The 72,089-nt window shown below is 31.2% G+C and overlaps 6 protein-coding genes and 1 pseudogene across 10 annotated transcripts; 5 read left to right on the top strand and 2 right to left on the bottom strand.

Annotated features, from left to right (window-relative positions):
- The first annotated feature begins 19,001 nt into the window (after nucleotides 1-19,001).
- On the top strand, nucleotides 19,002-21,935 carry LOC107605469 (EPD1-interacting receptor-like cytoplasmic serine/threonine-protein kinase 5A). Of its 2 annotated transcripts, none has more exons than XM_016307356.3 (5): nucleotides 19,002-19,684; nucleotides 19,882-20,017; nucleotides 20,357-20,493; nucleotides 20,569-20,692; nucleotides 20,886-21,935. In XM_016307356.3, the coding sequence occupies exons 1-5, from the start codon at nucleotides 19,268-19,270 to the stop codon at nucleotides 21,257-21,259; spliced, it is 1,188 nt and encodes a 395-aa protein (XP_016162842.1). In that variant the 5' UTR covers nucleotides 19,002-19,267; the 3' UTR covers nucleotides 21,260-21,935. The 2 variants fall into 2 exon arrangements, with proteins under 2 accessions (XP_016162842.1, XP_088347671.1); XM_088491545.1 differs by having other exon boundaries at nucleotides 19,034-19,684; nucleotides 20,354-20,493.
- Nucleotides 21,936-32,025: 10,090 nt separating this feature from the next.
- Nucleotides 32,026-34,177, top strand: LOC107605468 (large ribosomal subunit protein uL10). Its single transcript, XM_016307355.3, has 5 exons — nucleotides 32,026-32,479; nucleotides 32,621-32,689; nucleotides 33,198-33,296; nucleotides 33,372-33,764; nucleotides 33,852-34,177. Exons 1-5 carry the CDS (start codon nucleotides 32,222-32,224, stop codon nucleotides 33,996-33,998), a joined length of 966 nt encoding a protein of 321 aa, XP_016162841.1. The 5' UTR covers nucleotides 32,026-32,221; the 3' UTR covers nucleotides 33,999-34,177.
- A 1,168-nt stretch (nucleotides 34,178-35,345) lies between these two features.
- Nucleotides 35,346-41,112, top strand: LOC107605466 (G protein-coupled receptor 1). The gene is made up of 9 exons (XM_088489812.1): nucleotides 35,346-35,665; nucleotides 36,551-36,582; nucleotides 36,674-36,843; nucleotides 37,102-37,196; nucleotides 37,449-37,550; nucleotides 37,648-37,704; nucleotides 38,351-38,494; nucleotides 39,344-39,414; nucleotides 40,473-41,112. The coding sequence occupies exons 1-9, from the start codon at nucleotides 35,480-35,482 to the stop codon at nucleotides 40,576-40,578; spliced, it is 963 nt and encodes a 320-aa protein (XP_088345938.1). The 5' UTR covers nucleotides 35,346-35,479; the 3' UTR covers nucleotides 40,579-41,112.
- A 1,389-nt stretch (nucleotides 41,113-42,501) lies between these two features.
- LOC107605465 (tyrosine--tRNA ligase, chloroplastic/mitochondrial pseudogene) lies at nucleotides 42,502-45,310 on the top strand (annotated as a pseudogene). 3 transcript variants are annotated; one of them, XR_015885814.1, is made up of 4 exons: nucleotides 42,502-44,127; nucleotides 44,269-44,362; nucleotides 44,546-44,602; nucleotides 45,229-45,310. The product of XR_015885814.1 is annotated as a tyrosine--tRNA ligase, chloroplastic/mitochondrial pseudogene, transcript variant X2 (transcript). The 3 variants fall into 3 exon arrangements; XR_015885813.1 differs by having other exon boundaries at nucleotides 42,502-44,138; XR_015885815.1 differs by lacking the exons at nucleotides 44,546-44,602; nucleotides 45,229-45,310 and having other exon boundaries at nucleotides 44,269-44,371.
- LOC107605467 (G protein-coupled receptor 1) lies at nucleotides 44,428-47,369 on the top strand. Its single transcript, XM_016307354.2, has 5 exons — nucleotides 44,428-44,448; nucleotides 44,546-44,602; nucleotides 45,229-45,372; nucleotides 46,130-46,200; nucleotides 47,264-47,369. The coding sequence occupies exons 1-5, from the start codon at nucleotides 44,428-44,430 to the stop codon at nucleotides 47,367-47,369; spliced, it is 399 nt and encodes a 132-aa protein (XP_016162840.2).
- A 1,047-nt stretch (nucleotides 47,370-48,416) lies between these two features.
- On the bottom strand, nucleotides 48,417-49,237 carry LOC107648543 (copper transporter 5). Its single transcript, XM_016352367.3, has one exon. It carries the CDS (start codon nucleotides 49,097-49,099, stop codon nucleotides 48,653-48,655), a length of 447 nt encoding a protein of 148 aa, XP_016207853.1. The 5' UTR covers nucleotides 49,100-49,237; the 3' UTR covers nucleotides 48,417-48,652.
- A 12,185-nt stretch (nucleotides 49,238-61,422) lies between these two features.
- Nucleotides 61,423-62,411, bottom strand: LOC107648542 (uncharacterized). Its single transcript, XM_021105715.2, has 2 exons — nucleotides 62,271-62,411; nucleotides 61,423-62,085 (listed from the first exon to the last, which is right to left on the bottom strand). Exon 2 carries the CDS (start codon nucleotides 62,067-62,069, stop codon nucleotides 61,545-61,547), a length of 525 nt encoding a protein of 174 aa, XP_020961374.1. The 5' UTR covers nucleotides 62,070-62,085; nucleotides 62,271-62,411; the 3' UTR covers nucleotides 61,423-61,544.
- Nucleotides 62,412-72,089: the final 9,678 nt, after the last annotated feature.

The raw sequence follows: 72,089 nt of genomic DNA, 5'->3' as shown, positions 1-72,089 counted from the left end.
CGTTGCCTCAGCCTCCTCCTTCTCCTTCTCCTCCTCCGCCGCCGCCGCCAAAGAACCCTTCTTCTCCTTCATCATCAGGCTCATCAGGAGGACAACCTAATGTAATTTCTGGGCCACATGACTACCCATATCCTTATTACTATTATTATTCCTCAAATGCAGCATATTCTTCTCATTATTATGTTCATCATGCCATGAACTCACTCCTTCTGGTTTTGTTCCTTCTTTCATTTCATATATAGGGTATTTTGTTGAATTGTTGTTGGTGGCTGGTGAGTGTTAAACAATAGCTTGTGTATATATATATATATATATATATATATATATATATATATATATATATAGATATAAGCATGTATATAGTGTTATATGTAGTGTTACATAAAAGTTGAGATGTATGTAATTAGCATTTGGGGGATATGGGAGAAGAGCTTTAGTTTGTAATTTGTTTGCAAATAATTAACTCCAGATAATTATTTATTGTTGATTGCTTTCTAATTATTAGTCATCTAAATTGGTGAAAATTATACACTCTTCGGTTCGTATTATTTAGAGAAAATTTCACTCTCTTTTAGGAGACATACTAAAATGACACTCATTTCTCTTTTATTTGTAAAAGAGAAATATTAGGGGTAACAACTTCTGTGATTTGTAGTCATCAAATAGCTATCAATGATGGTTTTAATGGTGTGAGATTGGTGTGAGATTTTATCCAATGGCTCACTTTTCTTTGCTGGTTACATGCTAGCCAGAATTTAACAAAGTTACTGGCCCCCTAGACTTCTCCTTTGTAAAATATATACTCTTCTTTCTTGTAAATTTTAAAAAATATCATCTTTAATTCATTTTAATTTTTTTGTATTAACTAACATTAAATTTATCCATTTTTTAAGAAAAAATAAATTATTTTTTACAAAGCAAAAATGTTATTTTTTGTGATTAAATTTTATTTATCAAAATACCCTTTAACAAATTATTTTTCAATTGATTAAATTATATATTTTTTAAATATTTTAAAAAAATTTAATAATTAAATTATTTTTTCTTAAGATACTCTTCAATAATATTTTAATTATTAAAGAACTTGTTTTATAAAGATGTGAAGGAATGAGATATTAATTTTTTAAATTTGGGATTTATTCATCTCGGCTTATTTTTAAGTTTTGATAAAGTTATTAATAATTTTTAATAGTTTTATGAAATAAATTATTTATTTATATTAATTGTTATACATATTAACAGTGGTAAGATTTTTTAATTTAATGTTAAAATAATATATATTAATATCGAAAAATTAATAATAAAGTACAAAAATAATTGTTAACAAAAATTTTAGTAAAATCACAATTTAATAATTAAAAATTATTGAAAGGTGTTTTAGAAAAAAATAATTTAATCATTAAAAAAATTTTAAAAGAATATTTTGGTAAAAATACAATTTAATTAGTAGACAAATAATTTGTTAAAGGGTATTTTAGTAAACAAAATTTAATCACAAAAAAGTAAAATTTTTATTAAAGAGTATTTTTGTAAAAAATAATTTTTTTTCTTAAAAAATGGATAAAGTTAACATTAATTTACACAAAAAATTTAAAATGGATTAAAGTAGAGGTTTTTTAAAAGTTATAAGGTAGGTATATTTTACAAATAGAGAGGAGGGGAGTGTCATTTTAGCATCTCTTAAGAGGAGGAGAGTAAAATTTTCTCTATTATTTAATTTGTCTCTTTTTACTTATGTGCAATATTTAAGAAAATAATTAATTTTTATTGAAAAGATAATTAAATAATTACAAGAAAAGCTAATAATTAGCAGCGGTTTAAAACGGCCGAAAACAAATTTAAAAAATACTTGGCAACAATTGCAGCATGTTGGGAAGTGCCGCAAAAAATTGAAAAAAAAAATTCAAATTACGGCGATTTTACATCCATCGGTAAATATGAGGTTAATCCTGGCAGAAGTATATTGCGGCAGTTTTGAACCGCCACCAAATCACGCGTCACAAATTAGGGTGGTTCACTAACTGCTGAAATTGCTAATCGGTCGAAAAAACCACTGCTATTTTCCATATTCCTTGTAGTGTAAGAAGACAAAGGTATTTCTTATATTATATTTTCTCCTTTCATTAATTCTCTATTCTTTTATTTTTCTCTTTTTTTTAATATTAAAAGATATATACTAGGTAAAATATAATTAAAAGTACTACTTGTCATTATATGCATGATACTATTTTTTTCAAAAGTTTAAGTCATGAATAGCTTTTTTAGCATGTTTGCATGTATAGATTTTTTTTCTTTTTTTTTTGTTTTACCTTTATGTTATTTTTTTTGTTTAACAAAAATTAAATTTTAGACTTTTAGATCATAAAAATTTTATAATATATAGAAAATTATTAGATTCATAATAAGTCGGACTACAATATATAGAAAATTACATGTTTGTGTTTTGATGTTGCGTGGAGTTGTATTTCTTTGTAAATTCCGTCCAAGTGTTGAACTCATTATCCGTTGTGATGGGGAAGAGTTTTATTTGAATTATCAATGTGTGTATATATAGTTGTATGTGTTGATAATTTTGTTTTCACATGATAAAAATGATGGAATAGTGATTGAACTTATTGGTAACTTAAATACTGAAGTTGAAAGGAAGTTGAGGCCCTTAGTTTTGGATAAGTAATTCCTTCTCTCTCTTGAAAAAGAAGTGTAAATATTTTATTTACTTTTTAATGATATATTATTTTAGATTTATTTTGGCTGTAATTTTTGTTTATAGATATGACACAGAGTTCTATATCCTTAACCAGTACCCATTGACTCTTAAGGCCATTTTACACAATACCTTACTATTACAATCCACAATATTCCAACTTATTTTATGTCATTGTTAGAGGCAAGTAATAAGCAATTTTGTCATACATTACATTCATACAATAAATTATTGCATTAAACTTTTCATCTATGTACCAATTTGAGAATATTGGTGAACTTCTAGTGTCATTTAGATTATTTTTTATTAGTTTAATATTGACAATGATTAATTATAATAGAAGTACATAAAAAATAAATAAAATTAATTATCAAACCTTTTTTAGTTTTCTATTTTTTTATTTAAAAAATTTTAAAACGAGAACTCATTTTTTTTCTCTCAATTTTTATTATTTTTCTCTCTTCTAATTTATTAAATCATTAATATTATAGTTTGAATACTTTAAGACATAAATTTTTTTATAAAAATATTTAATAATTAACTTTATGTACTCCTGATGTATTTTTATTATAATTAATTATTATTAATATTAAATTAATAAAAAATAATCTAAATAATACCTAGAGTACATTTAATGTGTTTTAAAAATATTAATAATCACTTATTCTTGATATTTTATATAATTTTTAAACATTATACATGAAAATAAATGGAAATAGTTGTTCTTGGAACATGTAAGTATTTTGTCATAGCCATGGTCGCTTCTTCATCGATATAAGTTATGTGTTGCTTATTCCATAGGTGAGGAGATCACTTTATCCTCGTGATCCTCGTAGGATTGTACCATAATAGTTAAACTCACGGACAGATGTAGAAAGGAATGAATAGTGACCTTAACTCTCTTTCCAAAATTAAAAAAAAAAAAAAAAAATATATATATATATATATATATATATATATATATATATATGAATTATATGTTTAAAAAAATATAAAATATTATGTAAAATAGTAATTTTATATATATTATTTTTTATTATGTGATTAATTTATATTTTAATTACTTAGTTTATTAATATTTTTTATTTAATCAATTTAATATTATATTTTTAAGATTTTATACTTTTTAAATTAGTTTATATATATATATATATATATATATATATATATATATATATACCTGTTTTAAAAAAATAATTTGTTTTTAATATTAATATATTTAACATTTATATTATTATATAAATATTATTAATAACTTGCATAATTATGTGTTGGTACTCATTGAGTATTTCAAATTTTTTTTAAAAAAATATTTATTTATTTTTAATTTATTTTATTAAAAAAATCATTTCACATGTTTTTTCCTAAAAGTATAGAGCTAATAATGATTGCATTCCATGTTTGATTAAATATTTGAAAGAGTTCTTTATTAACATGTATTTGTAAAATTATTTATTAAAATATTAAGTTATATTTACTGTTTAGTTACGTCATATGTTGAGGAAAATTTTATAGATAAGTTTTATGCATAATATAATTATATATAAAGTTTAATTCTCTGACTAAATGCACTTTTAATGTTATTATTTTATTCTTGGCACGCCGTACATGTGGATTTCTTAGGCAGCAATCTCTCAACGTTGGATTCCATGAAAACCTTTCGAAATATCAATTACGTCTCGTTTATAATTTATAATTTGTCATCTTTTTTCCTGATTAGCACATTAAACTTTTTATATGTTAAAATTAATTTATTTAATCACATACACAAGTGTGGCTTAGTGCGTGGTTCATCACTTATTCTTTTAACCATGATATAAAATATTTCATATGGTTAATAATGTATTGTTAAATAATAGATAGCCCATAAAAAAAAATTAATAACTGTATTTGTTTGTGATTGATAATTTTATATGGAATGGGAATAGATTTGATAGTTTTGCTTTTAGAAGGAGACTTAAACAGGGCGATCCAATGTCTCTTTACTTATTCATGCTTTGTATTGAAAGACTTGCTTGCTATATATCTCATAAGGTGGTCCAGGGTGTGTGGAAACCAGTTTTTATCACTAGGGGTGGCCCAAAATTTTCTCATTTAATGTTGTAGATGATCTCTTACTTTTCTATCAGGCTACAAAGAGTCAGATCTAAATGGTCATGCATTATCTTAACATTTTTTGCAAGACATCTGGCATGAAAGTGAATCTTAAAAAGTCTAAAGCTTTTTGTTCTAAAAATGTGACTGCTCGTAGAAGAGATATTTTTACTAGTGTTTCTTCAATACATTTTGCTTTGGACTTAGGAAGATATCTTGGAGTTAACCTTAATCATTCCCATACCAGTAGGGCTTCTTTTCATTCGGTGATTGAAAAGGTGAGGGGAAGATTAGCTAACTGGAAAGGAAGGCTTCTAAATAAAGCAGAGAGACTTTGCCTGATCAATTCTGTTGCAGCATCCATTCCTGTCTATCATATGCAGGTATCTTTTTTTCCAAAGTGGGTTTACAATAAATTGTCTTCTATGATGAGACAGTTCCTTTAAAAGGGTCAACTTGATGGTAGAGGTATTTCTCTTGTTAATTGGAGGACCGTGATCACTCCAAAGAAATTTGGTGGCCTGGGTGTTAGAGATCCTGCGTGTGTTAATATATCTTTACTTGGTAAATTGGTTTAGCAACTTTTTCATTGTCAGGATAAGCCTTGGGTTGCTCTATTGAGGGCGAAGTATCTGAGGAATGAGGAAGTTTTAGATGGCCATGTCCCTTGCAACGTTTCTCATGTTTGGAAGAGTATCTCCAAGGCTTTTTGTGCTCTTGAGGATGCCTTCTCTTGGTGCGTTGGGTCACTTGATCAATCTTTTTGGTTTGACAATTGGAGTATTGAGGGCCCAATTGCTCAAGATGTCCCTTTTGTACATATATCTGATTCTAATTTAACTATTAGAGACGTTTGGAAAGATGGTCAATGGAATCTCCATGATATTTTCTCTATCGTTCCAGAAGATGTCAAACAGCGTTTGAATGCTTATAATCCGGATTTGAATGCTGGAGAAAGTTCGGGTTGGTCGTGGGGTATGGCATCTTCTAGACTCTACTCATTTTGCGGCGGTTGGAATAAAAACCGCCGCTAAATACAATCCTGATTGAAGCATCGCCGCTAATTGCCGCGATATGCGCCGCAATATGTCATTTGGCGACGGTTCAAGAAAAACCGCCACTAAATACAATCCTGATTGCAGCCTCGTCTCTAACCGCTGCGATATGCGCCGCAATATGTCATTTGGCCGCGGTTTTGTAAAACCGTCGCAAAATTTCCGCCGCTATCTGCCGGATTTATTGTAGTGGAAGTACAATTTCTTTATTTGACTCAGTCTTCATAATGCTATTCCTACGGCAGAGTTTCGTTTGGGTCGTGGCTTAGCTTTATCTAGCACCTGTCATCGGTGTCAGAATGGTTCTGAATCCATTCTTCATTGTCTTCGGGAGTGCCCTAGTGCCAAGGAGGTCTGAAACCTTTTAGGCCTGTATTCAGATAACTTGGATTTACGTGATTGGCTCTACAGAGGTGCAAGGAGTGAAGATGTTTTTCTTTTCTTTTCGACCATCTGGTGGATTTGGAGAAGCAGGAATCATGACTTATTTAATATAGATGATTCTTGGAGTGCTAGTAAAGTGGTGAGTTTGATTCGTAGTTCAGTAAGGGAGTTTCACACTATTTTTGCTATGCATCAATCTTTGTCTCCTCCTTCGCTTTGTCTGCATTGGGTTCCACCTCTAGTTCATTCTGTTAAATTAAATTGTGATGCTAGTTGTTTTGCTCCTTCTGGCTATGCTGGTTTTGGTTGTATCATTCGCAATTCTGATGGATGTTGGTTGAAAGGTTGCACTGGGAAAGTCGAAGTGTGCAGTATTTTTTTTGCTGAATTGTATGCAATTTGGAGAGGTTTACTTCTTGCTTGAGAGAGTGGATTTCGTGAGGTTATTTGTGAAATAGACTGCTTAGAAGCTCTTTTCTTGGTAAACCAAAGAATGCTTGGTAAGAATATTCCGGAATGGGATTTGACAAAGCATATACAGGAGGTTATGAATTGGAATTGGAGAGTCTCTGTTCTTTTAATTCAGAGGAATGCAAATAGTGTTGCAGATTGTATGGCTAAAATAGCTGCTTCTGGCGCGGACATTTACTCGAATTGGAGCCAACCATGGAGTGAGCTTCAACATTTAATAGATTTAGATATGAATCTAGCCAATTAATTTGGCTTTGTCTCTATTTTTTTTTTCTCTTTCTTTTCTATTTAGTCACAAAAAAAATAATATCTTAATCCAAATTCTTTCTAAATTTCTATATAAATGAATTTAAAAAATAAAAACAATAATATTCTTATCGATAAAAATATTTTTAAATAATTTAAAAATACAACAAAAATAATTAATAAATATTATATTTTTTATAAATAATTAAAAAATTTTATATTTAACAAACAACTTATATTTGATCTGAATTTTTTATCAACATTTGAATATATATATATAAAAGGTACATACAAAAATTTAGAACAAAATTTGATGTTTATATTTTTTATTTTTCTAAACAATTTAGTCATTTAAAATAATTTTTTTTAAAATTATTTAACATAAAATTATCAAATTTTTAAAATAAAAAGATTTTATTTTTCTAATAATATTTGTAAAAAATACATCAAAATACAGTCTCTAATTTTTTTTATAATATATATCCAATAGCTATTTTTTGTCATATTTTTTAATTTTTTGAAAATTAATTCATAATTGTTAGTATTTTTTGAAATTATTTTTGTTAATAAAATGAATTTTTGAATATTATTTAGTAACTTACTCGTATATCTAAGTAGCAACTAATTATCACACGAGAATAATGGATTTTTTTTTTAATTTTTTTTATAAGGCGGCTCTACCTTAATAATTTTGCTCGGTGCTAAAACCTTAAAAAAGTCTAGAGATTCATAGATTTAGATTAATCTATGTATTGATTTGTCGTCCCATCCACAAAACAAACTATACACTGTATTTAAAATTTTAAATACGTGTTATATTCTTCTAAATCTGTTATCCCTTAACTTCCACGCCAACTTTTTTTTTTAAATACTATTTCAGATCAAATAAAATAAACCCCACCAATTCATCCATGGTAAAATCTGATCTTCTTTCATAAATCTACTTTTTTTTAAAATATATATTGTATTTTATTAGCTTGGCTACAATTTAAAATATAGTAGTAAACTTATTATATATATAAAAGTATATTTTTTCTTCTATGGTATATCTAATCTGGTCAATGAACTACTATATACATAAATACGAAATTCAAATTTCTCTATAGTAGTAAATTAGGCGACAGATTGTTGATACATAAAATTAGTGAGGGATCTGTTATTATAAAATATTTTATATAATTATCTAATTATATTTATTTTTTGAATAATTATTTGTGTAATTAATATAAAGTATAATTTTTAATAATATATTATTACGTAAATAAATATATACATAAAATTATTTTATATTGACAGTATGTATATTAAAATTAAAAAATTTAATAGTTATTTATTTTATATTTTTTAAATTTTTGTTATGGTCTAAAATAAGCCATGACAGGCCTTCAGAAAAAATAGTTTCGTAATAAATCTAACAGACTCAAATATAAGTTGAATAAGAAAATTACAAATATTTTACAAGTTCTAAAATAAATACTTATACATTTTTAACAAAAATTAAAATAATTAAAAATGGTTAGATTCTGCCTGTGACATATGGAGCATATAAAATCTAATAACTCGACAAAGAATAGGTACTCATTACAGATCGTTACTCTTAAATAGAAAGTCTCACATAGTCAAGTATTTGTTTCTGAAAATATTTTTAGAAAAAACGGAGTGAATTTTGTAACTCAATGACTAGACAATACATCTATAATCGACATGAGACCATATAAACATTATTATCAAAGTAATTTTAAATACAAAAAAATAGTAGTTTATTCTAATAAGTGAATCAATAAGGGAGTTTTCATATAGAAATCAAATCAAAAGTTTACACTTGGGTGGTTCCACCTCTATGGATAGCCCTTTCCTTTTGTGTGTCATTCTAACAGAATAACAGATCTAACGTGCAGTCTACACGTTAGGTTAGCAACACCCCTGCTAGGTGGAGTCTGAGTTAGATGAGTCTAAGTTAACGTCATAACTGCCGTTAACTACGGTTTTCTAATATGAGCCTCCTATATCAATTCAAAACATATAATTTCAAATATAACAAATCTTTGATCTTTCAAATATATAAGGTATCAAATCAAATCAAATCAGATAATCATTTCTCATTAGAAATTTGTTCCAATCATACTTTTTCAATCAAAAAATTTTTCAAATATATTTCACAATTTTAAAATAAATGAGTACCAACAAATATTTTAATACTTCAAAAACAGAAATTCAAGTAAAATCCAATATTTTGGAATAATAAAAAACTTCATCAAAAATATATGGTCTCATGTATAATTCCTAAAATATAAACTTCACAAAAACGAATTATTCAATTCTAATAAATTAATTATTCTAATCAATTTAAATCGTTCAAGGCAAATATAGTGAGTATAATTCAAAGATCATAATAGATATATGTCAAAATAATTATAGATGTACAATCAAACAATTATAAATGTAAAGTCAACTCACAACTTAGTTTCAAGGGACCGAAGATACCGAACCCGGAGTGCCAAAATCTAAGGTGAGGAGGATTGAAGTAGAATTGAACGAATGAGCGCAGAATTTGGATTGGGGCAGCGACAAGGTGGAGCTGACGATAGTTCGGGTTAGTGACATAAACGATTAAGCTCCAGCGGCACCAACAGCTCCAATAGCAACCAATGTTCACCTGAATAGCAACGGCGACGGTAATACGTGAGTAGCCCTATGCGTACGCGTAAAGGGTCAGCATGCATGTCCACACGTACGCATGACCTACGCGTGCGCGTGACATGACGTACTCACCTACGCGTACGCATGGCCCCTTTTTCAGCAAACATGATTTTTCTGAGTTTTAAATTCTATTTCAAACTTCTAAACTTCTATTTTTATTCCTTTAGTCATAAATAATAGTATTAAACCTGATAATCAGATGAAGTTAGGAAATAGGGATAACTTGGAAGTGAAGTAAAGCTGAAAAGTGATGAATTGATTATGAAATATTACGGATATTCATGTATGATATTTGGCTTGAATAATCAAATGATCTGAGATACGAGATTCTCTAGGTAAAGTACTGTGGCTTGCTACCACGTGTACCAAGTTGAAAACTCAATACTCTGTTGACCCTACGACGTAAGAGTGACCAGGCACTTATAAATTCTTGGGAATGGTACCCCCATCGATCGATTTGAATATATATATATATATATATATATATATATATATATATATATATATATATATATATATATATATATATATATATATAAAAGAAAAAGCTATACATAGACTCATGGGGATGCGCGTCGGGGGACAGTCCAAGGGTTTAGCAAATCGGACTTGTCGGACTGGCTTGATAACCGACAGATGAGACTCATCAGCCATAGGACAGGCATGCATCATGTGCATACTACTTGAATTAATTGTTTGTGCATTAATTGGGTGTGCCTAAGTGTACTTGCCATGTTAAATGTATATTTGTTACTTGTAGTACTTGTAATCTTCTTATACTTGCCTTTATCTGTTTATTTGTCTGTGAAATGCTGACGGAGATGGAGGTATGGAAGAATGGCGGTATGGGACTTAGATTTAATATTAAGTTAAGTTAGGCTCAGATACTCTTAGAAAACTACCTTTTATGGTTTCTGTTTAATACCTTAAGCTTTATAATATGAGTGTCGGCGTTCTAGGATTGCCTCTGACATTCTCAAGACCTTATATCTTATATGTGTGGCACCTTTACCATGCTGAGGATCTCTGGTTCTCACCCCATACTATGTTGTTGTTTTTTTCAGATGCAGGTCGGGAGGCACCTCATTAGGCGTCTGGACTTTTGAAACGAAGTGGTTGTCAGATTATTTTTGTTGTATAGTCATATATGTACTTAGTTTTCTCTCCGCATAACTTGCTCCTTTTGATCCTCTTAGAGGTTTATGGAGAGACATGATTTTGTTTATGTAAATTTGGGTTTTGGATATGTATATATACGTGTATATATTCTCCGGCCAGTCTTGACTTCGCGGGTTGAGTTAGGAGCTTGTTACTTTGTATCTTTGGCCCTCTGTTCCTGTTTTTGTTACCTTATACTTAACAGCCATAGCTTTCTTGGTATGCAAGATAACTCGTTTCTTGAGCGTTGCGCTTTTATTTCGCGATTTTTATTTCATCTGTTCTTCAAGGCTCCTAGTATATTATAATCTTTCTGCTATTATATGTACACATTTTATTTTAGAGGTCGTAATACTAGGGGTGTTCGCGGATCGGATCGGATCGGATATGGCCAGAATTTCGATCCGATCCGCACTACAATCATCGGATCGGATTGGATCCAATATCCGCAGTTTTTAAGGTTGGATCCGATCCGATCCGATCCGCACATTTGCGGATCGGATCGGATATCAGATATATCCGCAAAACACAAAAATATTTTTAAAAGGTTATTTTTATTAAAAAAATATCAATAAAATTTATTTTTTCTATTCTTTTAAATATGTTTACTCTTAAAATAATATTAAACATACTTTTCTTGAATAATAAATTAAAATAATTTAACATATATGATAATTATTAGTTAAAATAAAACATAAAAAGAATATTTTACTTATTTATTTCTTTATTTTTGCGGATACGCGGATATGCGGATACCAACACAAAATCCGCAATCCGATCCGATTAGTGTGTGGATCCGATCCGATCCGAAAGCCTTGCGGATCGGATTCATATCCGCAATTTTTGGATCGGATTCGGATAAACACTGCGGATATGCGGATCGAATCCGATCCATGGACACCCCTACGTAATACCACACCACCTCTATTTTACAGCTTAAGCATAAAGCTCAGTGTGGTAGGGTGTTACACACCACCTTTATAAGCAAGAAACAATGTCAAGGAAAGGAAAATCGAACCTTGAAAATAAACTAATAATTAATAAAAGAAAATCAAATGCATCCTTATTCCAATCAATGCAATAATGGATCTAAAAGCAGCATCACCCCTCAATTGATCTTAACCATCATCTTACTCTACATTCCATATTCTTCCAACCTTCTCCTCTTTAACAACAATGACCAACAAAATTGCCTCCTATTACTACCACCACCGCCACCACCACCAGACTCGATGACTCTGCAACACAAAAAATTCTCTAAATTAGTATTGACAACAACACATCCATAACCACATTAATCGAAGAAGAAGCTTCCAATGAGAATAAAAAGAAACAACAAAAATCTTCCAATGACAAAAAAAAAAAAGAAGACGAAGAAGAAACGATTACATTGTTAGAAGAAGAAGTGGAAAATAACTACCTCGTGGTGGTTCAGTTAATTCCGGAACAAACGGCACAATCAACCGAAATAGAATTAAAACACATTGTTTTTAGAATTGTCGCATCATCTAACTTGTGGGAACAAAGAAAAGAATACATCAAGATATGGTGGAGACCAAAAGAAACTAGAGGTGTTGTTTGGTTGGATCAGAAAGTAACAATAACAAAAAAACGAAGGATTACCGGAGATTAGAATATCTTTTAGATTAGTGCCAAAATGAACAACATCAACGGGGAGGAGAGGAGTGGAGACAAAGAATAAAGATTAACATTTAGGAGTTAGGGTTTATAAGTGAGAATTGGATCAATTTGAGTGTTTTAATCAAATTTAGGATACCAATTTGAGTTAAATTCATTATGTGTCCATATTAGCGTGCAATTAAGTGCCAACTTGGCATTTAGCTTTATACCTTAGCGTCGTTAAAACATCTGGTAACTTTTAGACTAATGGAGATTCACGATTCTGAGAATAAAAAACTTATTTGATCATTTTAAAAAATAAAAGACTAATCTAAAACAAATTAAAAATTTTAAGGACTATTTTAAACATTACCTTCTTTTTTATTAGTACGTACATTTATTTATTCATTCCTTTATATATTCTGGTTTCAACAGACCAGTTGTATATAATATATTAGCAATAATAAAGTATAACCAATTCATCAAAATAATAATACTTATTAGTTGTATTATTTGAATAAGTAGTAGTAGTTAAATGAGATGGTTGATGAGTTACTGATTTGTTTATTTGTTTTGCTATCGATATCTAGATATTAAAAAATATTTTAAATATATTAAAAATTAATCAATATATATATATATATATATATATATATATATATATATATATATATTAATTTGCATATTTTTGTAAGACAAAAATATTTAAATTTGTTACAATAGAATAATTAAATTTATTTAAATTAATATGATTTAAAAATTTTATGAAATATTAAATATATTTTTATATTTACTGATTGATTGGTTCCTGACTTTTGGACATTAACATGATTACTAAATCTTATTATTAGAAATCTCATTTATCAAACTTCATACTACCTCTCTCATAACAATTTTCTTACTTCCTTTTTTGATTCCATGAAGTTGAAACTACCAAAAGATAAACGAACTTGTTTAGTATATTTACTACTCAATCAATTGGATGTTAATTTGTGGTTAATTAATGATGTATAAACAAATAGGTAAATAAAGTTAATAATTAATTCAATTTTGTGTACTCATTGCAACTTGGGGTGTAGTAGTTCATAGTGGAACACTCTGTGTTTCAAGTTTCAACACTTCACTTCACTTAACACAACTTCTTTCTAGTAACTTAATGTGTCTCTGAAAATGACTTATAGAGATCATTAATTTTCTGATTCCTTTAATTTTGAATTTTGATCACTTAATTTTGATTTTAATGACTTTCTTTTCATTTTGAGTTTTTTCGTACAAGTGTTCGTATGACTACTTTCAGGTTTTATACTCATTCCATTAGTTATTACTGTTGCTGGTATTTTCAACTGTGTATTCTTGTTTTTTGTGTTTTTTATTTTTTATTCTTTTAAAAAATTATATACACCCTATAAATTAGTTATCAAATTATTTATGAGAAATTTTGGGGAATCAACATTTTTTTGTATTTTTTACTATTATTTGACCAATACAAACACTAAATTATTATTTTATTAATTTATGGATATAAATTCTAAAAAATATAAATATAAATTATATTGATTTATGGGTGTAAAATATATTAATTTATGTGTACAAAATTTTAATAAATATTAGTGTAAATTATATATTTTTTGTGTGTAAAATATCTATAAATATGAATGTAAATTATTATTAATTAAGTGCTGACAAAAAATAATAATATTTGCTGATTATGTAACATTATTTATTATTTATTATATATTTGTGTATAAATATATTTATTATTTAATTTATTTTTAAATTTTATTTTATATCTTAAACAAGTGATTTGGTGGCTTATTTTACACCATCTCCAATTAAGACTAATACTGCTGAGTCAGGACCTACCTAGCACTAGAATCTGTTAGTTATGTAAATCCCTCTTTTGGTAGCGTATGGAATCTTTTCAAATTGAAGTTAGAATTGATTTGATTTATAATTAATTATTTTTTTGGAATTAAAAAATAAGAATTTGATTGGTTTAGAAATTTTATGGATTTTTCTATTTGTTATTCCAAATTCTCTCCCTTTTTTAATAAGATTTAGTTATAATTAAATTGATTTGAGATTAACAAATAAAAAGGACCCATTTTTTATTTTATTTTTTTTGGCAAATCATAAAAAAATGTATTTAGATTATTTTGTTGTTGACAAAAATATTTTAAATTTTGTTATCGACAAAAATACTCTCAAATTATTTTAAAATGCGACAAAAATACACCCTCGTGAACTAAAATGTTATATGTTGATAATAAAAAATAATAACGTGACAAATAGAAATTTTTATGTAACAAGATTTTAATATTAACAAGTAGACCATGTTATGTTTTTTTGTTAATAAAACAGGTCTCTGATTACGATGAATATTTTGGTACATTTTTAAATTATTTAAAAAAATTTTGTCAATAACAAAATTTAGAACATTTTTATTTGCGCCAAAATATTTAGAAGATATTTTTTGTGGGTTTTTTTTTTTTTTAATTACACACGCAATTTGCTCTTTAGAGGGAGGTGGTGGTGGACCTTAAACACAAAATATAACCTTTGGTAAAAATATGATTTTATTTATATCCTCTAGTAACAATATGTTTAAAGTACACCTACTTAGTTAAAAAAAAATGGATTCATATCACTAAATATCTTTTATATAATGCTCGTTATTTTTTTTTTAACTTTTTGGAGATTCTACTTTAGTCATTTAGAGTTTAATTTTAATATATTAATAATATAAAATATTTAATATAATATTTAATTATATTCGTTTTTTTATGATTTTATCTATATAATAAACAACCAATTTAAATTAGTCGAATTATCAGCTCGTTTATTTGTTTAAACAAATATTGTGAGTTCTAAAATTTAATTCTTACCATTGATCTTGTTTTACAATAACCGTGCCAAAATAATTAAGTAAAGTTAATAGTGCATGCTACTTAAGTAGAACACCACTAATGCTAATTCTAATTTTAATTTTATTTTAAATTTTATAAGAATATTTGGGAGCTTATATCTCATAAATAGTAATTTAAAAATAAAATTTATTTTTTTAATACTTAATTTTAATTTATTTAAAATTTTATATTATTTTTAATTATTTTATCAATATAATTATACTAATTTTATTTCATAAATCAATTTTGATGCAGATTTATTTTAACTCTAAATTAATTTATTCCATCGGAGATGGTCTAACGTTTTTGTTTCAATATTTAAAGTAAAAAGAATGTAGACATGCATACATATCACTAAAAGCTAATTAGTAGTATAGCCATAAATATTTTGAAATCAAAGAAAGATTACATATAATGTTGACTTCCTTGCTAATGTTAACATAAGCATAAAGTCTAATTAAGGATTTTGATTGTTGAATGACAATGAATATCTAGGTAATTATTTAAAACGGATTTAGATGTCTATTGCTACTACTATAGCTGTAACCTATAGTTTGATGCTATACATATATATTCTTAAATTGAAAACGGTGATCAAACTTTAGTTTATAATTAATAAAGTTATTACAAAGGAATAAACCATTATTTTTACGTATAAAAGTTTTTAATGTTGATAAAATGATTTATAAATTGAATAAAATTAATTTATTTATCTTTCGTAAGAAAAAATTAATTTCATTTATGAATAATTTATTATTAATCTAAATTTGTATAGACTAAAATAATAATTTTCTTTTGTTTTTAACCTAACTAGTTCTGTTTTTTCTCGTGAAACATATAATTATTATATGGGATATAGTAATACAAACACAATATATCGATGTGAATATGAAAACAATATTTAGAAATTAGAATGATAAAAGAGGATGCAATTTTAGTGATCTGTTAAATTAGTAAAAACTTATTGATAAGAAGCAAATTTTAATTTCAAGCTAAATAGAGGAATAGTACTCTATTATTAATATCCTCAATTAATGTATACTCAATGAAAAGTACTTATTATTATTTTATTAATTATTTGTGGTTTATTATAAAATTTTACTTATCAGAATATAGAAAAATGTAAAATAATAAAACATAATTAAAAATATTAAATGAAAAACTAGATAAGGTGTCAATACTAGATGTTCGGCTGGTAAGGCTCACTACTAAAAATTTTTATTGGTAGCCGAATATGATATTAACCCACAAAATTTCAAGATGAAAGTTGTGTTATACCAGATCAGAGGATGGCATATTCTGCCTACTGTGGAATTTTAATTTTAAGGTAGAGAAGTAATTTAATATTTCGATACATTATTATTATTGTTACAAAATAAAATATTTTATACTATTAATGTCATGCATGTGATGACTTTAGAATAGTTATTGTGCGAAAAAAAAAAACGCTTTTATTAATAACGTGATACTAAATAGTTACATAATAATTACTTTGAAAAGAATAATTATTTCAGTAGTCATTAATCAATTTGAAATTTGGGAAGGCAAAGCAATTGCAACACTTTAGAAATTACTGTCACTATAACTTGTTATACATGACAAAAACAATACTGTCTCATAATTTTAGAATATATTAAATATATATTTATTTTCTAAAAAATATATTATTGCAAATAATTTTTAAAAAACTGTACTAATAATTATGGTTTAGAAATATTTAATTTTTTTCAGGTGCTTATTTTGTGGAGTTTAATTATTTTTTGTCTATTTCCCATGAAAGCTAGAAGTGGTTGTGGGTTAGATTGATTGGTACACCACTTCACCATTTATGTTTGACCTTCCTTGGCACCACCATCAATCTTTCTTTATTTTATAATATATATACTAATTATTAAATTATTAATAGTATTGTTTCATTCAATTTTTCTTTTCTCTTTCTCGTAGCTTAATATATATGCAAACCTTTCTTGGAGTCCTTGGTTGTATTGACCATTTCTACAATCTTATGTGGCTAACCAAAGTGCACACGCATTTTAATTTGATATATTTAATTTAATTATTAGGACTCAATGAAAAAGTCCAAAAAATAAAATTACAAATTAAATCTTATTGTTCTGTTAAGAGCCTATCTTGCTTAGGTTCTAGAAGCTGTCCTTGATGCTCCATAAGAATTTTATTTAAAAAAAAAAAGTCTCTTTGTCTTCTTGTTTATTGTTTGATTTTGACATCTTAACAACAATAATATCCAGAAGGGCTTTACCAACCAAGCATATGAAAATATTGAATTATTAGATAACCATAATAAAATCCTTGAGAATCCCACAAAAACACATTTCCCTTTTATTATAAATATTTTGAGTGGAAAAATATTTCACATAAACAGCTAATTATATGTTGATATTTGATATGTTATTAGGGGTATTAGTAGATTAGATCTAAACAAATTAAATTAAAAAAATTATAGAGAATAAAATTTTAATGAATTAATATTAGTCAATTTTTTTATTATAATTTGTTTAACTTTTATTTTTTAGAGAATTTAGAGTTTAGATTTAGAATTTAAGATAAAACTATAACTTCAAAAATTAGTTAATATTAACTGAAAAAGTTGATTCCCTAATTAAACTCTAAATCGAATTCAAATTCATTACCGAATATGTTCTTAAACTACAAATTCGATTCGATAATAACACATGAAAAGCTTGTTTGGGTGAGCTTCTAAGAAAATATATTTTTTTGAGTTATTTTTTAAAAAAGATTTTATGAAAAAGTAAACGTAATTTTATGTTTGGATATCTCATGCAAAAAGATTTTTTATCTATTAATTATGTTTGGATATAACAATATAAAAATACTTTTTTGTTTATTTATTACATAAAAAATATCTTTTTTTTAAAGAAAAAAGATCTTTTAAAAAAATGTAAATTACAACTTATCAAAAAAGATGTTTTTTTTTTTTTATTTTTCTAGTGCTTTTATTTTTACTACTAGAAATTTGCCAAACACGCTAAAAAATAAAAAAAGATATTTTTTCATTAAATTTTTTTTTATCAAAATAATGGCACCTAAACAATTACGAAATATTATTAATAAAAATAAGTTATATATGTGGCCTAAATGATCATGTAAAAGTAAAAATTGAATCAAAATAATGATATAAAACTTTTAACCCTCCTGAATATAACAAAATTAAACTCTTATGGCACTGTAGCAAGGATTAAATTAAAACCTTGGATGTATGCAACGACATATATTTGATAATTGGTAATGGTTTAGCACTTATTACTTGAATTTTGTCAAAATCTCTTCATATTGTTTGTGCTTTCTTCCCAAGGAATAATGTGCATCAAACTTGTAAAATAATTTAATTTAATTTAATTTTTTTAAAAAGTGGACGGCAAGGGATGCAAGACATAGATATACGTATACATATACATATACATATACATATACAGATACCATTATATGATAAATATGATCATACAAATGTATGGAAGTTAGGGGATGAAAGATTTTGTGTAACATTGAAGTCAACAGGGTAGGCAAGTTACTTGCCCTTTAATTAATTGTAACATATATAGAAAATGTGTCACTTAAAAATCAAAATTAATTAAAAAAAATGATTATTAATAATTCATGCCTAAAGTGTAATGAACTCATAGCATCCATCCACATCCTCTATCTAATAAGAAGTCAAGGAATCTCGCTACTACAATTTTAATTTCCAATAATAATCTTGTTAATTATTGTAAGGTAGTAGGTGAATGTGTATATACTATATAAATTTCTCAGCCTTCACTTATTTTTTATATTCAATGGTCATCAATCATATCCCAACTTCTATCTATGTCCTGTTCCTAATTCAAAAGAAGAGGTAGTAGTTGTTAACAATTATTTGATACATTACATTGCAAGGTTTTTGTTTTAGTATGAGTAGTAGTACTAAGAAGACAACATGGAAATCTATGATGTTGATCCTAAGTTGTTGCAATTGCAAGAGTGAATGCAATTTGGAAATGGAGGAAGAAGAAGAATCAGAGAAGAAAAAATTGAAACAAGGTTCATTCCAGAGGCTATGTTTATCAGATGTAAGCAATTCAAGTTCATCACAAGCAATTGAAGATCTTTCAGTGTCACTAGCTGGATCAAAGCTTTATGCATTCACACTTGAGGAGTTAAGAGAAGCAACAAACAATTTCTCATGGAGTAACATGCTTGGTGAAGGTGGTTTTGGTCCTGTTTACAAAGGCTTCTTTGATGATAAACTTAGGCATGATTTGAAGCCTCAAACTGTTGCTGTTAAAAGATTGGACTTAGAAGGCTTGCAAGGTCATAGGGAGTGGCTGGTAATTTTTATTTTTTCAGATTACCCCATTTTTTAATAATATTTGATAATATCCTTATCACCCCATTTCTTTATTAGTCCCACATAATAAACTTATGATTATGGTTTTTATGGTAATTTATGATCAAGTAGGACTAGGCTTAAGTACTAAGAAGAAGCTGTTATTTTTACTAACTTGGAACATTTTATTTTTTCTAGGCAGAGATTATATTTCTGGGGCAGTTAAGACATCCACATCTTGTTAAGTTAATTGGTTATTGTTATGAGGATGAGAACAGGCTTTTGGTGTATGAATACATGCCAAGAGGAAGCTTGGAGAATCAACTCTTCAGAAGTATGTATTTTTTTTATTTCTTCTAATTTTTCTCAATATTATTATAGATGATACAAATTATTTTTATTCATTGGATTTATACTCCTTAATTAATAATTATATGAATTTAATTTTGAAGCACTCTAGTGTAAAATAGCCTTACACGTGTTTATAATTACATAATGTAACATCAACAAAATAACTACTCAAAATTAAACTCTAATTATATATCAAGCACACACAATTTTCCAAATTCTATTTGTTTTCTTTGGGTTCTGATGAAAAGTAGCAATGATATTGATAAAACATGATAATAACTTACCATAAAGAAAGTATTAAGGCCTGTGATTAAAAAAGCAGGGTACTCTGCTGCCATGCCATGGTCAACAAGGATGAAAATTGCATTAGGAGCAGCAAAGGGATTGGCCTTCCTTCATGGAGCAGATAAACCTGTAATATATAGGGATTTCAAAGCTTCAAATATCTTACTAGACTCAGTAAGTTCTATATAATCTGCTATTTTCACACCTTCTTAAGGATCATCTTATGTTATGTTACATCTCCAAATATAGGATTTTACGGCGAAACTGTCGGATTTCGGTCTGGCTAAGGATGGACCTGAAGGGGAAGACACACATGTAACAACAAGAATCATGGGAACACATGGCTATGCTGCTCCTGAATACATCATGACAGGTATATTGTTAATGTCTAAAATGTAAAAGGGTATATTTAGTATGTCAACAAGCCTTAGTATGCATCTTAAATTCAGGATGAACCAAATCATCCTGTCAGTTCTCCTATCAGCTTAAGATTTTGGGATGAGTGGTTTCATGACACGTCCATTTGAAAATATTTGAAGCTAAAATCAAAGTATGATGATTTTCAGGTCACCTTACAACCAAGAGTGATGTGTATAGCTATGGAGTTGTTCTATTGGAACTAATAACAGGAAAAAGGGTAGTGGACAAGTCCCTCACAAACAGAGGAAAAAGCTTGGTGGGGTGGGCAAGGCCTATGTTAAGAGACTCAAAGAAATTGAAGCAAATCATAGATAAAAAATTGGAAGGTCAATTCCCCATGAAAGGTGCCATGAAGGTTGCTTCTTTGGCTTATAGATGCCTATGTCACCATCCAAATCCAAGGCCTACTATGAGTGATGTTGTCAAGACATTGGAGCCACTCCAAGACTTTGATGATATTTTCTTGCGGCCATTTGTGTATGTTGCCACTAATCAAAATGGTAACATAGATACAAGGTAGCATGGTATAGATAACATAGAAGAAGAACAGGTTCAAGAAAATTAAATTCTGAATATATGTATAAAGGTTCTACACTTGTTATTGATTTTGACAATTATAATTGTTGATATAGTCAAATATTCAAAGTAAACTACAGTAACACATTGTTGAATGTGAGGGTCTAAAATATACAATAAAATTTTGACCCTTACACTCAATGATATGTTATTAAATCACGAAGTAAGTTTGACTGTATTAATTATTCTATGGTATGTCATTCATGAATACAAGTGTAGAATGTTTTATACACATTGTATGAAAACTTATAAGATGTAACATATAGCAAAAAGTAAATTATTAAAAAAAAAAACCAAACAAAAGAAAGAAGAAAGAAAATGATGTGTTTATTTATTATTTGATTTTGTAAAGGACAGTTTGGTCTCAACAATTTGGGAGCGGCAGCAAGTGAATTTTGTTACTGTCTAAGGTGGAATTAGTACTACAAAACACTCTATACTATACCATAAAAATTGTAGTAATAACATTGGAAACCAAGTTGTCATTAAGTGGCAATTGAGGTTCAAAGGTTTGGTTATGTATACAACAAGCAAGCACTTGAAGGAAGTTTTGTTCATACTTCTACTAATTACTTACTATCAGTTTGACAATTTTAAGGTTATTACATCATTACATTATACATGAAGTTTGTATGTTTATAATGGCAAATTCTAAGATATTTTATAGGATGGCCATCCAACCACTCATCAAAGAAACTCTGTATCTCTTCACTATTTTCACTCTCTACCATAACATGCATTTTTTATAATTATACCATCATTTTGATGAATGAAGAATGGGCACAAATAGGGTTAGAAGTGGGCTAAGTTGAGTCGAGTTAAACCAAGCTCAAGTTCGGCTCATAAAAATTGAGCTTGGCTCACGGCTCAACTCATTAACAATTGAGCTTATTTCTTAAACTCAAGTTCAGCTTACCGAAAGTGTAAAATCCCTATATTACCCTTCTCTTTTTTTTTTCCAAACCAAATTCTAACCCTAACTTTGACATAGCACACTCCCTCACACACTCACCAAAACCCTAGCCACCCTTACCCCTTCCAACAGCAGAACAAAAGAACAGAAAGGGAAAAGAGAAGAGGGGGAGAACCGGAGAGGGAAGAGAAGAGGAAGGAAGGGAGGTGGCGCCGGTGGGCGTCACTGCCACCGTCGCCGCCGTGGTGTCATCGCGAGGAAGGCCAGAATCGAGGGAGAGAGAGAGCCGCGCAAGGAGAAGGAGGCGTCACCGTCTCGTGTCGTCGTCGTCACCGTTGAGGTCTTCATCGTTGCCGTCCATGGAGGTTTGCAAACAGAGAGAAGACGCGCCATTCTACCCAGAGCCGCCACGGGAAGGGTCGTCGCCGTCAAGCCCAGCCACCATCGCGGCCGTTCGTGCCTCCGTTTCGCGCCGCCAGATCTGTCGCCGGGAGAGAAACAGAACGCGCGTGGAGAGGGAAGTGGTCGCAGGGAGGTTCTGCCGCCGTTGGAACTCCGCTGCTGCTGCTGCTATGGCCGCCGCGCCTCTGCCGCCAAGAAACGCCAAGGAGGGACGTCTGCTGCTGCGTTGTTCCTGTCGTCGTTTGGATGTACCTGAACCAAGTCGTCGTTGCCACCGGAGCTGAACCATTATCCTGGTCCAGCCTTTTTCCTTGATTCTACTCTAGCTTTCATGTCCTATTATGCCACCATTTAATCTGTCTTGTCCTTGTTTTAATTCGATTTTAGTTTTGCCTGTTTTAGATTTCCGAGACTATCGCCAGCTCTATTTTGTCGCTACTCCGGTCCAAATTCTGTGCTCATTCATTTTATTCCACTTCAATCCTCCTTATCTTGAATTCGACACTCTGGGTTTTGTCTCTTCGGTCCGTTAGGACCATGCTGTGAGTAGGCTTTACATTTATGATCGTTAAGCTTTTGGTTTATGCTATTATGAGTTTTTAATTATATTTATAAAACTGTTATTGAAGAACTTTGATTTGATTAGAATAATTGATTTATTATAGCTGAATAATTATTTTTATGAAATTCATACTTTAGAGATTTACATGAGACTATATATATATATGTTTGGTAAAGCCTTATATTATTTTAAAATATTGATTTTATTCGAATATATACTTTTGAAACATTAAAGTATTTGTTGGTACTCACTTTAAAATTATGAAATATGTTTTTATGATTGAGAAAGTATGATTTGAAAAGATTTCTGATAAAAAAATATTATCTGATTGATTTGATTCGATACCTTATATATTTGAGAGATTGAAGATTCATTGTATTTGAAACTATATGTTTTGAATTGGTTTGGGAGGCTCGTATTAGAAAACCGTAGTTAACGGCGGTTATGACGTTAACTTAGATGCATCTGACTCAGACTCCAGCTAGCAGGGGTGTTGCTAGCCTAACGTGTAGGCCACACGTTAGATCTGTTATTCTGTTAGGACACACAAGAGGAAAGGGCTACCCATAGAGGTGGAGCCGCCCATGTGTGGACTTTTGATTTGATCTCTGTATGAGAACTCCCTTATTGATTCACTTATTATTATCAACTGCTATTTTCTAATTTAAATTACTTTGATAATAATGTTTATATGGTCTCATGTGGATTATAGATGTATTGTCTAGTCACTGGGTTGCAAAACTCACCCCTTTTTTCTAAAAATATTTTTCAGGAACAAATACTTGACTATGTGAGATTTTCTAAGCAAGAGTCACGATCTGCAATGAGTATCTATTTTTGTCGAGTTCCTAGATGTATATGCTCCATATGTCACAGGCAGGATCCCTCCATATTTATTTATTTTATCTTTTATTAAAAATATGTAATTATTCATTTTAGAAACTGTAATTTTCTATTTCAAATATTTGTTATTTTTTTTATTCAATTTATTCGTTGAGTCAGTTAGGCTTGCTAGGGATTATTTTCCTGAGCGCCGGTCATGGCTCGTTTTGGGCCATGACAAAGTGGTATCAGAGCTTAGGTTTAATCTGTGTAATATGGAGCAAGTGTCCTATGGTAGGATCACAATTGTATAAATAGAAGCGCGCCTATTTGTACAAATTGTGGCACTATCAAAGGCCTATAGGAATGTCCTCTTTGTCCTCTATGTCATTGTTGTCTTCTGATTATTGTGATCATCTGTCCTCTGCCTCTTCTTACTACTCTTGTCCTTTTGTACCCAATCTTGCCCTATCCTTTGCTAGATTTTCTCGAACGTGTTCTTGCAATAGTTTCAGTTTCGGTTCCGGTTCGCGATTCCTGCCTTGTAGCTAGTTCTAATCTTTTCCCTTTTTGTGAATGCATCCTTTAATCTTTTTCGTTTTTTGTTGTTCTCTATGATTCCTGATGTCAATATTTCATGAAATACTTAGAAGATCCGATTGGTGTTTGCTGTGAATTACTATCTAATTCCTTTATAGAGCTGTATTTGAAATTTTGGATTGCATGAATTCATTGAGTTACTAAACGAGATGCCTTGTTTTGGACTTGATAAGCGATATCTGAATTTTTATTTTTATGTTGATAATCTTTGAAGTTATGACTAAATTTTGAGTTGCTTGTGATCCTTTCTTTCAAATCAATAATTTAAAAAAAAAAATTGTTATTCAGTTGCTCAAGGAGAAGAATTATGCGATAAACATATGAATGAAGTGTTATTGTTGTTTGTTAGATTAATGATTTTCTCTATTTAGGTGTAGTGAATTATTTGGGTGATTAATTGGCTGGATTGAAATATTTTTCAATTTAGAAGTTTGGTTGAGTTTTTTTTTAAATTTGCTGATTTGGTTCTATTATGGTACTATGTTGTCAAATATGATTTTTCTGTTATGGAACTATTTTTCTGATTGTTCAGGTGATATCTAGATTATGAACGCTTGCTTTTTGTTGGTAATTAGATAATGAATTTTGCTCTTGGCTAAGATATAAAACTTGAGAATTCTCTCAATCTTAGTTTTTTTAGAGTTTTCCTGCTCTTAACTAGTTTTTATTCTCAAAAGTTTAGAGAGATTAATTTTCTTGATTTGTAGTGCCTTGTGAAATTGGGATTATAGATCTTGAATATTGAAAATAATTTTTATTGATTTTCAGCGAAAAAGACTAGATATCTAAATCCTCAAAGCTGAACAAAGTTTATATACAAGTTTTTTTTTTTCTTGTTATATTCTAATGATTATAAAGCATATGATGATTATCTTGAATATGTGTTAAATTGTAGCTTGCATGTGAGAGTTAGTTACTAATTTAGATAGTTCTTTGCTGATATATGTTGCTTGATTAGTGATTATTAACAAATAAGTAATCTGAGTTAATTGCTTTTGAGGGATGCATGAGGTTATTGGTTGCTGCTGTAAAGTAGTTTAATAATATGTAAGTGTTGCTGAATTAGTGATTGATGCGGTTGTAACTTGATGAATCTTGGTTGAAAATTGCTAAAATAGGTTAATAGTGAGCTAGGAGGTTTTCATATCTTATCTTATTCATAAAGTGTTTATGGTTTAAACTTGACCTTCATACTTATGCGATTATTTATTTAGTTATTTTTGTTATTATTCTTCCATGAATAAAGAGTGAAAGAACTAAATTCTAATTGCTCAACTTATACGTCATTGGCTTTATGATATAGTGATGGCTCTCGATTGGTTGATGCTATTTCCTTTAGATGTTTCGCTTTTAAGATATCAAGGAAGAATTTTTCCTTTTAAATTCATATGATTAGTATGGTAATGCTCACTTGAGAATTATTTGCTTGTACAATAAATACTATATTGAGTCATAAACTTCTATATGTTACATAAGTTTTATTTTATGATTATAAAATTATGTCGAAAATATTTTAAATTGCCAGCCCATCTATATTTGACACCTTGCACTGAAATTGTGGGCGATGGAGATTGAAAAATTTCTTGTTTGTAATGTATGAAAATTGGGGATGTCTATACTCTAAATAAATTGATGAATAAATTTTTGTACTGAGTTCTTTTTGAGTTTTTGGGTTTGATCTTGAGTTGTTCCATCATAGCTTGTTAACCTAGGAAATAATGGGTATGGATTGATCACAGTTTAATCTTGAAGATGTAAATTTATCATTTTTTTTTCTTTTCATGAGTTTCCTTTTTTTTAATTGGTTCATTTATTTTGGATTTTATCATACGTTGCATTTGGTTGTTTTGAATCTTTCCTTTATCTGTATGCTTTGATTGATTGTGTTTGAATATTTCGTTTTGTTTTGATTGTTAATGTTTAGAAATAAAAATTTTTAAGTGATACCATTTTTTATATATGCTAGCTTCTAATTTTGGATGCAACATCTATGTCCTTTTCCTAATTTACTCTCTCAATTATTTGCAATACTTTCATTATTTTTGGCCTTTTTAGAGTCTTGATGATGATGCTGATGAGGAATGGTTATAGAATAAGGAATATGGTGAAGCTTTTTCGGTGATTTCAACAATTACTTATGCCCTAAAGCCTCTTATGCTATGATGATATTGTTCTGCTGGACTTTGTTTTGTTTTGTTCGCTTTCTAGTTTTGTTGAAAGAAAAAAAAATCTATATTCTATCTAGCGTCGTCACATCTTGTGGTATGATTGTTTAGCATAGTGCATACGGAGAGCTAGAAATGATAACTTGCGAGAAATAGTTCTTCTAAACTCTTCGTTTCTTTTATTTAAGTAATGGTAATCGTTAAGTTTGGGAACGTTAGGTGTTCTTCTTGGGATGGTTTGTGTTGAAGTATGCGCTAAAATCGTGCCGCGTGATTTTATTTATCGTTCACTCCGCTATATTTCATATCAAGAGTTCCTTGTTTTAATCCTTGTTGAAATTGGAAATTTGATTATTTTGTTTCACGTCCTACATCTTATGCATATCTCGGTCTTATCGTCGTGCTTTTGGCTATCCCATAGATTCTCGACAACATAGGTGTTGACGTTGCATTCCTTTACGTGAACTATGTAACTCCTTGATGTAATCTGAACTTGCTTTACTATGATACATCATATCTTCTAATATTCTCCTCGAATTCTTGTTCCAGATCTTCTTTGAAAAAGTTATTGATTTGATTCTTTTCTTGCCTTATCGCGTCCCTAATCATCCACTTAAATCTTTTTGAAAAAAAAAAAAAAACACTGCCATTGACTTTGGTTATCTTCTTTTAGTGAACTTTGTACTTCTTTGATCCAACTTAAACTTGTTTTGACCTAATACACTATCTTTTCTTTTATTGTTTCTATCAAAAATTTTTTGATTCAGATTTTCTCGTTAAGATTCAATTGACTCTCTTTCTGGGACACTTCATTGTTTCTGTACATCATTATTTAATTGCAATCTTAAATATCCTTCCACGTTCGTGCGAACACCATCTGTGATGTTTGCTCTTCTCTTTCTAGGTTTCGAATCCTTTTGAGTAAACCCGTGCTTGTTTCAGTGTCACGTGCGATTCCCAGATAGCAAACGATACGTTAATTCATTAGGACATAGCTTATGGATGCTGAAGTTCGAAAACTTGTAATTCTAAGACATGATGTAAGACCGGGTGCTTCCGTATATATATACTACAGAACCAAGGAGAGTATGAAGTAAGAAGGTATTTTGAGGAGATTGACGAACGAAGTGAAGAGTGCTATGTACATCTGAGCTGTCAAGGAAATGTGAGTCGGTGAATGTCAACCGCATTTTTTTTAACAAAAACCTATCTTGTAACTTTTGCATCTCTTTATACTTCTTTCTCATGTTTGGTAAAGTGCTAAAACCAAATAAAGTCTTGCAGATTATATCAATTTTCGAGGGCGAAAATATTTTTAAGGAGGGTAGAATGTAAAATCCCTATATTACCCTTCTCTTTTTTTTTTCCAAACCAAATTCTAACCCTAACTTTGACATAGCACACTCCCTCACACACTCACCAAAACCCTAGCCACCCTTACCCCTTCCAACAGCAGAACAAAAGAACAGAAAGGGAAAAGAGAAGAGGGGGAGAACCGGAGAGGGAAGAGAAGAGGAAGGAAGGGAGGTGGCGCCGGTGGGCGTCACTGCCACCGTCGCCGCCGTGGTGTCATCGCGAGGAAGGCCAGAATCGAGGGAGAGAGAGAGCCGCGCAAGGAGAAGGAGGCGTCACCGTCTCGTGTCGCCGTCGTCACCGTTGAGGTCTTCATCGTTGCCGTCCATGGAGGTTTGCAAACAGAGGGAAGACGCGCCATTCTACCCAGAGCCGCCACGGGAAGGGTCGTCGCCGTCAAGCCCAGCCACCATCGCGGCCGTTCGTGCCTCCGTTTCGCGCCGCCAGATCTGTCGCCGGGAGAGAAACAGAACGCGCGTGGAGAGGGAAGTGGTCGCAGGGAGGTTCTGCCGCCGTTGGAACTCCGCTGCTGCTGCTGCTATGGCCGCCGCGCTTCTGCCGCCAAGAAACGCCAAGGAGGGACGTCTGCTGCTGCGTTGTTCCTGTCGTCGTTTGGATGTACCTGAACCAAGTCGTCGTTGCCACCGGAGCTGAACCATTATCCTGGTCCAGCCTTTTTCCTTGATTCTGCTCTAGCTTTCATGTCCTATTATGCCACCATTTAATCTGTCTTGTCCTTGTTTTAATTCGATTTTAGTTTTGCCTGTTTTAGATTTCCGAGACTATCGCCAGCTCTATTTTGTCGCTACTCCGGTCCAAATTCTGTGCTCATTCGTTTTATTCCACTTCAATCATCCTTATCTTGAATTCGACACTCTGGGTTTGGTCTCTTCGGTCCGTTAGGACCATGCTGTGAGTAGGCTTTACATTTATGATCGTTAAGCTTTTGGTTTATGCTATTATGAGTTTTTAATTATATTTATAAAACTGTTATTGAAGAACTTTGATTTGATTAGAATAATTGATTTATTATAGTTGAATAATTATTTTTATGAAATTCATACTTTAGAGATTTACATGAGACTATATATATATATATATGTTTGGTAAAGCCTTATATTATTTTAAAATATTGATTTTATTCGAATATATACTTTTGAAACATTAAAGTATTTGTTGGTACTCACTTTAAAATTATGAAATATGTTTTTATGATTGAGAAAGTATGATTTGAAAAGATTTCTGATAAAAAAATATTATCTGATTGATTTGATTCGATACCTTATATATTTGAGAGATTGAAGATTCATTGTATTTGAAACTATATGTTTTGAATTGGTTTGGGAGGCTCGTATTAGAAAACCGTAGTTAACGGCGGTTATGACGTTAACTTAGATGCATCTGACTCAGACTCCAGCTAGCAGGGGTGTTGCTAGCCTAACGTGTAGGCCACACGTTAGATCTGTTATTCTGTTAGGACACACAAGAGGAAAGGGCTACCCATAGAGGTGGAGCCGCCCATGTGTGGACTTTTGATTTGATCTCTGTATGAGAACTCCCTTATTGATTCACTTATTATTATCAACTGCTATTTTCTAATTTAAATTACTTTGATAATAATGTTTATATGGTCTCATGTGGATTATAGATGTATTGTCTAGTCACTGGGTTGCAAAACTCACCCCTTTTTTCTAAAAATATTTTTCAGGAACAAATACTTGACTATGTGAGATTTTCTAAGCAAGAGTCACGATCTGCAATGAGTATCTATTTTTGTCGAGTTCCTAGATGTATATGCTCCATATGTCACAGGCAGGATCCCTCCATATTTATTTATTTTATCTTTTATTAAAAATATGTAATTATTCATTTTAGAAACTGTAATTTTCTATTTCAAATATTTGTTATTTTTTTATTCAATTTATTCGTTGAGTCAGTTAGGCTTGCTAGGAATTATTTTTCTGAGCGCCGGTCATGGCTCGTTTTGGGCCATGACAGAAAGCTCACGAGTTAGCTTAAATAACAGGAATATAATCTATAATTCTATACCAATATATTATAACTTATATATATTAAAAAATATTAAAAAGGATAAATTTTATATACTATCTATCTATCAATTATAAATTTTCTTATTTATGTCCTACAACAAAATTATATATAAAAAATGACTATAAAATTTTAAATAATTAAGAATATTAATATATAAATACATCTCTCTTGTTTTCTTTTATCCTGAACAATTTGACTAGATTTGTCACGTTCGATTTCATCATCCATTTAACTAATAATAAAATAAACAAAAATATTATAACTTAAATATAACAAAATAAAAAATGTATCTATATATATATATATATATAATCGAGACAACTCATGAGTTAATAAACTGAACTTATGCAAGTTTAAGTTCGGTTAATCTAATATATGAACTCAATTTCAAACTCAAATTCGTCCCACCAGCTCAGGAGCTTAACTTATTAAACTATTAACAAGTTGAACTCAAACTAGCTCATGAATTAGCTTGACTCAGTTCCAACTAGGCACAATAAAAAAGACAAGTGCCTTATTATCACATTTCGTATGGCAAGGAATGTAAGCAAAGTATGTGGTAATCTATTTTAAACCCCACAGCTCAGTTTCTTTTTCATTTCTATGGTTTAGTAAAGTCACTTTATAAATGAAAACACTCGTTACGGAGTAATACACTTAGAAAGAGTCAAAGAGGTTAGTTTTTTTTTTTTTTTTAGTATTAGAGTTTAGAGAGGTAAAATACTATTAAAGGATATATATTTATAAATCAAACATTTAAAAAAAAAAAAAGGAAAATATATGAATAAGATGGGGCCCGGCATACCCATTTTTGTGCCATGGAATGAAATCAATGAATACATACATGACAAGGTTTTGAAGCATGGGGTGAAGACGTGAAGTGGCTTGTGCTTTACCTTCGTCCTTTATGGCTGATTTCTTGTACCCGTTTAATTTGGGAATCTATTGTCATGTTTGTTCATAGTTACAAAACAATGGCAGTGGACAAGCACAAATTCATCATCATCTCATCTATAATATAAAGTGGAGAAATAGTAATTAACTAAATCCTAAATTCCTAATACTAATTATAATTGCCAAACTTCCAATAATTTCCTACATATTAGTAGCAGTCATCATCATATTTACTTCCATATTTTAATTACATCTCTATTTTCAATTTTCATTCATAGATACTACTAGCCTTAGTGTTTAGTAAAGCATCCAAGCAAGCCCATCTCATTAGATAAGGTTATGTGCCTTGGGATTAAAATTTATATGATACCAAGATGTTTTAGGCTTTTTGATGGTTTTATTAAAAAAGCTGAAAAATTGTATTAAATTAATACTTGAAATAGTTTACAAAAAAGGTGTTTGTATTTTATGATTAAAATTGTTTAATTGTATTCACATAAAACTAGTTAAAAATTACACCAAACTTAGCAAAATAAATCACTTAATAGCTTCCATAAAATAGAATTCAAATCCGCAATGGATTAGTCTTTGATATATTGAATCGAACAATACCACTAAAAAAAGGAAACATCATTGCTTGTTTGTGTATTTTTGTGTTTTTCACGGTATCTCCCAATTCGACAGGTTAAAGACTAACTCTGTCATGCATCAGGAGCTCCATTTAAACATTTGTCACTAACTAATGAGTTGCTGCATGTACAATGTGAAAAATTCGAACTTCCGTTACTTATTTAAGTAAACTAATGGATAACCACTAGATTAATCTATTTTGTTTTTTATTTTGGTCTTAAGCCCATTATCCGTTAAGGGTATTGTGAATAAGCCCATTGGGCCTATAAAAAAAACTCCTTAGAGATGTGTATATAAACACAAGACAAAGCGTTTCCATTTCTCACGTGACTCCCTCTTCAGTCTGAGTAGCACCCTCAAAACCCTAGCATTTCCTTTACAAAGAGAGGAGGTTAAAGAGACGGCGCCGTTTCGCTGTCCGCCTTGACATAGCACCACCGCTTCGTCTTGGCCCTCGATTTTGCACCTCTTTTTCTTTGTCTTCGAAACTCGCAATCTTCATCACCATCAAAAATGGCACCAAAACCTACCAAGGCTGAGAAGAAGATCGCTTACGATGCTAAGCTCTGCAAGCTTCTCGAGGAATACACTCAGATCCTTGTTGTCAATGCCGATAACGTTGGATCTAACCAGCTCCAGAACATTCGCAGGGGTCTTCGTGGTGATTCCATTGTTCTTATGGGCAAGAACACCATGATGAAGCGTTCTGTTAGGATGCACGCTGAGAGTACTGGAAACAATGTGTATCTCAGCCTTATCCCCCTTCTTGTTGTAAGTGGAACCCGAAATTAGTACTCTTTCATTTCTGTTTTCTATTTTTGAGAAGATTGTAAACTTTCATTTGGTTTAGGGTTTTACACTTTTGAGATAAATGTTGCGAAATTATTTCTAATATTATGTTTGTTGAACCAGGGAAACGTGGGATTGATCTTCACTAAAGGTGACTTGAAGGAGGTTAGCGAAGAGGTTGCTAAGTACAAGGTGATTTAACTGTTCTTTGGTTCTTATATTTGTGTTATTAGTAATACCATTTAATTAATGATTGTTAGGCTCTGTTTGGTGTTGACTTGCTAGCATTAGTTTTGTCTTGAATGTGTTCTGCGTTGCTTATAGAAGAAGATACTCAGTAGGTCTCTTATGGTTTCTTATTTTTCATTGCTATCTTTTACCTGGAATTAACTGTCAAAAGTTTCAACTTTGTTTTGATGTTTGGACGTGTACATAAAGGTTTAGTAATGTCACTTGCATTTCTTCAAGCTTGTTGATTTTATGTAGTAGTCTTATAGGAATGAAGGTCTTGATCTTCGTTAATTTAAACTTCTCAACTCATGATACTACTTCACTTGGTGGGATGTTTTGTTTGTTGTGGTGTACTTTTACCCAGTGAATTTGATGCTTTTAATGATATTTGAAACCAATTTCCTTGAATCTATTATAATTTTCTGTACTGCATGTTGAACTTAGTCTTGTATGTTTGTTATATCAACAGGTTGGAGCACCGGCTCGTGTTGGTTTGGTTGCTCCGATTGATGTTGTTGTTCCTCCGGGCAACACAGGGCTTGACCCCTCACAGACCTCTTTCTTCCAGGTATGTAATTTTGTTTTTGTTTATATAATTTATTCTGATTGTTGGTTTGTTGCTTATATCAGTCTTCCAATTCAGGTGCTGAACATTCCAACTAAGATTAACAAGGGTACTGTCGAAATTATCACCCCTGTAGAACTTATTAAGAAGGGTGACAAGGTTGGCTCTTCTGAAGCTGCATTGCTTTCCAAGCTTGGCATCAGGCCCTTCTCATATGGTCTTGTTGTCCTTTCTGTGTATGACAACGGTTCAGTGTTTAGCCCTGAGGTTCTTGACCTCACTGAGGATGACCTTGTTGAGAAGTTTGCCGTTGGAGTCTCGATGGTGACCGCACTCTCATTGGCCATCTCATACCCAACACTTGCTGCTGCCCCACATATGTTCATCAATGCCTACAAGAATGTTTTGGCTGTTGCTGTTGAGACAGATTACTCTTTCCCAGAGGCTGACAAGGTTAAGGAGTATTTGAAGGTATTGTCTCTGAACTTTGGATGATCTTACACTGAAAATACTGCTTCCTTAATTCTTTTCGTTTGCAACTTACTGGTTTAAATGCAGGATCCAAGCAAATTTGCTGTGGCTGCTGTTGCTGCTCCTGCTGCTGCCGCCGGTGGTGCGCCAGCTGCTGCTGCCAAGGAAGAGGAAAAGAAGGAAGAGCCTGCTGAAGAATCTGATGATGACATGGGCTTCAGTTTGTTTGATTAGGTTGCATCCGGTTTTTATTGAGTTGAGTTTGAGCGCTTGTGTTACAGATTTGATAAGTTCAGTGTTTAGTGTTTCTCATCCTAGGTTATGCTAGTTATGTTATATTGGTGTTTTTTTATAATTCAACGACTGAATTTAGTTTTCGAATTTTGATGATATAATTAAATTTTTGTTTCAAAGTTGGGGGTGCCTCTGATTGTCATGAATTCGGGGTCCTTGCATGTTAAAACGTAAAAACGCAATGCTCCTTGCCGCTGCTTTTAAAATGAGCTGGCTCAAACAATTTTGTGCATGCATATTGAATACTCTCCTTTTAAAATTCATTGAATTTATCGAAGGATGCAATGAAAGCAGGGTAGTCATAGATTTCAAAAGTTACGCAACATAATGGTATATAATGTAAATGAAGGTATAGACTTGGGCAATGATATCAACTAACTTATTGTGAGCAGTGATCAACATAAACATTATGTCCTAAGCAAGCAGCAAGCCCATATCATATAAGGTTGCATAACAATTGAAAATAACTTTTTGTACGTATTTATTTAATATTTATTATATCATCAAGATAAAATAGAACGTCACACACACTAAAAATACGAAAAAGCCTTATCATCCTAAAAACCTTGAATTTGTGCAATTCACTCAAGATTCAAACCAATGTTTTAAAGTTAGATTTTATTAAATCATCGTATACTTTTCAAGGTATAATTTCTAGGATTCAAGTGTTTGATTTTACGAGTAAAATTGTCTCAAGAGTCAAGACACGACTTAGTTTTATCGAGCTATTTTCACCAAATAATTAAAAATATTTTTTCTTAAGAAAAATATTGAGACTAATATTTTTAGAATAAAAAAAACGAGAAATGAGTTAGCGTGAACTCAAAAACAACATAAATGAAAAATATTAGTTAATTAACATTTTTTTAACATGAAATATCATTACTAATTGATATTGATAGTAATAAAAGGTATGTGATTAGCTACGTAGAGTATGTAAAATTATAAATGTAAATATGTAATTAGCCTATCTCTAACAATTGGAAGAGTAAATGATAAAAATAATAAAAGTATGTGTAATAATAATAAAAAAATTGAATTATACGAGATAACAAGTGTTCTATATATATATATATATATATATATATATATATATATATATATAATAGATTAAGACACCAAAAAAATATATAGTACAGATTATTATTGAACTTAAAAAAATATTAAATACTAATTCTTCTAATATTTTCATTATGTATAGCATAGATTATTATTATTATTATTTTATAAAAAGAATTGTACACAATTAATTATATATTCACTATATTGTCACATACTCACATAGACATAGTCACATTATAAAAGTAATTAATTTTTAAACAACTATTTAAAAAACGGAAAAACTGTTTCACCTCTGTTGAGTCAGAACTCAGAGCCAACCCGGCGATTCGGCGATCGACGCCACCGACCGGTTCATCAGAATGGTGGCCTCCGCCGCAGTCGCCGGCGTCTCTATGACGGCGCATCAGCGCAATATTCTAGCTGGTGTTAACGCCGGCGCTTCGAGCCTCTCGTTCGTTGGTTCAGGCTTCATCGTTCTCTGCTATCTCCTCTTCAAGGAGCTCCGCAAGTTCTCCTTCAAGCTCGTCTTCTACCTCGCCCTCTCCGTACTCTCTCTCTCTCTCTCTAGATCCAAAACGCTGCGTTTCTCCACCGAACGTTCTTGCTCTCTACACATCTTATTTTGAATTCTTGAACATTGTGTCAGATTCCTGAGTTATATAGTTTAACTCTAAGCGCCAAAAACAAGATGGCGTGATTGAATGAGCTTTGGATTTTCAAGTAGAATTCGTGTGTGGCTGCTGTGTTTCCGCTTGATTTCAAACTTTGTAGTTGTTGTTTAAAGCAATTTAAATCTGATTGCGTATTTGTCTTCTTTTACCTGATTGCTCAATTTGATTTCGGAACGAATGACTGTAGAACTGTTTGGGTTCTTTAACGGTTTGTTATGGTGGTTCAAGGAATTTTGCTGAATTTGGAATAGGTTAGGAGTATAATGCTCATGAACCTTAGCTCCAGTGACAGAAAGTTATTTTGGTTATGGCTTGATCCCTAACTGAATAGTTCAAGAAAAAATGCCTTAAATATCTTTAATATGTTTAAGAATATAATTTATGCTTAGTGAGCTAATCGTCACAATAAGCTTCTTCATGCAATATACGTGTTGTTAAATTAACTCTTGTAGTATTACCTGATTGTAGTATTACCTTTAGTAGATGAAATCTGTTTGGCAGTTAGAAAACTAATTCAGGCAACTAACTCTTGTATTCTTTCTAGAGTTGTTTCTCAAAGCCGTGTAAGTTGCAACTTTAGTTTGTATTTTGTGCTGCTAATGTGGTTTGACATTTCGCAATTATTAATCATAAGGTACTATGTGTAAATGATCAGTTTATGTATTTGTTTGCTTTGTTTCTTTTTTCAAGACATACAATCTCTTAGTATAGTTCTCTTTTATGAATATTTATTTTCTTAATTTCTTTTAACAATTGCAGGATATGCTTTGCAGTTTCTTCAGCATAGTAGGGTATATCTGCTAGATCAAGCACAGTTCTTCAGATGTTTGTGTCATTGATATTGTTCGTCATATGATTGATAGATGTCTTCTTCCTTAACAGGGATCCATCAAAAGGTTTCTTTTGCTCTGCTCAGGGCTATAGCACACATTTCTTTTGTGTGGCATCTTTCCTATGGACCACAACAATTGCTTTTACCCTGCATCGAACTGTTGTTAAGCACAAAACAGATGTTGAAGAGTTTGAGGCAATGTTTCACTTGTATGTCTGGGGTATGCATCTATAATGTATCAGCTTTATATATTGTTGTTTGAAAAATGGACTATTTGCAATAATATTTGTCTTCTGTGACTTTCTAATCATATTACTTCTAAGATTACTTTATTGAGCAATATCACGCTGATGTATGGCTTCATTATCTACCAATAGTTGGAGCGTTAGACTTCAAAATTTGTTCTTGATTTCAACTATCCTATTGCATCTTCATTGCTGAGAGGTGAGAGCTCATATATCTTTTTCGCTATTGGTAGGTACTTCCCTGGCTATGACAGTTATACGTTCATTTGGTAATGATCATAGACATCTTTCTGCATGGTGTTGGACTCAATCAGGACTTGCAGGGAAGGCAAGTAGTTGTAGCACAATTGAGTATTGCATTTTGTGTAACCCCTAAGAAATTGTGTAATATTTTCTTTTCATTTCTTTCTTTTATATAAAATGGGTTTTTGATTCACTGAAAAGAGACACATATAATGCAGATATAAGAAAATCTAAATTTAATTTAAGCCATGATGCATTTCTACCCTTTTGACAGAATAGTTTACTAATTTCCATCCTTTCCCAGGCCTCTAAAAAGAAGTTCCTCTTTACTATGCAGGCAATTCATTTGTTAACATTTTACATGCCACTCTGGGGTGCTATACTATATAATGGGTTCACATACTTCCAAGTTATACGCATGCTGAACAATGCAACCCGTGTATGTATCTAATTTTGCTGATTTTGTCAAACAAAGAAGAAACAACTTGTATAGCAAGTTTTTGAGACTATTTGTTGTTTCTTGGCAAATTTTACAGATGGCAGTTGGTATGTCAGGCCAACCTTATGCATCAGATGCACGGGATAACATGAGGGTATGTTTGTTATTCCAACATTGAAAACAAATATCCATACTAAGAGAATGGAACCCAAAAAAAAAAAAAAAAAAAAAGAGCTACAACAAAGATCCCTTTCAAACATAAAATAATCTTTGTATTGCAATTGGCAAGTATTAGAGGTAGACCATGGAGGAAATCATTATTTAATGGCTTGTTTATAGGACGCGGTTTATGATATGATGCAAAGGTATTGTTTGATCCATAAAGTATGTAGCAATATGTGCTTAGTGGGAAAAGGCTTGGTTATTGTTGTTGTATTGTATCTTGAGTCTTGTTCTGTTTTCTGTTCCATGGATGATTAAATCACTTTAGGAATCTAGGGTAGCTTTTTTTCTGCTAATGTAGGAAATTTTCATGGAAAAGCTTTTCATGATTATGCATTTCCTTATTTAAACTTTGCGCTGTCTTTATAATGTGCTTAGACTTCCACAAGCTTCACCACTTATATATATATATATATATATATATATATATATATATATATATATATTTGTTGGCTGGGATTTCATGACTAGATTTGTATTTATGCCTAAACTAATTGCTTAAGATGAAACTGTTGTTATTTTTTGAATCTACATTCTTATTGAAAAATACTTGAAGTATTTTCTATTTTATGTTACAGGCTCTAAATCGCTGGGGATACTATCCACTGATTCTAATAGGATCATGGGCTTTTGGAACCATTAACCGTATTCATGATTTCTTTGAACCCAACCATAAGATCTTCTGGCTCTCATTTCTAGATGTCGGAATGGCTTCTCTTATGGTATCAACCAGTAACCATAGTTTCAGATTTTCAATTTACTGTATGCTTTATAACTTATATCGAAACTTAGCACAGTTATCGTTCAAACAGAATAGTGCCATTTAGTAGGAAAAAGGCCTTGTTATTATATTTTTGTCTGTTCCATCCATTTTCTAGCACCCATTTCTGGGCATTTTTACTTTTCAAACAATCGGGCATATTTTGTGTTCCCTTCATTCTTGTCAATAACAGATCAAATGCTTTATGCAATTCATAACCCAATACATCTGAGTACAACTTATTCAAAATTGAGGAAATATTTAAAGTGAAAAAATATAAAATCCATTCAAGGATGTGCTTCCAACTACCTTGCATACATTAACAAGTGTGCACTTCTGACTTTACTGGCCTTATAAGAGGTACTGGTTACCTGATTACTATGATAATTGAAAACATTGATTTAAATGTTGGTCAAGGTTTTCCAGTAGTTTGATATTGGTCAATGATTCTTTTTTTTGGTAACTTATACAAAAGTAGATGATGCCAATGTCACAATTTAGTTTGGCACTTTAAGAATTATTTTTCCACGATCAGCTCCACCCCAATTTTAGGATGACTGTACTGTTAATCAATGTTGTGAACTCCAGTGATAGTCTAAAATAGTTTTTATTTATAATTTACACAAGTGCATCACATGGTAATGATATGACATTTAATCACTTTCCATTTTGCTGCAATATTATATGCTTTTCCTCTTAATTTGTTGCCATCCCTTAGTGATATCATTAGAAGTGGTACCATCAACTGTAACATCATGAAAAGTTATGATGATATGTAGCTAATTTTTTCACTTTTCTCTCTTTATTGCAGGGCCTCTTTAATTCAATTGCATATGGCCTTAATTCTTCTGTTCGTCGAGCAATTTGTGAAAGAGTGGACAAGTAAGTGCCTATTTTATATTCTAGGAGAGATTCCAGGAAAATTATTTGATATCTCTTCTTAGTCCCATTGACGTTAAAGGCCACTGTAACTGTAATATCCTTTCCACTTGACTTGGTGTCAATTTTAACTTGTGCATTTTTTTTACTGCTAGGTTTAACCATAATGATGTTATGGGTGTTGGACAGGGAAAGGAAAAGGAGAGAATATAGGGACAATAGTACTAACGTGTGTGTTTTATCCATAAAATAATTTAATTTGTCTGATATTGATGTGATATGTTGTCATGTATTTAAAGACAAATTACTAAGCCATAATCATATAAATAATTGACTACTAATCCTAATTAAATAAGAAAATAAATTACAGAATATAAACAATTATGAAAAGTACTCGTAAGATTATCTAAGATACAACCAGGATATTATGAGATGTTTCATGCAGCTTCCTGCTTAAGCTATATTTTACTATGGTTTGAGACTAAGATGAAAAACGAGGCTAGAATTTCTAGGACTAAGATGATAGGGTGAAAGCACGGGGGACTGACGGAGAAAGTTGTACCCAACAGTAGTCACCAATAAAAAATTCTTACCTAAAGACAAATTGAGGAATGTTTGACCATATATCCATAAGATTTCCAGTGCTTGTATAAGACTTAATGTTTGCCAGTAATAAACTACAAAGAAATCAAGTTTAGTATTCCAGTGAGGATGTGACTTTGGGCAAGTATACGCATTTGAAAAGATGGGATCACAAAACACAAATAGATGCATTATAGAGAAAGTTGGGATCTTGTGAAACAAATGGTAGAATCTTGTGTTAAATGATTTGGGCATTTCTGGAAAAGGCTTATAGAAGTCCTAATAAGGAGGGCAAATCAAATGAAGGGCTCTTTAATGGTTAAGAGACAGAAGACAGAAAACCAATATTTAAACTGTCAAAAGAAACAGATGTCAAAGGTTTAAATTCAAATATGATCTATGTAATCAACCCAGCTGGGCAAGGTTTACTTCCTTTTATAATTTTAAACATTGATATTGTTTTTATGTTTTTCTGCCAGGTATTGGCCTGAGGGTCTTAAGAGATGGCTCCCTATCAATTTCAAGTACAAGGCCTTAACGCAAGAAAGTGAACTAGTATTGTTAAGTACTGATGGTCAGCGATAATGAATGTGGATGCTTTTCGTCCTCCATACCATGTTTTGACTCTTTTTCATTCTAGCGAGATGCCGTTTTCCATAGACAACAGAGGATCTTTTGACGTCATTGATTCCAGACTATTTGTTCGGATGCTTCTTTAGTTATGTGAATCATGTAGTTCACATTGACATTATGAAATTTGTACCAACAACGAGGATCCCTCTTAAAGAAATCAGAGGGAGTTCATGTGGAATCTGGGTTTTGAAGCTGTTATCCTCAAACGAAACACCCTCACTTGAAGTTCAGGAAGTGCATTTTTTTCTCCCAATGTTTCTCCCTGTGATTCATCTTTAACAAGCCTAGATGCTAACTGTTCCCGTTTGTGCCATTGTATTTCCTCAGGTTTCTGCAAATAGTGATTGCCTAATTTTTGTTGTTGCTATCAAGGATAAGGTGCACCTTCAGATTGTTTACAAATTGCTGGACATTTTTTTTACTTCCAAATATGTTGGATGTATAGAAAAGTACTTTTCAGAGTGAAATCCACGTCTATATTGTTGTTACCCCTTTGATCTTCCTTATATTACAAATACATAACTCTCTAATTTTTTATTCCAAATTTTTTCACTCATGTAATTATTTCACTTAATTACAAATTTAAAAAAAATCAGGGCAATTTCACTACCATCAGACCGAAGGACCATTTATATATAAATATTGCATAATTAGACTCTTATAATTTTTTTTTGTTCATATTTTTTAGTCATTTTAATACATGTATCAAGTATTTAAATTAGATACTATTAAAATTTAGAAGTATTTAACATATTAATAGGAAAAATAGTTAAGTAAATATGTAAATAATTGAAAACATAATGCCAATTTTTAAATATATTTCATAATTGAATAAATAAAATATTATTATTATTAACAATTTTAAGCATATTATATATATATATATATATGACATATTATAAATATATGAATAAATAAATTTGTAAGTAATTAAAAGGAATTCAAAATTATGAATAGAGAAATGGTAAGTTGAATTAGAATATGAGCAATGTTACATAGTCATTAACAAATATTATTATTTTTTGTTAACAATAATTTATATCTATATTTATAGACGTTTTACACACAAAAACATATAATTTGTATTTATATTTACTAAAATTTTATACATATAAATCAATACAGTTTGTACCTATATTTTTTAGAATTTGTATATATAAATTAATAAAATTTATTTGTTAAAATAATTTAATATTTATACTGACTAAATAATGACCAAAATTACTAAAAGTTGCTAATTTCCAAAAAATTTTCATCGAATATTAGTTTACAAATGAATTAAAGAAAGTCATGTAACTCGCAAAGCCATTAACTTTCTAGATCACCACAGCTGGCCAAATTGCTTCCCCAATATAAAGATAAAATACTACATGTGTTGAAAGAAGAGTTATGTTATGGAAATATCTGTAAACTTAAATCTGTACATTATAATTCATTACAGATTGATCATTTCATTGTTAAAAAAAAAAAAGGATAATTTATATCCCTATAAAATTTATTCTTTTTGTATTTAATAATGAAATTCAGGTTATACAAATTTTGAAACTAAATGCTTGGAGTTTAAAATAAGAACAAATTGACTCAGAATAATATAAGATATGTTTAAAGAGAACATAAGATCTTAGTATTTTTTAATTTTTAATAGTCTATCTATTATTATAAAAATTAATTATTATATATTATATATATTTATATGTATTAGTTAATAATTTTTCATTATTTAAGTTAATTGAATACTATGCCTTTCAGTTTTAATTAACATAAACGTTTTTTCATTATTTTTGTGCCATGTGCGTTGTCGATGCACTAGTAATATACAATTTAGAGGTGGAAAGTGCAATTATGTGAATTATCCCATTAATATTAATATTGTTTATAAAAATGGAAGGAAGATAGAGATAGAGGAAGCAAACTCTGGCAGAGAGAAGCAGCAATGGCTTACATCTATGCTTCGACAAGAACTATCCTTTTCTTATCTCGCTCAACCACCAAACTCTCCCTTTTCCCTTTCAAACCCTCTTCTTCTTCTTCTTCTTCTTCTTCTTCTTCTTCTTCTTCTTCTTCTTCCCTCACTCTCCATTTCACCAGAACCAAATGCACTCTCCAACACCAACCTCAAACTCTGCTTCGCCGCAACGTCATCGAAGTCCTCGAAGAGCGCGGCCTCCTCGACTCCACCACCAATGACTCCGCCCTGAGATCCTCCGCAGCACCATCGCCGCCATCTTTCTCCGGGGCCGCTAATTGCCCGCCTTTGAAGGTCTACTGCGGCTTCGACCCCACTGCAGAGAGCCTCCACCTCGGCAACCTCCTCGGAATCATCGTCCTCTCCTGGTTCCACCGCTGCGGCCACCAACCCCTTGCCCTCATCGGCGGCGCCACCGCCCGCATTGGCGACCCCTCCGGCAAGTCACTGGAGCGGCCGGAGCTCGACGTTGCCACACTAGAGAGGAACACGGCAGGTATATCCCAAACTATCAAACAAATTCTAGGTCGCTCTCTGAATTCGAACTTGGAAGGTTCTAAGGTTGTGATTTTGAATAACTATGACTGGTGGAAAGAGTTTAGTTTGTTAGAATTTTTGAAGAATGTTGGTAAGTATGCTAGGGTTGGGTCTATGATAGCTAAGGAGAGTGTTAGGAAGAGATTGGAATCTGAACAAGGAATGAGTTATACTGAACTCACCTACCAGTTGTTGCAGGGATATGATTTCTTGTACTTGTTTCAGAATGAGGGTGTGAATGTTCAGATTGGGGGGAGTGATCAGTGGGGGAATATAACTGCTGGGACTGAGTTGATTCGGAAGATCTTGCAGGTCGAGGGCGCTTATGGACTTACATTCCCTCTTTTGTTGAAGAGTGATGGTACTAAGTTTGGAAAATCGGAAGATGGCGCGATTTGGCTTTCACCTGCGATGTTGTCACCTTACAAGTTTTATCAGTATTTTTTCACGGTTCCAGATGCAGATGTTATTAGGTTTTTGAAGATTCTCACGTTTTTGGATATTGAGGAGATAGTTGCATTGGAAGGGGAGATGAAGAAACTGGATTATGTGCCTAATACTGCTCAGCGCAGACTTGCTGAGGAAGTTACAAGGTTTGTTCACGGAGAGGAGGGTTTGACTGAGGCACTTAAGGCTACAGAAGCATTGCGGCCGGGATCTGAGACAAAGTTGGACTGGAAAACTATCGAGGGAATAGCTGAGGGTGTACCATCTTGTTCTTTGGCTTATGACAGTGTTTTGAACTTGTCATTGGTAGATCTTTCGGTCTCTTCTGGTTTGTTTGAGAGCAAATCTGCCGCGCGCCGCTTGTTGAAGCAAGGGGGTCTTTACTTGAACAATAACAGAGTGAATAGTGAAAATAAGAGGATCGAGGAAGCAGATATAGTGGATGGGAAAGTTCTCCTTTTATCTGCTGGCAAAAAGAATAAGGTGCTCGTCAGAATAGCATGACCGGGAATTCTTAGATAGCTGAATATTCTTTGATGACTATTTCACTTGTATGTCTGGGGTATGCATCTATAATGTATCAGCTTTATATATTGTTGTTTGAAAAATGGACTATTTGCAATAATATTTGTCTTCTGTGACTTTCTAATCATATTACTTCTAAGATTACTTTATTGAGCAATATCATGCAGATGTATGGCGTCATTATCTACCAATAGTTGGAGCGTTAGACTTCAAAATTTGTTCTTGATTTCAACTATCCTATTGCATCTTCATTGCTGAGAGGTGAGAGCTCATTTATCTGGGCTGCTATACTATATAATGGGTTCACATACTTCCAAGTTATACGCATGCTGAACAATGCAACCCGTGTATGTATCTAATTTTGCTGATTTTGTCAAACAAAGAAGAAACAACTTGTATAGCAAGTTTTTGAGACTATTTAATGTTTCTTGGCAAATTTTACAGATGGCAGTTGGTATGTCAGGCCAACCTTATGCATCAGATGCACGGGATAACATGAGGGTATGTTTGTTATTCCAACATTGAAAACAAATATCCATACTCAGAGAATGGAACCCAAAAAAATAAAAAATAACAAAGAGCTACAACAAAGATCCCTTTCAAACATAAAATAATCTTTGTACTGCAATTGGCAAGCATTAGAGGTAGACCATGGAGGAAATCATTATTTAATGGCTTGTTTATAGGACTCGGTTTATGATATGATGCAAAGGTATTGTTTGATCCATAAAGTATCTTGCATATATGCTTAGTGGGAAAAGGCTTGGTTATTGTTGTTGTATTGTATCTTGAGTCTTTTTCTGTTTTCTGTTCCGTGGATGATTAAATCACTCTAGGAATCTAGGGTAGCTTTTTTTCTGCTAATGTAGGAAATTTTCATGGAAAAGCTTTTCATGATTATGCATTTCCTTTTTCATTAATCTGAATTAAACTTTGCGCTGTCTTTATAATGTGCTTAGACTTCCACAAGCTTCACCACTTATATATATATATTGTTGGCTGGGATTTCATGATGACTAGATTTGTATTTATGCCTAAACTAATCGCTTAAGATGAAACTGTTGTTATTTTTTGAATCTACATTCTTATTGAAAAATACCTGAAGTATTTTCTATTTTATGTTACAGGCTCTAAATCGCTGGGGATACTATCCACTGATTCTAATAGGATCATGGGCTTTTGGAACCATTAACCGTATTCATGATTTCTTTGAACCCAACCATAAGATCTTCTGGCTCTCATTTCTAGATGTCGGAATGGCTTCTCTTATGGTATCAACCAGTAACCATAGTTTCAGATTTTCAATTTACTGTATGCTTTATAACTTATATCAAAACTTAACACATTTATCGTTCAAACAGAATAGTGCCATTTAGTAGGAAAAAGGCCTTGTTATTATAATTTGTCTGTTCCATCCATTTTCTAGCACCCATTTCTGGGCATTTTTACTTTTCAAACAATCGGGCATATTTTGTGTTCCCTTCATTCTTGTCAATAACAGATCAAATGCTTTATTCAATTCATAACCCAATACATCTGAGTACAACTTATTCAAAATTGAGGAAATATTTAAAGTGAAAAAATATAAAATCCATTCAAGGATGTGCTTCCAACTACCTTGCATACATTAACAAGTGTGCGCTTCTGACTTTACTGGCCTTATAAGAGGTACTGGTTACCTGATTACTATGATAATTGAAAACATTGATTTAAATGTTGGTCAAGGTTTTCCAGTAGTTTGATATTGGTCAATGATTCTTTTTTTTTTTTTGGTAACTTTTTGTTAATTAATGTTGTGAACTCCAGTGATAGTCTAAAATAGTTTTTATTTATAATTTACACAAGTGCATCACATGGTAATGATATCACATTTAATCACTTTCCAGTTTGCTGCAATATTATATGCTTTTCCTCTTAATTTGTTGCCATCCCTTAGTGATATCATTAGAAGTGGTACCATCAACTGCAACATCATGAAAAGTTATGATGAATGTAGCTAATTTTTTCACTTTTCTCTCTTTATTGCAGGGCCTCTTTAATTCAATTGCATATGGCCTTAATTCTTCTGTTCGTCGAGCAATTTGTGAAAGAGTGGACAAGTAAGTGCCTATTTTATATTCTAGGAGAGATTCCAGGAAAATTATTTGATATCTCTTCTTAGTCTCATTGACGTTAAAGGCCACTGTAACTGTAATATCCTTTCCACTTGACTTGGTGTCAATTTTAACTTGTGCATTTTTTTTACTGCTAGGTTTAACCATAATGATGTTATGGGTGTTGGACAGGGAAAGGAAAAGGAGAGAATATAGGGACAATAGTACTAACGTGTGTGTTTTATCTATAAAATAATTTTAATTTGTCTGATATTGATGTGATATGTTGTCATGTATTTAAAGACAAATTACTAATCCATAATCATATAAATAATTGACTACTAATCCTAATTAAATACGAAAATAAATTACAGAATATAAACAATTATGAAAAGTACTCGTAAGATTATCTATAAGATACAACCAGGATATTATGAGATGTTTCATGCAGCTTCCTACTTAAGCTATATTTTACTATGGTTTGAGACTAAGATGAAAAACGAGGCTAGAATGTCTAGGACTAAGATGATAGGGTGAAAGCACGGGGGACTGACGGAGAAAGTTGTACCCAACAGTAGTCACCAATAAAAAATTCTTACCTAAAGACAAAAATTGAGGAATGTTTGACCATATATCCATAAGATTTCCAGTGCTTGTATAAGACTTAATGTTTGCCAGTTATAAACTACAAAGAAATCAAGTTTAGTATTCCAGTGAGGATGTGACTTTGGGCAAGTATACGCATTTGAAAAGATGGGATCACAAAACACAAATAGATGCATTATAGAGAAAGTTGGGATCTTGTGAAACAAATGGTAGAATCTTGTGTTAAATGGTTTGGGCATTTCTGGAAAAGGCTTATAGAAGTCCTAATAAGGAGGGCAAATCAAATAAAGGGCTCTTTAATGGTTAAGAGACAGAAGACAGAAAACCAATATTTAAACTGTCAAAAGAAACAGATGTCAAAGGTTTAAATTCAAATATGATCTATGTAATCAACCCAGCTGGGCAAGGTTTACTTCCTTTTATAATTTTAAACATTGATATTGTTTTTATGTTTTTCTGCCAGGTATTGGCCTGAGGGTCTTAAGAGATGGCTCCCTATCAATTTCAAGTACAAGGCCTTAACGCAAGAAAGTGAACTAGTATTGTTAAGTACTGATGGTCAGCGATAATGAATGTGGATGCTTTTCGTCCTCCATGCCATGTTTTGACTCTCTTTCATTCTTGCGAGATGCCGTTTTCCATAGACAACAGAGGATCTTTTGATGTCATTGATTCCAGACTATTTGTTCGGATGCTTCTTTAGTTATGTGAATCATGTAGTTCACATTCACATTATGAATTTTGTACCAACGACGAGGATCCCTCTTAAAGAAATCAGAGGGAGTTCATGTGGAATCTGGGTTTTGAAGCTGTTATCCTCAAACGAAACACCCTCACTTGAAGTTCAGGAAGTGCATTTTTTTCTCCCAATGTTTCTCCCTGTGATTCATCTTTAACAAGCCTAGATGCTAACTGTTCCCGTTTGTGCCATTGTATTTCCTCAGGTTTCTGCAAATAGTGATTGCCTAATTTTTGTTGTTGCTATCAAGGATAAGGTGCACCTTCAGATTGTTTACAAATTGCTGGACATTTTTTTTTTTTACTTCCAAATATGTTGGATGTATAGAAAAGTACTTTTCAGAGTGAAATCCGCGTCTATATTGTTGTGTTACCCCTTTGATCTTCCTTATTCCTACTGTAATTTATACTAAGTAGGGCCATTAAGTTTGTACCTGCTCAACAGAATAAATACCTCTTCCCGACGATGAAGACATAGAGGGGTCATGAACTCATGATCCAAAAAAAGAGATGGAGGTGGATCTTTAAAAGTTAAAAACTAGATTAACCCACAACCAAAGGGAGGGTTTAAAAAAACGTTTTATTTTACTATAATCAGTGTAAATTTTTTTATACAATTGTCCAAATCATATTTTGACTGCAATATCCACTGCTATCGAGATGCATGTGCATTAGTTTCACATCAACAATTATCTTGCCCTTGGTAAAACATCTAAAGAATTACAACACATAAGCAATGTTCCTCTGCTCAATGCCTCAATATATGGTCCAACCAAAAATCCAAAACAACAAAAGCAATTAGACCCTAAACAAACACAATTCAGAATCTAAAATGTTGCTACTCTTATTAGCACTTCTCCATGATCCCAAACACATAATTCAGAATCTTAAAAGTGGCTACTCTTATTAGCACTTCTCCATGATCGCAAACAATACAGTTTATTTATCAACTCAACATCAGCACAACAAAAAATACAAAAAAGGAAAAGAAAAGTATCTTATCTCACAAATCACAGTGATTGATTAAACTCAATGAATAAAAAAAAATTGGAAACTCGCATGCTTATCTCTATAAGAAGTTGATAATTGATAAGTTTGACTATATTATATTAAATTAAGCACAAGCACAAGTCCTATCACCAACACCACCAACATCATCTTCAAAAACCTCACTCCTAAATAACAAGTACCCAATTGAGAGCCCCAAAACAATGGCCACAAAAACCCCACCATTGAAGGACATAATAGCAAGCATTAATAAGTACCCGATCCCAGAATTCACACCAAAAAGAACCGATCCAATCAACTTCCCACCCAACTTCGCCTTATCCCTTGAAATCTTCCACCCCATAAGTGGTGTCTGAATAGCCGCCGCCACAGGTGGCAGCCTCCTCTCGCCGGCGAGTCTCAGGCGAATCCTTCGATTCTCGAGATACTGGTAGAGTGCAGCCACCACAAGGCAAGCGAGTAGACTCATTGAGTAACTCAGCCATGACTCGGTCTTCCATGAATCGAAGAGAAGTGTTACCTTCTTGCCCCAATACAATGTCATATGCATCATCTTCTTTATCTCTTTTTTTTTATAGAACTTAATTAATCAAACTTATCAGAACAAAGAAGAGTGAGAATAATGAAAAGAATTTGTGAAGAATAGAAGAGCAATAGAGGAATAATAAATAGAAATAGAAATTAGCGTGCTTTGATTTTGAAGGTCCGTGGTTTTTTGAAATTATTCACGAAACTTCAAGGTTCAAGACATTTTTTGTTTGGTTTGGTTCGTTACTTTGTTACTATTTTTTAGTGTGAAAACTGAAAACTCAGCCAACTCAACACGTAAAATTAATAATTAAGAGTCGTTAAATAATTTAAATAAATTGTAATTATTAAAAATTTTTATTATTTTTTATCGGTATTTGATTTATAATTTGTTGATATAATATAATCTGCAAAATAATTACATTGGATATGATTCTATCCACATATTTGTGGATTCTCACTAAATAATAAATAATATATATTGTATCTATATTCTATTTCAATTAATAACTATTATGTATATGTTATATTATTTTTTTTAATATTTAAAATAGGTTGATTTTTAATATTATATAAAAAATATATTTAAACAAATGAAAAAAATTATTAGAATGAAAAATATGTTTTATTGGCTCCTTTTATAAAAATATTTTTTTAATATATTTTTATTTTGCAAATATGAATTAGATTGGATACAAATATAAAAATGCGGATATTGAATTTGATCCAATTCGATAAATTTAGTGTGGATCAGATTATAATTTTGATTATATTTGATCCAATCTACAAACAATCTTAATGATTAGAAAAATACCATCCTGCTTTTGGCTCGATGCTTTGGTTGAGTTGATTTAGCGCTTCCAAGGGCATCCACGGAATTTCAAAGGATGCTGAAATCCAATTTAAATACTGAAATAAATTAAATTTGGAATATGGTTAAAAAGAAATGTTAGAGAGTTAGTAGAATTTATTATTTTTTGTCAACAGTTAGTTAATAATATTAAAAGTATAAACTAAAAATATATTGTTAGATTGCTAAACTAAAATAGTTAGATTGGTGACCAAAATACTAACAAAAAACAATAAATTTTTAGCTTTTCTCATAATTTAACTTTTACACACCATAAATCTAAAAGAGTTTTATATAATAAAATATTTTTATAAAATACACATTAAAAATGTGTAAAACAATATATATAATTTTGTGATTGATTTTTCGTATATATATTGTTATTCGATAAAAATATTAGCAATCGATGAGTAAATTTTAGATTAGTGATGTTTGTCGAAATCGAGGAGGAGATTCGATTGAATGTTTGTCGAGATCAAGAAAAAGATTCGACGGAAAGAGTTGGCAAGACAAACGTTTGTCTATATAAACTTGACAACAAGAAAGATTTGAATCGACTTTGATAGTGTTGTAATTCGACATGAAACTGAAGTCGACTTGATGGTAAAACAATTTCTGCAGAATGAAAAACGTAGCTAAAAAAATAGTTTTGGTTTATGCTTGGCGGAAACAGTTACTTTGTTGAGTTATTATCAGGTCGACAAATATCAGAAGAGAATTGATGAAAGATATTTATAAATAAGATGGCAAATAAAAATTTTGAGATTAAAAAATCTTTTCAAAAACACTTACACAAATTCTCACATCCCCAAACTTTCTGAAATTTTAGTCCAGAATTAATTTTTGTAGATTTTTTTTCATATTTTTTTTTTTTACAAATTCTGCACTTTATTACATTCATGCAATTTATCTTTTTCGTAAGTTTAATTTTAGTTATTTTACATTCTAAGTTTACTATTAATCTTTATTTATTGTTGCAACAAACTTTATATTCAGTCAAGTTTTATTTACATTAGAAGTATTTAATTTCGCAAAGTTAATTTGCTTTCTATTTATTAGTTTACCATTAAAAAAAAATCTTTTTTTTTTTTCATCATGGCAAAAAGAAAAGATTTTAATGTATGGTAAACTGGTATCTTAAAAAATTAGTAGATTTCGTTTCTAAATATTAGATTTTGAACCAACCTAAAACTTTTTTGCAAAATTCTTTCAATTCTAATTTGTAAAAAATCTGTTAAACACATATAATATTTTTAGAATGCAAAATTGTACTCGTATAATATAATAGTCTTGAGCAATTTTGCGGATTGTTGTGGCTGCTAAATAGCTTTCTACACTAATTTTCTAAAACTTGTGAAATTTTTATATAATACATCTAAAAAATATATCAGTCATATTACATATTTAAATTTTTTTGGCAATTAAGTTTAACTAACTTGGTCCAAATCCAACAAAAATCAATGTCATTAGTGAGAGCTAAAGGATTACTATGTGTTCATAACACACAGTAGAAAAAAAGAAAGTAATCCTAAAGATCTATTTTGTATTTAAATTTTATTCCAATAATTTAATATATAGATCAGATCTAAATACCTTTATAAACGCTTTAGTAAAAACTTTATTCTTTGATTATACGAAGGCGCTATGCGTATCCACACCGAGACCAACCTTTGCTGTCAATTCCTTGACCAATGGACATCTGATCTAAAATTAAGAAACCTCATGCAACTCTTTGCACGCCATAAAATTCTTCTCCAAGAATTAGGTTCACATACATTTATGTGCGTAGAGGTAAAGGAATAAAATTCTTTTGTTTTATTCTCATCTCCATCACATTCCTCTACTCTTGGCATACATATATATAGTATGAGATTTGTTACTGATTTTAAATTTGAATCTCAATTCAAATTTAAATCATATCATAAAATTCTAAAATTGAATCCTTCAAATTTATGAATCATATCATAACTCAATTTGAAACAGATTCAATTAGGATCTCATCCAAATTTAGAATTCAAATTTAGAAATAGAATAACCAATTATTCTCAAATCTCATTTAATATTCTCAATTATCATATTATTATTATATTCTTGGTGCTAGCAAAAAATATAATAATATGCCATCTGAATTAATATAATTATTTATTTGATCAAATCAAAATAATAATCAAATAATTTTACAGCAAAGATTAAAACACTCGTTAGTGTGTGACCCCATAGGTTCAATACTAAGCGAGTAGTAAATTAATCATATTAAATTTACTATTAAGGTTGACATCTAGCAACACTCCTCAACGACCCGATAGTATGAAGTAATATATTTTTACTAAGAACCTCAGAAGAACAAAGTATAATTCCTTCCATCTTTCTAGCTCTTGGTTAACCCTTAGAGTATGGTTTAATTGTCAAATTCTAACTTGTTACCATTATTATAATGAACCGTGAATGACCTAAGAAACTCATTTCTTCATTCATTCAATCCCCTTGACCAAGGTTTTATTCGTCTCAGTCATTATAATCATAGAGCTCAAACTCTTTACCGAGAGTTGACGGATTCCTTATTGATTAATCATTAATTCTACAAGTATTTAAATCATACCCAATATCCATTCAACTAGAACCCTAGGGTATTAGGTGTCCGGGATCAAAGTATAATAAATACATTATTAATTACTATGACAGTCGCAGGTCAAAGGAAACTCTATTACTATGTTCATCTTGAGAATATCCTATTGACAAATATACGGTAATTATAACCATTAGGAATTCCCAAAGTGAGTCAGTTCAATGGTTATATCTCTATATGCACCATCTATATATATAATTTAATAAATGAGAACTATTAATATTCATCCGATGAAGACCATTATATATATATATATATATATATATATATATATATATATATATATATATATATATATATATATTATTAATGTCATTTTTTTAATAATCCTATGACCAAGAACAATTTAGATTAAATTATAAAAGATTCATCTATCAATATTGTGATCACTATCACAATGATAAATCTCTAAATTTAATCAAGGACGTTATTATATTAACATTTTAATATAATAACAATAACAAATTATTTGACACATGATTGATTGGATTGTGGTCATACTCCTTATTCCTAACAAGAGCATAGTTATACGCTCCAATTTCTCAACTTCTTCTTTGCATTTCTCTTTGCGTTCATTTTTTTTCTTTGTGTTCTTTTATTGTTGTTGTTATTGCTGCATTTTTCTTTTCTTTTCCTCCTCCTCTTCCTGATGATTTTACAGTATTATGTATTTTTTTTTCTTTGTTTGATTTTTTCTTATTTTTATTCTTGTTAAGAGGATAAAACAAGAAGAATTATAAGAAGATAAAATAAGAAGGAGAAGATGAACAAAAGAAGAAAAAAAAGATCATGATGATAAAGAAGAACAAGAGAATGATGAGTTTTGAGTTATATATAATTTGTCAGAAAATAATACCGAAATTTTTAAGTGTGACACAAAAATTTTTCAGTTTTGACACTGAAATTTTTTAACTGTGACACAAATTTTTGTTAAGGAAATAAAACAAGAATTATGGAGGAGGAGGAGTTTTAAATTATGAAAAATTATCAAAAAATAATATTAAATTTTGTTTTTCTCCTCTTTCTCATGTGTTGTAGTTATTTATTCTTTTTTGTTTGAGTTTTTTTATTCTCTTAAGAGAATAAATAAAAAAATTATTAGAAAATAAAATAAAAAAGAGAAGATGGTAAAAAAATAATAAAAGAAAAACAATAAAAAAAAGAGTTTTCAATTAAAACATATAAAATTCATAACAAACTCGCGATTTAATAGGCATATCAAAGTAACATTTTTTTTTACAATAAGATGTTTTTACTACATGCAGTTTGAATTAATTTAGATGATATAATATTAAATTGTTACGATTTAAATTATGAGACTTGTTATATATATACAAGTCTATATAAATTAATCCAAATTCAACAAAAATTATCCTTAATTTAGAGAGCGTCTAAATACGTACTTTCTCAACTTTGAATAGCGTAAGATAAGAAACGGTTTGTTCTTCTTCAATGTTTATATTTCACATTCTTTGTATTCCTTATTCTTTTTCTCCTTCTTCGTGTGTTTCATTTTTATCGTGGTTTTTTTAATTATTGTTATTGTTGCTACATTTTTTTTCTCTTTCTCTTTCTATTGATTTTGCAACATTATGTATTTTTTTCTTTTTTAATTTGTTTGATTTTTTCTTCCAAAAAGAATTATAAGAAAACGAAATAAGAAGATGAGGAATGAAGAAGAAGCAGTAGAAGATGAGGAAGAGAAAGAGGAAGAGTTTTGAATTATGCAGAACTTATCAGAATAAAAATACACCCAAAACTCTTAAAATACACCAAAATATCTTCGTATTACACCAAAATATCTTCGTTTTATACTCAAATTTGCTGCAAATACAGAAAAATATTTCCTCTAATGTTGCATTTTTCTTCTTTCTTTCCTTATTTCTTTCTTTTTTTAGTTAAATGAATGTAAGTTCATCGTCTTCCAAGTAATTTTGCAGCATTATGTGTTTTTTTTTTTGTTTGATTTTTTTTTTATTTTTATTCTTGTTAAGAGAGTAAAACAAGAAGAAACTTGAGAATGTAAAACAAAAAGGAAAAGATGAATAAGAAAAAAAGAAGAAGAAGAAGATGGTGATGATGATGAAAAAAAAGAAGAAGCAGCAGAAAATGAGGAGGAGGAAGAGGAAGAGTTTTGAATTATGTAGAACTTATCACAATAAAAATACAACTAAAATTCTTAAATTACACCCAAATATCTTCGTGTTACACCCAAATTTGCTGCAAATACAGAAAAATATTTCTTCTAATGCTGCATTTTTTCTTCTTTTTTTTCTTATTTCTTTCTTTCTTTTAGTTAAATGAATGTAAGTTCATCCTCTTTCAAATAATTTTGCAGCATTATGTGCTTCTTTTTATTCTTTGTTTGATTTTTTTGTTTTTATTCTTGTTAAGAGAGTAAAACATGATGAAACTTGAGAAGGTAAAACAAAAAGGAAAAGATGGATAAGAAAAAAAGAAGAAGAAGATGGTGACGATGATGAAAAAAAGAAGCAGTAGAAGATGAGGAGGAGGAAGAGAAAGAGTTTTGAATTATACAGAACTTATCAGAATAAAAATACACTCAAATTCTTAAAATACACTCAAATATCTTCATTTTACACCCAAATTTGCTGCAAATATAGCAAAATAATTCTTCTAATACTACATTTTTTTCTTCTGAATTGAACCACACCTCAGTCACTTGATTGGATTCAAAACAATAATCTAAACCTGAATTATTCATTATCTTCAACAACGAGATAATTGATGATAGAGGAGAAAGAGAAAAATAATAAAGAAGAAAAATAACGAGGAACGTGCAGTAATAACAACAAGAAGAAGAATGTGCAGTAACGGCATGAAGCGCGTGAATATAAATGACTTGTAAAGACTTATATGGAAAAAACGCTTGTATATGAAGTAATAGCTCATCCGAATTTTAAATTTAAAAAATATTATTATTGAAAATTTTATATTGTCAAAGTTTTCCTTAAAAAATTTAATTTAAATCACATGTCATCCAAATTTAAATTTTGAACCCTAAACCATTTATCACGTAAGGAATTCGAATAACTAACGTTAGCCACATGGAACAAACTAAATTTGGACAACATATAATTTAAATTAAAATTGTTTAGAAAACCTTTAACAATTTAATTATGAAAAGAAAATAAACTGAAAATGATTGAGAGTTGGATTCTTGGTGCTTGTCTTTTGCTGAATCAGTGAAACATACATAATCTGCTCCTTCTATTGCTATTGACTGGAGTCCACTGAAAGTAAGAGCCAAACTCACTCACTCACTCACTTTTTAACTTTCTTATTATTAATTCTTATGTCATACTTTGGTTACTTTCTCCCTTTCTTGGTGAGCTTTTCATTCTTTTCCCCAAACCAAATGTGGTGCGGTAAACACAACCATGTCAATATAATTAGGTGTGACAGCACAAGAAAACAATACATACATTATTGTAATGTAGTACATATTATTTATGGCTAAAAATAGTTGACATAATTGAGAAGCATTACCCGTGTTTTATGTTGATATGTATTCGATTTACAATATTTAATATGACGAATATTTTTAGTAAATTAAAGGTTAGGCAACAAAATCAATTCCTAATATCTGAAATGATAATATATATGATATTTTTCACCAATTTTTTTCTATATTTAAATATTTAACTTTGCGGATTAAGTTTTACTCAATATTCAATCCACTTTCGAGACTAACTCGAACTTGGTATTTTGGTGAATAATATGTAATTAAATATTTCTGTAAATAATTAACTAAGCTTAATTGAGTGGTTAATTGACTTGTTCGCTTAAACAAATATCAGAATTTAAATATTATATTGTATATGATGTATTATGTAGCAATCTATTGGACCCTTAAATCGAGTTTAAATCTATGATAAATTAGTTCTTCACCTATTCATAGCCCTCTATTTTATATCCATAGGATGGTGAGTGTAAACCATTATTAATTTCTAAATCTAGAAACTTAGAGGAGATATCATTCCGACAGTTACGTGAAACAGTGATTTGGGTCTGAACGTGAGACCCACACTCTTTATGAGGTAGCATTTGACTTGTTCTGCCGATGTATCGCCGTCTGAGTTCCTCATGAGGAGATGGGAGGTGGTACATGCAAGGGACTCCGATATTTAAGTTAGCAATGATTTTAGACAAGTTTTTAGTAGATTAGAATGTGAATATACTTAAGGGATGTCAATATATTTATAGTAGAGACAACAACTAACTTTTCTAGAGAAATTCTATCTTTTTTGGTAGATGACCATTCCCTTCATCTTGAGAGTTTGTTGGGATTTATCTTTTAGGTGAGATAGAAATAATAATAAAGATTTGAGGAGACAGTTATTTATTTTGGACAAGTAAAAATGATCTTTTTTGTTATGTTTGACTTCTTAAAAAGATCGAGTAAATGATAAATGACTTTTTTATTTTTATTGGACCTGATTTTTTATTTTGAGATAGAATATGATGAACAGATATAATCTTATTTAATTCCGCGTATAGTTCCGGTTTAGAAATATGATATATCTTCAAAGATTTGATCCCATATCGGATGTAATTATAGTCGAGCCGCCGGTATGACGGACGGGCCATGATAAAGCTTCACCCGGACCAAACGGAAAAAACCTTTTGGTCTTAAACAGAACAAGTATATATATAAATGTGTGAATTCTGAATTAGGATGAACAATAATGAACTTGCATTGTTACTTGAATCTTATGAAGAAAGCAAAGCACAAGAGTGGCTAGGCATGCACCACAGTGGCGATAAGATTTTTGACTTGTTTTGTATGAAACATATCCTTAGCCTCAAGAAGGTCCTAGCACTTTCCAAGTTGTTGCTATGGTGGGTCTAACTTTGTACGGATTCTTTCCGATAACTCATTGTTACACAATGACCCCATTTTATTGGCATCTTCTATTCTATGATACAACACAATTTTTCCATGTGCCTAACTATCACAAGCAATAGGGACCCCATCACACTTAGATATTTTTTTCTTCCATTTCTTGTATTGTTCTTGTTCTTTTATGTTTTATGCCTAGTCAAACATAGTAAATGGGTGAAGCTGAAGGCATTTATTTCTTGGCTATCATACCTATGTTCTTCTAAAATTTTGCAAAGGAAAAGATATCAGTAAGAATGGTCCATATATGAAATTGATTTGTGAACATGCATATCATAAATAAGTTAAAAAAGTTCCATTGTCTTTTTGTCGTCTTGCCAGAAGAGTAATATAAAAATATATTATATTTCAAACTATATAGAGTGATAAAGCCTATGTTGCCTATGGTAGTAAAGTCCGGTGGTTATAATAGTTATAATTATAGTAGGTGTATTAAAATAAGGGATAAGTACGATTTTAGTTCCTAACGTAGAGGTCGAAAATTTATTTTGTTTTCAGCCTTTTTTTTGCTATAAAATGGTCCCCAAGATTTCAGTTTGTTTTAAAATCGTCTTTTTTACCAAATTTTTTATTTTTATTATCAAATTATCTCTAACTAAAAAAATTATAAAATAAAATAAAAAAAGAAAGGGACGCAGGGGGAGGGGAGAAAGAGAAGCGAGAGGGGGTGTTGTTTCGGGAGGAGGGGAAAGGGGGAAGGGGGAAGGGGGAAGAGGGGGAAGGTCGCCCGCCGCAGCCGCTCCACACCGCCGTAGCCGCTCTACGCCGCTTCTTTCTTCCTCAGCAAATACACAGCGCCGCCGAGACGGGGGAGGGGGGAGAAAGAGAAGCGGGAGGGGGTGTTGTTTCGGGAAGAGGGGGAAGGAGGAAGGTCGCCGCCACAGCAACTCCACACCGCCGCAGCCGCTCCACGCCACTGCTCCTCCACGCCGCTCCTTTCTTCCTCAACAAAAACACAGCGCAGCCGAGACGGGGGGAGGGGGGAGAAAGAGAAGCGGGAGGGGTGTTGTTTCGGGAAGAGGGGGAAGGAAAAAGGGGGAAGGGGAAAGGTTGCCGCCGCAGCAGCTCCACACCGCCGCAGTCGCTCCACGCCGATGCTCCTCCACGCCGCTCCTTTCTTCCTCAGCAAATACACAGTGCCGCCGACAAGAGAGGATCGAAGTCCTCCACAGCGCCGCGACCACCACAGCACCCTCCTCGTGGCGATTTGTACTCCGCCAACACCACATCGCCGTTCACCGCCGCAGCCCCTCCTCTCCACCACCACCGCAACCCTTTCTCTCTGTTTCAATTTTTTATTCCTTTTTTTTTAATTTTTCAGATTCAAAGGATTCCATTGTTGTTATTGTTGATGATGCTTCTGATTGTTTCTGTTTATTCCTTTTATTTCATTGTTGTTGTTGATGCTTTGGTTGCTTCTGCTTCTGCTTCTGCCTGTTTTTGCTTCTGCCTGCGCTTGTGCTTCTGGTTGAGGAAGAAGAGGGGAGGGAGGGGGTATTTTTGTCCGAATGACTATTTTAAAATAAACTGGAATCTTGGGGACCATTTTGTAGCGAAAAAAAGGTCGAGGATAAAATAAATTTTCAACCTCTACGTTAGGGACCAAAATCGTACTTATCTCTTAAAATAACTAATATAGTTTATTAAGCATGAATACTTTGATGAGTTATTGTGTGTGTAGGCCAGATAATTTTAAACATGATACTTATTATTAATATTTATTTTAACATGTGTGTCTTCTGTTTTTAACCGTTTCTTAATAAAAAATAAAAGATTATTTTTTAAATACGTTTAAACATACCTAAATATCATCACATATCAGCATATCGAATCTTATTCGTAATATGTATTTTTAAAATGAATCTAAAAATAGTATATATTATTATTTATTAAAACAAAAAATATTTAAATATTTTATATAATTAAAAAAGATATTAAAAATAGTTAAAAATTAATTTATTTTTTAATATCAATAAAATATCATTACAATTTATTTAAAAGATAATTTATATTTATGTATATATTGTGTCCCTATGTCTTATTATAAGAATTTAAAATTTATATGTCTACATGTTCTATATTATGTCGTGTCTCATGTTCGTGTCCATATTCATACATCATAACTACTAGTATACAATACACATTAAAATATAAAATATATTAAAATTAAATTAAATTATGCATGTATTTATAATGGCTGATATTAGTAGTTAATTTTATTATACAAATAATATTTTTGTAATAGTTATAGTGCTTTAATTTATAAAGTATTATTAAAATTAACATAATATTTGTTTATTATTTAACAAGTTTTTAATTTAAATAATAATTTCTTTTATCAAAATATAAGAAAATAATAATTTTAATTTTAATAATATTTATCTAGTCACCATAATTATAGACATTATAGACTCTACCATATAAAATAGTTTATTAATGAGTCATTTATTTTTCATTTTCATTTTCCTTTTCATATGTACAGGCATTCTGTGTGTGTTGAATATAAAATAAAAACGTTTTGTTTGTCGTTTTTTTTTTCAAAAAAGAGATGATTAATTATATGATACATAAGAACACATGACTATATTTAATGCAGTTGTATATCAACATGAATATTAGCATGATAATACGTAGAGTTAGTCAAGAGAGATAGCAAAGTTGACAAATACTAAGTATATTCGAGTCTTCTCTACTATTATTTATTAGGAGAATTTTTCGTAGGTGATTGAAAAAATAGTAAAGATTTACTAACAAATAAATATACTTCTAAGATTTCATAAAATGAACCAATAAAAGGAACGGAAATTTTTGCTCAAATGGAGATAGATAATCAAAAAGCGACATTTAGATTGAAGTCGCTATGGAAGATTTATTTCTTCCAACTCAATCAATCCACTCAATCACAAATATCAAATTAAGAAAGACCAATAATTCAAAACCTAAACCATAATCCTAGAAACCAACGATCCTGAAAACATTACGTACGTAAGACAAGTAAAGAAACAATCACTGCTTATGATCTTCTTATGCGTCTTTTTTTTTTTTTAACTGGTTTTTATTAGGTAAACAAGATATTTTTATGAGTTAATAGTTAAATGAGTTCCTAAAAGATGATGTATTTTTTAAATTTGTCTCTTAAAAATTTTTTCAATTAAATTTATCCATCAAAGATTAAAATTAATCATATTTGTCTTTCAGTTATTTTATTAATAATAATTTTTGTCAATAATTAATATTATGAAACATTAATTGACAACATAACATATATGATATCTAATATGTCTAATTGAACTTTGACAAAATATGTTTGTAAAAAATTAAAAATATATTAATTAACATGCATATATGATATTTGACCTGTCTAATTGAATATTGGTTAAATATGTTTACGAACATCTATCAATTTAGTTATTTTTTTTAATTACATAAATTATATTTCTAATATGACCACTAAATTGATAAATTTTCATATATAGGATGTCATGTATAATATCAATCAACATTTCAAATTATCAATCATTGATGAAAATTATTAATGTAAATGACAAATATAATTAATTCATAATTTTAAAGGACTAATTGATTGATAACATCTTTTAAAAATGAATTTAAAAAATATTTTATGTTTCAAGATAATTTTACTATAAACCCATATTTTTATAATTAAGTTGAATTAAGTTTTTTTTTTTTATCTTCTTATATGTTTTTTTAAAATGATTTTTATTTGGCCAATAAGTTATTGTACTAACCCAGTTTAAACAAGTTCATAACTTATTTTTCCAAAAAACTTATATAATTTTCTCGTAATGTTGTAATATTTTTAAATACTTTTAGAGTAAGAAAAAAAAATTGTATTTTAACGTATGGTAACAACAGTGGTATTTTTTCTTCTTCTTCATGAGAAGACCCAAGAATAATTTTTAGAAAAAATAAAAAATGTCCCCAAAGTAAATATAATTGTAAAATTAAATGGAAAAAGAGACCAATTAACCCTAAATCATTTTGATAGAATATCAATCATTATGATTATTGATCTCCCTCTTTTGTAAGCTCCCAACAACAATGATTAATCACTCAGAAAGTGTCTGATCTTGAGAAGTAGTAGTAGTAGTTTTTGTTGTTGTTGGTTGTATGGTTGAGAAGCAACTTTGGGATCTACCTAGTGGCCTACAACCATTGAAACTGTCCTTCCTAGGAGAATCCAATGTCCTAAAGAGGATGTTCTTCATTGCAATTATGAATTCCTCAGTGGGGTTATTGGGTGGACTAATTGAAGACCTGAATTGTTGACAAAACTTCATGTGACTTCTAATTGCTTCATCCATTGTCATCATAATACTCTCATCCTCACTTTTGTTCTTTGATCTCAGCCGTTCTTCCTTCACTGCCTCACCACAAAGTCCGCAAATCCAACGGCCCTCGAAACGCTCCTTCACGCGCGTAATATACGCCTCCGTGCACTCCTCCACCAATCCACAACAACAGCATTTCACCGCCGAAACTGTCTCCACCTCCGTTGCCGCCGCCGCCGTCGTCGCACACTCAATGACCGATGGTGATTTTGCTTCTCTTTTAAGGATATTATCATTGGCCATTTCGTGAATGTGTACTCTAATTCAAATAAACACAAGCGACAATAATTTTAGGGTTAATTCTAAATCTTAAACGATAAATATTAAAGCATATATTTATATGAATAAATAAAAATAATAATTTTTAATTCTTTTTATTAATAAATTTTTGAAGAACAATGATTGAAAATTATATATACACAAATAACGTAACATGATAATTACCGTATCTAGAATGGATGAAACTGTGGAAGATAGATAATCCAATGAAGGATCTGAATGAAATTATGATAGGAAGAAAGAAGAAGGTATACGTCCCCAACTGAATGTTCTTATTAGCGGCAAAATAGAGAACCCAAAAGTCCCAAAAGGAGTGTAGTACTTTTCAGAACTCAGTTGAAGAATGGTACTTTAATTTTGAGAATTAATAGGAGAAATCTTTCTGCCTCTGTCTGTCTCTCTTGATCATGGTATATATAGCATTTGTATATAACTAAGATTTTGAATCTCTTTTCTGTTTTTTTTTTTTTTAGAGAAAAGGACAATTTAGTCCCTGACCTTTTAAGCCTCAGACATTTTCGTCCCTGAGCATTGGAAAATACATTTAAATTCCCGACGTTCCTGAAAATAAGACCGATCAGTCCCTCCGTCCATGAGCCACCCTTAGAGTGGACGGAAAATGCTGAGCTGGCTCCCCTATGCTTACCTGGCTCAACGGCGTTCCCACGTGGCACGTTAGTGGAATAGAGGTTTTAAAAACGGGACACATAAGTCCCTCTCACTCAAGTAAAATGACTACATTGCCCTTAACCATAATTCTATCCTCACCGCCCCTCTCCTCTTCACCTGCGCAGCCCCCAACCCTCCTCTCCTCACTTTTTCTGCCTTCTCAACTATACACACACAAAACAAATGCATTCACACACATGGAAGAGAGATCCGAGAAGGGAGATGCGTCGCCGGTAGGGTGTGGGCCGCCGTCACGCCATCGTGAAACTGGAGGGAGGAGCCGTCGCCGCCACGCCTCACCGTCGATCTCCTCTTCACCTGCTTTCAATCCCCAATTGGAGACCGATCTTCTTTCTTCCAATCTCTCATCTGCTTCCTCATACATTCCGATTCGCTTCTCTATTCTGATTCTACGATTCCATTCCATTCCATCAATTTAATTCTTCTACTCTCCGATTGTTTTCCTTCCACAGCTAAAGGTTAAGGTCATTTCTCCCTCTCTCCCTCTCTCTCTCTCTCTCTCTCTCTCTGCTATTTTTGACCGATTGAATTGGTACTGTGAGGTTTGATAATTTTGAAAATTGTGGATTAATTAGTGGTCATGCCTGTAATAAATGACGATTTTAGTAAGGTGTAATAACAAGTTTAGATTTTTTTTGGATTGGGTATATAATTTGGGTTTGCTTATTGATATGGATTTTGTCGTTGCGTGGTTTTGGGATTTTGCAGAGAGATGGCTAACAATGCTGCTACGTGTGCTGAGAGGGCAACAAGTGACATGCTTATTGGTCCTGATTGGGCAATTAACATTGAGTTGTGTGATATCATCAATTTGGACCCTAAGTAAAAACCTTATAGCTCATACTCTTGCTCCTTTTCTGTTTAACTTTTCTTTTTGTCTCTCATATTCTCATTAATGGACTGCTAAAGTGAAGTCTCTGTCTTCAAATCGATACTACACCTGTGATTTAGATATTATGTATGTTTTTGGCTTGTGAGTAATTTTATGTAATTTCAATGATCACTGTTCACTAGGTTCCTAATCTTCTGTTAGTGTTTGCCAGAGAACTGTTGGTAATTCATACACTGTGGCTTAGTGAGCTAGGTGTCAAGTAGGAAAAAGTGAAAGTGTGTCCTTTTTTTTCTTGTTAACTTGATATTCAGCTTTTACTTTTTGGTTTTGGATCTTAAGTATGTTGATTGATTCTTTATAACTTATTCTGGACACTGTGGGTTTTCCTTGATTATGTTGTTCTTGATCTTCTCTGCTGAACTGATTAAATTTGCAGGCAAGCAAAGGATGCGTTAAAGATAGTGAATAACTCTAACTCACATGCATGGTATGTATTTGATGTAGGCACTGGAGACCCTTAGTAAAAATTGTGGTGAAAGCGTGTTTCAGCAGATTGTTGAGCGCAGGTGAAGAGGAGATCGACGGTGAGGCGTGGCGGCGACGGCTCCTCCCTCCAGCTTGACGATGGCGTGACGGCGGCCCACACCCTACCGGCGACGCATCTCCCTTCTCGGATCTCTCTTCCATGTGTGTGAATGCATTTGTTTTGTGTGTGTATAGTTGAGAAGGCAGAAAGAGTGAGGAGAGGAGGGTTGGGGGCTGCGCAGGTGAAGAGGAGAGAGGCGGTGAGGATAGAATTATGGTTAAGGGCAATGTAGTCATTTTACTTGAGTGAGAGGGACTTATGTGTTCCGTTTTCAAAACCTCTATCCCACTAACGTACCACGTGGGAACGCCGTTGAGCCAGGTAAGCATAGGGGGAGCCAGCTCAGCATTTTCTGTCCACTTTGAGGCTGGCTCATGGACGGAGGGACTGATCGGTCTTATTTTCAGGAACGTCAGGGATTTAAATGTATTTTCCAATGCTCAGGGACGAAAATGTCTGAGGCTTAAAAGGTCAGGGACTAAATTGTCCTTTTCTCTTTTTTTATTTTGTATTTTATAATTATATTTATTGGATACCGAGTATTAAATATAAAATTAATCTAATAATATCATATAATAATATCTAAGGTTGCATCATATGGACACTGGATACTACTTCTAAACGAAAGACACTAATGGACACGAAAATAAGATGGTGGACACAGGATTTTTAATAAAATCTTTTTTTTTGTCTTTGGTTATTTTTCATTATTCCACAATTACCCCTTATATTATATTGTGAAAAACCCTAACCTTAGCTTTTCTTTACCGTCATTTTCAGGTACTCTCTCTTCTTCTTGCTCTTTTTTTTTTCATTCTTTATCTTCTTATTGCTCTTTATGTCGTCGTCTTCTACTTTGATTTGTTCTTCCTCTTCTTTCATTTCTTTCACAGTAATATCTTCTTCTTGCTCTTTGTTTCTGTCTCTCTTTCTTCTTTTTCTTTTTCCTTTCCGATTCTTTTCTTGATTTTTTTAGGGTTCTTCTCTCTTTTGATTTTGTATCTTCTTATTATTTTTTTATTTTTTATTAATTTTTTTGTGCAGCCAATTACTACTCGTTCTTGTTACAATTTTCGAAAGTCTGTTCTTCTCTTTATCAGTCACATAATCAGATATTACTCTACCTATCCTCTTATTGTTTCTTACTTTTGTTTTTGTTTTTCTATTTAAAAGAATTTTGTTCTGCTTTGTCTTTATTTTTTCGTTTTTAATTTTTTTATGATTTTTCAATCTAAAAATCATATAAGAAGAAGAGCTATATTCTTTTCTTTGACAAAATGTTAAATATTTACAGTGATGGTATGAATGAATGAAAAAATAATTTTGAATTTTAATATGTTGATGTATTTGTTCATAATGAAAGAATGAATGAAAAAATTGTATTGAATTTGTGTCTTGTTATTATTTTTAACTAAAAATTAAAATAATTAGTGAGTTATGTTATTGTTGCTGATAATTTTTAGTATGTGTTAATTATATAAGTTGTTTTTTATGTGTTGATTAGGGAAGAATGGAATCATTGGACCGCTCTGAGCAATTTAGACGATTTCTTTATTATTTTTTTCTTTTATGATTCAGGCTGAACTTGAAGCTGTTACAATATTAGTTTTGATGTTCGTATTTTTGTATTTTAGAAATAGGAGAAGAGGATATTTGTTGATTAGGAATAGAGAAATTAATACTAATTCCTTAAGACGGAATGTATTGAACCGCATAATAGGAGGGGCTATAGAAATTGCATTTGGGAATTAAGGATGAGCGTAGATGCATTAGGAAGATTGTGTGAGTTACTAAAAGTTTAAGGTGGATTAAGAGAAGAAAGTCATGTAAATATACTTGAGCAAGTGATTACGTTTTTAATAATACTAGCTCATCATAAAAAGAACCGCACACTTCAAGTTAGATTTTATAGGTCAGGAGAAACAATAAGTAGGTATTTCAACAAGGTGTTATCCTCAGTTATACGTGTCCAAAGTCTATTGTTTGCAAAAGTTGTTCCTGTTCCAGATGACCAGATGAAAATGGTTCAACGTAAATATAGTAAATAATTGAGGTAGTGATTTTGTATAATCTATAATTTTGTATAGAATTAGTCTTGACACTTCAATTTCTTTGGTTTAGGATTGTTTAAGAGCATTAGATAAAACATATATAGATGTGACTGTCCCTGAAAAAGATAAATCAAGATACCGAACAAGAATTGAAAAGAGAAGATTCAGAACAACACCCGAAAAGAGAAGGAAGAGAGACTGAGTGGGCAGAAACAGAAAACGAGTTGGCAGCGGCGCGGAAACAGGCAACGTCGTCCAGGTGGAACAAGAATCATTCCTCCATAGTTCTTCGGAAAGAGTACGGTTAGGGCGGCAGTGAAGGAATCCGAGACAGAGACATGATGAGAGGTGGGTATGAAAGTTAAAACTAAATATGTCTATTTAGTAATTTTATATCATATTGTAGTCTTGTTCATATTAATCCAAACATAATACTAGACATTACATTAATGTTTTGTCCATTGTATCTAAACATAATACATAAAAAATAATTTTTAGTGTCTCTGTCTCAGTGTCTTTGTCTCAGTGTCATATCCTGTCCTGTCTACAAAAATAAACACAACCTAAGAGACAATAATTTTATTAAATACAATATTTTTTAATTATTAAATATTTATTTAATATTTATAGTTATATTAAAAATATTTTGATAATTAATTTGTCCATACTCATAAATAATCAGTATAATAATACGAGTATATTTAATTAATAATTTAATTTAATTTAATAAAAATAAATATATCTATTCGTTATTTATAAAAAAGACCAGCGCGCTATTAATTAATTTTTAATAAAAAATTTAATTTTTAATTATAAATATATAAATACTATCGAAATCTAAATATTCACAAATTTTCTTTTTTTTCTCTGCTCTCCAACTTTGTCAGGTCTCAAATTTTGCTCCAGAAACTTTTAGTTTTAGTGGATATAATTTTTTAACTACAAGAACAAGTTAAATAAATAATATCATTTTTTTAAAATTAATTTTACAGTATTCATAAATAACTAGTACAGCAATATAAATATATTTATTTTTATTGAATTAAATTAAATTATTAATTTAAATTATAATAATCTAAATTTAAAATTATTTGAATTAAATTGGATGAAATGAAAAAATAAAAATCAAACAAGAAACAATAAAGGCACCTTCATATATTTTCCGTCCCTTTAGACTATATTTTTTTACTAATTTTGACATCACTAACATCATTCTTCTCACCAACACTTTCGATATTACCTTATATATATACAACCTATTATATTAATCCGCCGAAGATTTTTTATTTTTTTTGGCTCCCTCAAATTTTAGAGTTAGCACCACCCACGTTACATTAGCATCCATTAGTAGCTTAGCACTTTGGAAGAATTCCAACACTACTACAATAAACTCCTGACCAATATCATCCCAACATTCCTTAATGAAATTCACATTATATCCATCACTACCTCGAACTTTAGTGGACTCACAATCCCAGACTGCCTCTCAAATTTGCTTAGACGATGGCAGTACCTCTAATGTTGCTGCTTCCTCATCATCAATTTGCTTTACCAACCCATCACAGAACCCAACCATAGGAGCATACTCCTTTCGATACAACTCTTTATAAAATTCTCTAATTACAATTTTTATTCTGGTTTAGTTCCGCACTGATTTTCCATTAATTAGCAAAGTATCAATTCTGTTATTCCACCTTCTCATCGATGCTAGGTTATGAAAGTATCTAGTATTCTTCTCCATATCCCTAGCATGTTGACATCGAGACATCTGCTTCCAATGAATCTCCTTTCTGATATACCACTTCACACAACAACTCATCAGAGTGTCCCATCGAGCCTCCACCGTTCCGTCATAAGTACCAGCACTAACCATATCATCAATCTTCTTGATATCCTCCTCAAACTTCTTTATCACGTTGTCCATGTCTCCAAAATGGTCCTTATGCCATCTTCTCATTGGTACCGTCAAGGCCTTTAGCATATTAGTGAACTGATCATCACCCAAGTTTCTCCACTCATCCTTCACCATCCTCATGTGTAAATAAGAAATCTAAACTTCTAAATGGTCTTGGGCCCCACTAACTCTTGTAATTAGTACAATCAACGGACAGTGATCTGATAGGCCCCTAGGTCCCCCTTTCAACCAAGTATTTGGGAACTTCTCAAGCCACTCTATACTGACTAGAACTCTGTTAATGCGACTACAAGATCGACCTCTAAACCATGTGAATTTTTTTTATCATTAAGAAGTAAATCCAAAAGTTGTAAATCTTGCACCCAATCCTTAAATTTTTTTGCAGATGCCGGTAAATTAATTGCACCTTTCCTTTCCTCCACCCATAGTATTTCGTTAAGTCTCCCATGAAACAAAATGAAACCTGACATAACCCCATAATATAGCTTAACTCCCCCCACATTACCAATTTCTCACTCTACATATGCACACCATACACTAAGCAGAATGCACACTTAAAATTATTTTTTGTTAGCAATCCTTCAACACACAGCCAACAGTCCCTTTTGTAGCAATTTGACTGTTTAAACAGCATATCATGCTACATTAACAATAAACCTCCAGAGGCACCTGCTGATTCCACATAATCCCAGCCCACCATACCTCAAATCTGTGCTACATCAAATTTAGTAACTATCTTTCTCTTAGTTTCAATCAATCCTAACATATTCAACCTAAATTTTTTCTTCAATTCCTTCACCATACTCAGCTTAACATCACCTCCTAATACTCTAACATTCCAACAACTAAAAATTATTTAAAACAATTTTTACACACCTTGTTATGATTTTTGGGTCTGCTCCTCCTTACTTTCTCTTTTTGTTTCGCCATCCTTCTTTTTGTCGCAATTGCTTCGTTCTGATCTTGTAAAATTGCCATAATGTCATCCTCTTCATCGTGCAAAACTGCACCAGACTCCACTGTCAACTTTCATGTTTCTGTATTTTCAGTAATCTGTTCTTCCCATGTGCACCTCTAATCAGCATTCTCGTATATACACTCTGCTTCAGTTTCGAACCTAGCATCCTCCATAGCCCATTTTTTGACATTTTTATGTTGCAACCCAGTCGCGGCTAATGTCTCGAGGCTATTGTATTCCTCATGGATCGGATCTGATCCACATATCCGAGGTATTTATTCGAATCCGATTCAAAAATTGCGGATATAGATCCGATCCACAATGCTATCGGATCGGATCCGCACACTTATAGGATCGGATTGCAAATTTTATGTAGATATCCACATATCCGTGAATTTGCAAAAATAAATAAATAAATAAGTAAATATTCTTCTTATGTTTTATTTCAACAAATAATTATCATATATGTTGTATTTTTTAATTTTATTATTTAAGAAAAAAACGTTTAATATTATTTTAAGAGTAAACATCTTTAAAAGAGTAGAAAAAAAGTTTTATTAATATTTTTTAATAAAAATAAATTTTTAAAAATATTTTTGTGTTTTGCGGATATTTTCGATATTCGATCTGCAAATGTGCGGATCGGATCGGATTTGATTCAAGGTTAAAAATTGTGGATATTGAATCTGATCCAATCTTATGATTTTAGTGCGGATCAGATCAAGATTTTGGTCATATCCGATCCGCAATCACCCCTAATGTGATGCGGACTTAACTGCTCTTGATTGCACTCATTCAAAAAAAGTCAGGTGTTACCATTTTACCCTTCTCTTCAATGTCGCCCTTTGCCCATGTCATGACTAGTTCAGTCGTCGGATCCCAAACTACCGCCTTCGACATCAATTCATCGTCATGTGAACTAGAGTTGTCACACATTGGCCTTACTAGTACATCTTTCAATAGATATTTATCTCCATATATCTCACGTCCCACCTCGTTTACAAAAATATCAAATCCACTAGTGCTTACAGTGATATGAATCTATTCATTAATCACATTGAATACACAGGTATCGATTAACACTAGACCAACGCTCAATGATAAACCAGACCCCATTACTTCATCACACTTAACTACTTTTTCCCATAGATCGCATATCGTGTTGAACGTCTCTACTGACTATATATATAAAGGCACTCCATAATACTCTAACCAGACTCTTCTAGTCTCACCGCGTTCCGATTCCTCCCATCTCCATACACTATGAAAGAATTATAAGAGACTATTCATTTTGAACATAAATGCTTCCTCCACATTCTTCACAATATCAAAGACTAAAAGCACCTTGTACATTCCAAGCTCTTTGACTTCAGCAACTTAAGGAAGATTCTTACGAATAGCTCTCCGTAGCAATTTGAATTCAATGGCCGTTGTCATTCCTCCTACTAAACTCCTCAACAGTCAATTGAAATTCTCTTTTGCTACTTGGACTTCAACCTTTTTCTTCCATCCATTCCCATGCGGGTTCTTTACGAATGTATTCTTCGTCGTCTCTTCCACTCTTGTAGGGTGATCCAAACTTTGTCCCCTTTGAGGTTGCCTACTCTCCGCACCCGTTCTTGCTATATCCTCTTTGTGCGCCCCAATATTCTCCTCCTCGTTGCCCTTCTATACTTAGCCTCTCCTACGGAAATTATCTTACCCCTTAAACTTATCTGATTTATCTCTGTTATAGCCTTCGTTGCCCCTCTTTTGGTCGTATAGCATACAAATGCAAACAAGTAAATCTTTTTATTTTTTAGTTTTTGGGATAGATAGATATCATTGATTTATCTCATCTAATAAAAAAGGTAAAATAATTCTTTTTTCCAAATATCTTGTGGCAGATTATCCACAAAATTAAAGAAAGAATCATTTTTTAAACGATGATACTTTTTTCAATTTTAAATTCTAAAATTTTTTGTCTTTAATTTCCTAATTCTATCTCATGCATTCTGTGTCCCTCTTCTCTCTTCTCGAATGAACGAGATCATTAAAAGTATGTCTATGTAATATTAAAATTACAAGTTTAAATGGTAAAAAACAGATATTAATATAATCATTAGATGAGTCTGTATATATCAATACGGAATATTTGTGCCTTGAACTGCTTTATTTTTAGTTATGAGTGCTATGTTATTGTGTTTGATTGTCTAAACCTGCAAAGGGACTTTGATGGAATACAATCATAATTTATGGGAGATTGATAACAAAACATTCATTTCGTTCCTTTATTACTTATGTGTAAAGAGAATATATATGTTCAACCACTTGATTATTACTTGACTATAAACAACTTATACATAGATTGATGTAACATTACCCAGAGTCAATATCTAATTATCTATCACAATTTAGTACATTGTGTGTAGCCAGCTGGAATGACACTAACCCATTGCGGATGTTTGAAGCCAAACGTGCAACTTAGTAGAGATGCTTTCTCATTTATATGAAACGTTTTTTTTTTTTTTTTTTTTTTACCAAAATAGAAGACTCAAACCCACAACCTCTTAATTGAGTATGGAGAGACTATGTCATATGAAATATGTTTGCTCATCAATTATTTTTAACGTATTGTTAGAGTAAAATAATATAATTTTATACATATATCTAATTAGTTACTAAAAAAAATATATATCTAATTATATAATATTATATTAATAAAATTAATTATCTTTTATAATAATCGTATAAACAATCATTTAAAAAAGTATATAATTAAATGATTATATATAATATTTTATATTATCAGTATATTAAAATTAGACTTTATTTTATATAATCAATTTATAGTATGTACTAAATTAGCAATTTTTTATTATTAAATAAAATATAACTTTTTCTAAAAATTCGTATTTAATCTATTAAATGATAAAAGAGAGGCATGCAAATTTAATAAATAACTAAATAAAA

Source organism: Arachis ipaensis, chromosome B6 (genome assembly GCF_059453495.1).
Source record: "Arachis ipaensis isolate K30076 ecotype BB chromosome B6, ASM5945349v1, whole genome shotgun sequence".
Taxonomy (NCBI): Eukaryota; Viridiplantae; Streptophyta; class Magnoliopsida; order Fabales; family Fabaceae; genus Arachis; species Arachis ipaensis.
Note: the sequence above shows the minus strand (reverse complement) of the source record. Positions and strands in the feature narration are given on the sequence as shown.

Excerpts from the sequence above, each read along its gene's own strand:
- LOC107605466 (XM_088489812.1), top strand. The coding sequence starts at position 35,480 with ATGGTGGCCTCCGCCGCAGTCGCCGGCGTCTCTATGACGGCGCATCAG. Across the intron at positions 37,705-38,350 it reads ATGCACGGGATAACATGAGG|GCTCTAAATCGCTGGGGATA; the intron begins GTATGTTTGTTA and ends TTTATGTTACAG. Across the intron at positions 39,415-40,472 it reads ATTTGTGAAAGAGTGGACAA|GTATTGGCCTGAGGGTCTTA; the intron begins GTAAGTGCCTAT and ends TTTTTCTGCCAG.
- LOC107605469 (XM_088491545.1), top strand. The coding sequence starts at position 19,268 with ATGAGTAGTAGTACTAAGAAGACAACATGGAAATCTATGATGTTGATC. Across the intron at positions 20,494-20,568 it reads CAAATATCTTACTAGACTCA|GATTTTACGGCGAAACTGTC; the intron begins GTAAGTTCTATA and ends CTCCAAATATAG. Across the intron at positions 20,693-20,885 it reads TCCTGAATACATCATGACAG|GTCACCTTACAACCAAGAGT; the intron begins GTATATTGTTAA and ends GATGATTTTCAG.
- LOC107605467 (XM_016307354.2), top strand. The coding sequence starts at position 44,428 with ATGCTGAACAATGCAACCCGT. Across the intron at positions 45,373-46,129 it reads TCGGAATGGCTTCTCTTATG|GGCCTCTTTAATTCAATTGC; the intron begins GTATCAACCAGT and ends TCTTTATTGCAG. Across the intron at positions 46,201-47,263 it reads ATTTGTGAAAGAGTGGACAA|GTATTGGCCTGAGGGTCTTA; the intron begins GTAAGTGCCTAT and ends TTTTTCTGCCAG.
- LOC107648543 (XM_016352367.3), bottom strand. The coding sequence starts at position 49,099 with ATGATGCATATGACATTGTATTGGGGCAAGAAGGTAACACTTCTCTTC.
- LOC107648542 (XM_021105715.2), bottom strand. The coding sequence starts at position 62,069 with ATGGCCAATGATAATATCCTTAAAAGAGAAGCAAAATCACCATCGGTC.
- LOC107605468 (XM_016307355.3), top strand. The coding sequence starts at position 32,222 with ATGGCACCAAAACCTACCAAGGCTGAGAAGAAGATCGCTTACGATGCT. Across the intron at positions 32,480-32,620 it reads GCCTTATCCCCCTTCTTGTT|GGAAACGTGGGATTGATCTT; the intron begins GTAAGTGGAACC and ends TTGTTGAACCAG. Across the intron at positions 33,765-33,851 it reads AGGTTAAGGAGTATTTGAAG|GATCCAAGCAAATTTGCTGT; the intron begins GTATTGTCTCTG and ends GTTTAAATGCAG.